This window comes from Onychomys torridus, chromosome 18 (assembly GCF_903995425.1).
Source record: "Onychomys torridus chromosome 18, mOncTor1.1, whole genome shotgun sequence".
Taxonomy (NCBI): domain Eukaryota; kingdom Metazoa; phylum Chordata; class Mammalia; order Rodentia; family Cricetidae; genus Onychomys; species Onychomys torridus.
In genome coordinates, this window is record NC_050460.1 from 57,581,624 (window position 1) to 57,649,287 (window position 67,664).

General features: G+C 39.6%; 1 protein-coding gene and 1 pseudogene across 1 annotated transcript; both read left to right on the forward strand.

Annotated features, from left to right (window-relative positions):
- The first annotated feature begins 5,600 nt into the window (after positions 1–5,600).
- LOC118570055 (solute carrier family 5 member 4A-like) lies at positions 5,601–57,179 on the forward strand. Its single transcript, XM_036168427.1, has 15 exons — positions 5,601–5,768; positions 6,440–6,511; positions 8,063–8,167; positions 10,711–10,770; positions 13,772–13,876; positions 20,198–20,303; positions 21,334–21,414; positions 23,027–23,247; positions 27,106–27,241; positions 41,894–42,001; positions 43,145–43,295; positions 48,048–48,216; positions 49,105–49,320; positions 52,950–53,052; positions 56,807–57,179. The coding sequence occupies exons 1-15, from the start codon at positions 5,601–5,603 to the stop codon at positions 57,019–57,021; spliced, it is 2,016 nt and encodes a 671-aa protein (XP_036024320.1). The 3' UTR covers positions 57,022–57,179.
- A 1,417-nt stretch (positions 57,180–58,596) lies between these two features.
- LOC118570056 lies at positions 58,597–59,078 on the forward strand (annotated as a pseudogene).
- Positions 59,079–67,664: the final 8,586 nt, after the last annotated feature.

The following is a 67,664-nucleotide window of genomic DNA, read 5'->3' on the forward strand; positions in this document are numbered from 1 at the left end:
AATTGGCTATCTAAATTTGGAGTAGGGGCCACTGCCAGTAACCCAACTGCTCTGCCTTTAAAATGGCTGACTAAGAAGCCTGTATGGGTGGAGCAGTGGCCCTTAACTAAAGAAAAAATGCAGGTGCTTGAGTAATTGGTACAAGACTAGTTAGCTGCTAAACACATTGAGGGAACTACCAGTCCTTGGAATTCTCCTGTACTTGTAATAAAAAAGAAATCTGGAAAATGGAGAATATTAACTGATTTAAGAGATAAAGAAGATAACTCAGCTTGTAGGATCTTTACAGCCTAGAATTCCTTTACCTTCTTTATTACCTAAAGATTGGACTATTATAGTTATTGATTTACAAGATTGCTTCTTTACTATTCCTTGACAAGAGCAGGATAGAGAAAAATTTGCTTTTACAGTTCCTACTTACAATAATGCTCAGCCAGTAAAACAATATCCTTGGAGTGTTCCTCTCTAGGGAATGTTAAATAGCCCAACTTCATGTCAATATTTTGTACATCAACCACTGGAAATGGTTTGTAAACAATTTCCTCAATCTATTATTTATCATTACATGGATGATATTTTATTGGCTGCTTCTGATAGAGATTCATTAGAAAAAAATATTTATTGTGCTACAGAAAATTTTACCCTGTTGGAGATTACAAATTTCTCCTGAAAAAATACAAAGAGGAGATTCTCTTAGTTATTTAGTATTTAAGTTAAATAAACAGAGAATTCAGCCTCAAAAGGTACAGATTAGAAGAAATCACTTGCACACACTTAATGATTTTCAAAAATTATTGGGTGATATTAATTAGTTGCAGCCTACCATTGGATTGTCTATTCAAGAATTAAGTAACTGTTTCAAAGTTTACAAGGTGACTCAGATTTAAACAGTCCAAGACAATTTCAGCTGATGCTGAAAGGTAGGAAGAGAAAGTAGAACAAAACTTAGAAAATGCCTACATGGACAGAGTAGATCTCACGACCAAATATATTTTCATAATTTTATCTTCCAATCACTCCCCTACTGGACTCATTATACAGGGGGAGGAGAATATTTTAGAATGGATTTTCCTAGTTCACAGTGTAAAAAGCTAAAGGCCTATGTAGAAAAGGTTTCTGAATTAATCATAAAGGGGATAATAAGACTTGTCAACTGTCAGGAATGGATCTAGCTGAGATTGTAGTTCCCTATACTAGTGCTGAAATTGTGCACTTATGGGTGGTTGATGATGATTGGCAGAGAGCTTGTAGTAATTTCTTAGGAGAAATTAACAATAACTATCCAAAATGTAAGTGATTTCAACTTATAGAAAGAGTTGAATGGATTCTTCCCCACATAGTGAAAAAATGCACCTATTTCTGGGGCTCTTACATTTTACACTGATGCAAATAAATTGGGAATGGCTGGTTATAAAGCAGGAAACATCAGTAAAGTAATTCAAAGTCCGTATGATTTAGTTAAAAAATCAGAGTTGTATTCTGATGGTTTTGTTAGACTTTAATGAATCTCTTAATATAATTACTGATTCCCAATATGCAGAAAGTGTTGTATTGTATATAAAAACTGATGAACTTATTCCTGATAATTCAGAATTAACCTTATTATTTGTACAACTATAACAGGCAATCCACAAAATGAATTGCCCACTTTATATTACCCATAATCAATCTCATACTAGGTTGCTTGGACCACTAGCAAAAGAAAATGAAGAAATTGATCAATTACTGATAGGAGAAGTGTTGGAAGCTTCAGAATTTCATAAGAAATAACATATTAATAGTAAGGGCTTAAGGAAAAAATTTTCCATTACTTGGCAATAAGCTAAGGAAATTTAAAGACTGTCTTGCTTGTTCTTTGTATAATCAAGTTCCTTTACCTGCAGGAACTAATCATAAAGGTACACAAGGAAATGAAATTTGGCAAATGGATGTATTTCATTTAGCAGAATTTGGAAAATTAAAATATATTCATCATACCATTGAAACATACTCTCGATTTCAATGGGCATCTCTGCCTTAAGCTCTGAAAAGGCTGATTCTATAATTACACATTTATTTAGAAACAATGGCTATAATGGGCATACCAATACAAATTAAAACTGATAATGCCCGAGCTTATGTTTCCAGTAAAATAAAACAATTTGTTTTGCGTGTTACAACATAAAACACATTATAGGGATACCATATAGTCCTACAGGACAAGCCATTATTGAAAGATTTAATCACACTCTAAAGGAGATGCTTGCTAAACAGAAGGGGGATATAAGGACCCCCAGGGATAGACTGCATAATGCATTACTAACCTTAAAATTTTTAAACGCTAATGAAACAGGGACAACAGCTGCTGAAATACATTGAATTGTGGAGAAAACTGCTGAATTGAGCCATCCAGTATATTATAAAGATGTTTTAACATCTTTATGGAGTCCAGGAAAAGTGTTGAGCTGGAGTCAAGGGTATGCTTATGTTTCTACAGGAGATAAAAATTGTGGATCCCCTCAAAAATTGGTAAAAATCTGGCATGAGCAAGAGGAGTCTCTTGAATGCTTCAGCTGCTGAGATGCCTCTGATAAAGAAAAAAAAAATACAGAAGGCCTTTGGAGCAGACAGCTATTTCTCCCACCTGGGGACAGCTTAATAATTTGTGTGACAAAGGAGAGGCCATAATTCAAATGACTCAGAAACCTTTGAATGCTACAAATCAATTTCTTGCTATGCTGTCTATGGCAACTGTACAGGTAACGGGGACTGATCATACTTACTGGACCTTTATTCCTAATCCTCCAATTAACTTAGCAGTTAGTTGGGGAGATATGACTATTCCTGTGGCGGTTAATGAATCTTAGCTATCTGGTCCTTATGACAACAAAGGTCCTGCTCAGCCAATGGAGGATGGTAAAAAGATTAAAAATTATACTGTGTGAGTACAAGGAATTCCTATTTGTATGGGAAATGGGATTCAGTTTCTAAATATAACCTTTCAAGTATGGCTATCCATACTACCCAAGATTATCATAATACGTTTTATATGCTTCATGCATTTGTTTTAAGGGACAGGAGATTAATGCTATTAGTTTCCTAAGTCTACTGTTCTGTGAGATGAGTGTTGCCAATAAGGAGTCTGAATGGGTGCATTGGCAACAATCTAAGAGTGAGAAACCTTGAGTGCTAATTAATATTTCCCATGGAGACATCATTGATTGGAGCCCTGATGGCTCCCCTCAAGAAAAATATTCTCATTTAGAGTTAAGATGGCAGACGTATAGTTTGAATGGAACTGTAGAAATTAGTTATTCTGTTAATGAACCTATCCAATGGCATGAAGTTGGAATGTCGAGTTCTCTCCTGCAATTTGGCAATTCAATTCAGACCAACTTGTGGAAATTAGCAAGTGCCTTCCACCCTCTTAAAGCATGGGAAGGAAAGTTAAACATTAAAGGTGATAAGTATACTTTGTCTTTTAGACTAAATCAAAGTCATCCTTTTATGGCATGTGTACCATGACTTACTTGCTACTAAAGAGACCTGTAAAATGGCACCCTAATGATTACAGCATCACTTGTGAATGCTGTCCCCTCATATCTCTGTTAATTCTAGTATGTCTTTAAACTTAAAGTTTACACATTCTTAGAGCAAGACCAGCAATCTACGTACCAGTGAACTTGTCAAGGCCATGGCAAGACTCATCTGCAATGATCCTGGTACAGAAGCTCACTGAAAGAATATCAAGAAGAACACATTGAAGGGTTGGACTGATTATTGCAGTTATTATGGGAATTATTGCATTGACTGATACTGCTGGAACAGCCAGAGTGGCCCTTCATGAAGAATTTCCAGCTGCGGGGTTTGTTAGAGACTAGCATAAACATTCTACAGAACTTTGGACTGAACAAAATAAAATAGATAATGAGATGGTTAATAATGAATTAGCTGATTTGAGACACACTGTCATATTGTTGGGAGATCACTTAGAAATATTGAAGGAGCAGATAAAATTAAAATGTGATTGGAATGTTACATCTTACTGCATTACACCTTTAAAGTTTAATGAAAGCAAGTATGACTGGGAAAGGATTAAGATGCATTTGATGGGTCACCCTAATTATTCTCAAATAATTTATGATTTACAGCAAGAAATTAAGGAAACTTGCAAAAAAAGTTACCTGATATGACAAGGAATGGATGTTATGGAAGGCCTTGCAGACCCTATAACCTCATTCAGTCCTGTGAATCACTTTAATAGATTTCTTGTTTTAGCAAGTGTGACTCTTGTGCTAGCAATAACAACCATATTGGCTTTAAAATGTGTTTTGGCTTACTGACATAAGATCATAAAACAGAAGGTAGAGAAAAAGTTGTATATGCTGTAAAACTACATAATCTGCAATAATTTTGATTGATATCTTTTGTGTCCGGTACCTTCTACATGAATCTTGTCTGAGAGTTTTCTAAAGGTGCAAAGCCTATGTAAAACTTGATTGGGGAATGACCCAGAAAAATGCAATATTCTTAAAGAATATTTGCATGTGGCATTGTCCCTCTAAGGGAGCATAGATAAGAGGTTAGGGGATATGGAAATTAACTTGCTAACAGTATAAATTGGATAACAATAAAAAAGCCCTTTGCTAAAGTACAGAGTCAATCCAGAGAGACTGATCCCCCTGCAGCTAGAAAAGCAAAATTTCATCCTTAAAGTTCCTTTGTGCTTGTTTCCATGGACCCATGTGAACCCACTCACCATACAACACCCAGGTAAAGACTTTCTGAAGTTGCCAAATAGTGAGGCAACAGGCAAATGGGAAACTCAAGAAACTAAAGAACACCTGCATGAGAAAAGAAAGTGAATTGAAGAGACAGCCTATAGAAAAGGAGAGAAATCTTTGTCCGATTCTACACTGAACAGAGGGAAGTTTTATGTCATGCATTTTAAATATACAACTATGGAGAAGAATGCTCCAAGATGGTACTTGTAATGCCAAGCAGGTGTCTTCAGAGTATCCCGGATGCTGAGCCGTGAGGATCACCAGCACATGGCTGCAGGTTCATTCACTCTTCACAACCTCTGACTCACCCACCTCCCAGCCTTATCCACACCCTTCTGCATGTGGTAAGGATGGAGCAACTTCCCCTTTCTGCATAGGCTGCTGGGGGCTTGAGATGGCCTATGGCATCCACTTAGACCACCTGTTCTGGGTAATTTCCATCTCAACGGACAAGTTTAGCTAGGAATTTCATGTCTGATAAAGAAACTGTACCATGTGTCCCACCTGACTTTATCCTGTTTTCTTTATGTCTCTATTCCCTTATCTTCCTTTTTATCTCCACTTTGTGTTCCCTTGTACTAGTCAACTGTCTTAAATACCCTCTTCTTTCTTAAATACTTCTCACATCATTTTCCATCTCCAATTCTCAGTCTCATCTCTGGATTCTCACCTTGATATCCAAATTCCACTGAAGCCAGAACCAGTCACTGTAAGGTGAGAGCCTGAACATACAGGAGAGGTTTAAAGGTCTCCTGTGGACAGGAGCTGGCTCTGATATCTTTCCCCACCTACCTGAGGCTGATCATTAACATAGTACTTCCATATAAAGAAGGGCCAATGCTTGTGATGGGCACAGCATTGCCTACAGCCATGGCCAGCACAGTAAGCTCCAGTACCAGCACTTCCAGCTCAGAACTGTCCTTACCTTCAGAGAACATCAATAATGCTGCTGACATCTCTGTCATTGTCACCTATTTCGTGGTGGTGATAGCTGTTGGAGTGTGGGTATGTGGAAGTCCAGTGAGATTTCTGGGAGGGCACTAAGATTGCAGGGAAAACCGAGTCATGGTGGATGTGTAGAATGATGAGTTGAGGCAATGCTTTTCCAAGCATCATTGTCTTTCTGTCTGAATAACTTGCTTGTGTGTGGCATGAATAACATTAGCACTGAATGAATTCATTCCCCTAGCAAGTCCATTATTTGGAGAGAACCAGGGTCGGGTGCTTGCTCTGCTTGGCATGCCCAGCACCTGGCATCAAAAACACAAATGCCATTTCTCTTTCTCATTTTAATGACTCCCCTTTTCTGTCTATTCACTTTCTCACTTATTGAGTGAGAAGTTTAAATAATTTGTATTCTGTTCATTCCTTCTTTTCAGTATCCAGTTTGAAACTCAAAATCTTCTTCCAAAGACAGCTTTAGAAATACCTAACATTGTTTTTATAAACTAAAATAAATATCAGGTTTTCAAATATAGTTTCTTGAAGTTCTCCAAGTCATTATTAAATCCTGACTTTCATGTCCATTAAGAACCGATGCAGTGTTACTCTATCTAGAAAAGCATGTCTCTCTGTGATACCAATGTCAGCACGCTGTGTGGAGCTGCTGGGAGTCTCTTGGATCTTGGTGGTGCACCTATTGTTTCTAACCCTCTAATGATTTCCCTTATGCTCAGGCAATGTTGAAGACTAACAGAAGCACTGTTGGAGGCTTCTTCCTGGCAGGTCGAGCTATGACCTGGTGGCCGGTAAGTAAGTCAGAAGTTTCTGGAGATATATGTTGATTGATAAGTCCGGGTGGCAGAAGAGGTATCTGTCAACTTGCTTTTATTCCGCTATAATAAATCCTCCACTTCAAGACTGTGACCTGGAATTCCAGAAAGATTATAGCGTATCACAATTGAGAACAGCTTTAGTCTAGCTGCAGGAGACCTACCTTAGTTCTGTTTCATGTGCCTCTCTTTGGTTCTCATGAAAAAGCGTCTTAGCTTCTTTTAGCTCCCTGAATTCTTTTTCTCCTCCCAATCCTGAGCTAACCCTGCTCCTCTCTGGGACATTATCTTCTCTCTACAGTGTCAGCTTTCTCCCTGATCACTCCAGTCCTGCCTAGAACATCATGTTCTTCTTTTCTACACACTTACTGATCGCAGGCCTTGTTCCCTGTGGTGATGTTGACAGTGATTCTCTTGGACAGTTGCCCACAAGACACTGTTTCTGAGTTTTGGTATATGGCTCCCTCAGACAGATTTTTCATTGCAGTAGAGGCAGCATGTTCCTCTTTGAATCTACAGTGACAGCATTGGGTTGGGCATAGAGTGAGTGCTCAGAAAATGTTCCCTCCAATAGATCGTCTGCCTTGTCTAAATACCATAAAAGGAAATGAAATTAACCATTCTCATGGGGATGGTAGGAACAGATTTACTCAGGGCACACAATCAACCTGACATAGCCTTCCTGCTGCTTTTTGTGAAACACACAATTCTCAACTAATCCTAGAGGTGCAATCCCGCTCCACCCCTTCCTGACCTCAAACACCTGCATACAAGGAGTGATTGTAAAGAGGGATATAGAACAGAGGCCACGACAGCCCTGCAGAAATCTCACATTCCAACTCTGTTCTTAAGACTGGTATTAGTCTCTGCCCATTGAAGAGCGTTTTTCATCTTTGACTTTATTGACAGAAATCAGTGTGGTGGAAAATGTCACTAATGGGAACAGGGTGCTTATGGCTGGGAGGACAGAAAATTCTCTATGGTGCAACTTTGGAGTCTGTTACTACTCAAGAGTCAAGCACTGGCAGGAGACCTGGAAGTTTGAGCCTCCACCCAGAACGCATAGAGGGATACAATGATGTTTCCATGAGGTGGGGTTCATTGAACTTTTCTGTAAGAGGCCTGATTGTAAGTATCTTGTGCTTTAAAGGCCAGAGTCTCTTGTGACCACACAGCAATGTCACTGCAACACAAAGCACCTGTAATCAGTGTGCTGTGGCATATGAGTGTGATGGCCGTGTTCCAGCACAAGTATGGCAGACACTGAATTTTACATTTCACCTAATCGCAAATTTGCACATCTCACTCTTCAGATGTTTAGAAGCCATCTTTAACTATGCACAGTAAAAGTGTTCTTAGCTCACAGGCCAGAGAATACTTGGTAACAAACTAGTTTTTGTCCAGGCATGATCGTTTGCTGCTTTTGCTCCAAGAAGTAGCAACTGAAACATCTCAACACTCTCCTGTTTCCAAGGACAGGAATTGGGTCTTTTGAATCTAACTTTAATCTAATTGCTTGCCTTGCAGATGGGCGCCTCTCTGTTTGCAAGCAACATCGGCAGCGGCCACTTTGTGGGCCTGGCTGGGACAGGTGCAGCTTCAGGAATTGCCGTTACCGCGTTTGAATCCCATGTGAGTGACAGCGAATACATATCACATATATTCTTTGAAGTCAAATCCATGTCTGGGTATTTTCAACTGGGTATATATCTCTGGATTTCCTGGAAGTCTGTATGAGATGGACTCTTTTTCTTCTGGTTTTTATTTTCCTCTCAGCTAGTCCACCCTTTGTCCTTGAGCTCTTTCTGTAACTTCATTCTTTTCCTAAGAAGTTATTCCTACCGGGATTTCATTTTCGGCAGTTCAAGCCTCACTTTCACGGGGTCCCCGTGACTATTAGCGCTCTTACGTCTCTTTGCTGGCGTCACACTCTATGTTCGTTCCCGAAGCAGAAGTGACGATTAAGTCAAAGAGAACCTGCTAGGGAGAGGCTCCAAGGTGAATATACTTGCCACACAAGCAAGGGGACTGAACTTCAGAGCCCTAGAACCCACTAGAACACTGAGGAGACATGGTGGCCCACCTGCATTTCCAGCCTTGGTGGTGGAGACAAGGGATTTGACAGTTTGGGTAGTGGGAAGAGCTGTACCTGGAGCTTTTGGGTTGATTAAGAACCCCTGCCTCAAAGAGAGAGGAGCAAGAGCAGTTGAAGAGGATTCCCAACATCAGTCTTGGGGCTCTGTCCCCGTGTGTGCACACCATAGACACACTAAGAGGTTAGTAAGTAGCTCAGGTATTGGGGCTGTAATCCCAGCCCTGGATGGCAGAGGAAGGGCAGAGGCAGGGCAGAGGCAGGGCAAAGGCAGGCAGGTTTCTGTGAGTTCGAGATCAATCCGGTCTACCTAGTGAGTTCCAGGCCAGCCAGACTATATAATGAGGCCCACTCTCAAAATGAATAAATTGGTAAATAACAGGAAGAGCAATGTCCCCTTCTTGACACAGCTTGTCATCAAGTGGAGCAGACAAGGGTGCACTAACTATGGTGTGGAAACCACAGAGACAGAAGCATTTGCCACACTGAGAGGTCACACCATGTAAATGTTTCCCTGTGCCTTCCTCCCTGGTAGGTTAAACAGTCCCAAGTGGTCAGCATTAAACACATATACATTCCGGCAATACTAAATAGACTGAGCAGATCACACACACACACACACACACACACACACACACACACACACCAATAATAAAACAGATCATGAGCAGAAGTAAGGAGCATAGGAAAAGATGGAGAGGGAAGAGGAATTGACTGGGCTACAGTATGCATAAGAAAGTCTCAAAAATCATTTTAAAATAGAGATCACACAGGAGGTATATTCATCGTAGACTATAAGGGTTGTTGGCACATACCATGAGGGTTTGCAGATGCTAGTCTCAGAAGGATAAAGAAACCCAAGTGAGGTCTTGGGAGGAAGCGGCTCAGATGTAAGGAATGAATGTTTTGAAAGATGACATGTCAAACCTACAGGACTTCATGACTGACCTATTAACCATTCTACAGACGCTGCATCCCTTAACTAGACCCTAAGTTCTTAGGAACAGAGAACATGGCTTCCCTCCACCCACATCACTCTAGCACACAGCTGGGCATGTGGCGAGGGCGTCATACACAGCTCATGAGGAGCCTGTGTTTCCACTGTTCTCCACAGTGCACGTCAGAGCTCACATTTCAGGAGTCTGTTCTTTATTCTGACGTGGGCTCCAGGGATTAAACTCTGGTTGTGAGGCTAGCACAGCTGCTGCTTTCACCAACTAAGCTCCCCCACAGGCCCCCATCTTTCCCTTTCCAATGTTCTCGTATATGTGTACATTGGTAGGATAGACAAAGTTGGACTATAGTGCAATTTTAAACAAACTGCCCTACATGGACTCAGGAAGTGACCTTGGGCCCCTCACAAATGGCACTGCCTTTCCAATGCTGAAGTTTCATCTTGTTTTTGTTTTTGCCTATTTATACTTCAGAAATATCAGGATCAGACCCAGACTTTGGCCAGATATGCCTTGTGGCCTGAGATTGGATCGGATAGTGCCATGAACTGTACAATGAAGCTGCCTCCATAGGCATTAAGAAAACAACCTATAAACCAATGTACATCACTTTCGTGTTGCAGACATCTATTTTTTTGTAGCTTTTAACCTAGAATTTCTTTAATCTCGATGAAGATCACATCCTTCCTATATATGACCCTAATAACTCTACTCATTAGACCTATTTGTGGCAAGAACGGCGGTGTTATGTGTGGACATGTCATAAAAATCTGCACTTTCATACCAGATTATATCGATAGCTATATTTGCCAAGACTTATAGAGTCCTGAGGATGTTCTTTTTCCTTTCCTAAGTTTTTTTCTCAATGCTTTGACACTCATGGATAATTCTCCCATCTAAGATCATTGATTTTTGACAAAGGTTGTACAATCTTATCTTGGTCAGGTAAACTCAAAACAGTGTATCTTTTGCTTGTTTTGACAAAGAGTAGATATTATGTTATATAATACCACATAGGACAGGAGCTGAAGAAAGTCATGGGTTGGTTTGTCTTGAGCTTCAGGGGTCATGACGTCAGAAAGTCACAAGCCAGACGCCTTTAACGTCATGCTGCCCTTGGTTTGTTACAGTCGTTTCTCTTGTTGCTGGTTCTGGGGTGGTTTTTCGTCCCCATCTACATCAAGGCAGGGGTAAGTAACTGATGTATTTATTTATTTACCCATTTGTTCTTTCCTTCAAATCATGAAACCTGGGTACTTGGCCCTCATTGGTCCCATTGCTAATAACATACAGAAAACACATCAAATAGCTTGGCCACAGTTTCTCTCAGTAGAGAACGTGTCTGTTGCCAAGTTAATGGTGTTCCTGTCTAATGACCACCATGGTAGACGTAAGCAACACCTATCACTGAACTGGGAGTAAAGCTGGACTCACAGGCTTGTCTTGAGAGAAGTGCTTCAGTGGTGATCCGGTCTTGGGGGGATGAGGCTGAATTCTTCAGGTAGAAAAATTGGATGATGGAATCAATATATGGAAGCTGAAAATCTTTCCTGGAAGAGTTGGAGGTCAGTTAAAATTAAGGCTAATTAGAGAGTTCTGTGGGGGGAGAGGGAGGAGAGGGAGAGGTGTCAGTAGGCACAGTGGGGTGCGGTCCAGTTGTGAAAGTTCCCTGTATTTCCCTCCCTGGGGAGAGGGATGACAGCAGTGGAAGAGAGGGTTGTGCAGGAGAGATGACAGAGGGGAGACAGTCAAAGTATGCTTGCACGCATGTGAAAATATCACAGTGAAACCCACTGTTTTATATAATTAAAATGTGCTAAAATACATGATATAGGAGCTGTAGAGTTGGCTCAGTGGTTAAGAGCACTGGCTACTCTGGCAGAGGCTCCAGATTCAGTTCCCAGCAACCATGGGGTGGTTTACAGCTGTCTGTAACTCCAATCCTAGTGACTGCAACACTGTTTTCTGACCTCCTCAGGCACTGCACACATATAGTGCACAGACATGTATGTAGGCAAGCACTCACACACAAAATAAAAGTTACAATGATATAAAGTTATTATATACTTAGTATAATGGCTAAAATTTTAAAACTATGATACCATTTAAAAAAGAGCATCCTAGGACAAGACACTTGCTGCCATGTGTGATCACCTGAGTTCAGTCCCAAGGATTCATGTGTTAAAAAAGAGAATATCAGTTCCTGCAAGTGTTCCTCTGATCTCCACGTGCACACCTTGCTGTGTGTGTGTATGTGTGTAGGTGTGTGTATGCATGTACACAAGAAATAAATAAACAAGTTTAATAAAACCTTGAAGTGTTCTATATCCTCTTAGAAATGGGAGGTGCAGGGCTTTCAAAGATTCAAGGGTCATGAATAGATTTCCATTTTATGAAGTTTCACTTGGGCATCTGAGTGGACAATGAACTTGAACAAAAGTTCATGCCATCTGGGGCTGGGACAATAGCTTAGCCTGTGAGGTGGTTGCCCTAACATGAGGTTATGAGTTTGACCCACAGCACCTAAGTAAAAATACTGGGCACGATAGCAGATGCTTGTAATCCAGCACTGAGGAAGCAGAGATAGGCAGGTCCCTAGGGCTTTCTAGACAGGCAGTCTAGCCCAATCACCAAGCTCCACCTGTCTCAAATAGACAAGGTGGATGGTATCTTAGGGACAACACCCATGGGTGTGCTCCAATCTCCACATACATATGAACACGAATATTTATAAAATCTTGTTACTGAATGGTAGGACTTGCCTGTAATACCAGAATAGAGGAGGCATGGGTAGAAAGATCAACTTCATGTTTGGCTATACATCAAATTTGAGGCTAGCCTGGGCTACATGAGACTGTCTCTTAAAAATAATAAATTAAAAGTTCATACAATCCAAAGTGAGGCTCAAGGAAGGAAACAGAGAGGAAAGGAAGCTACTTCTTGGTTACTTATGACATGTTTGTTAGCAGATTCGGGGTAAAGGCAGTATGAGTAATTTGGAAGCTTGAAGTTCTGGGGATCAGGATCCATGAGTGTTCCATAAATAGAGCAGGAACTACAGAGTGGGAAGGGCAGAGATGGAGAAGAGGACAATAAAGAATTAACAATGTAACTCTGTGTGTGTTGGTGCCTATAGGACACACATGCAGAGATGTGCAGGTTGATCAGGAGGGAGAGCTGTGTGGGAACTGATATGCGCATCCTGCTCTTTGGAAACATTGCTTCAGAGCCTTGTATAGCTTTGAGGATGCCTCAGTGAGCAAGCACAGGGTCTTCAAATGGCCTGTCTTCAGGATGATTGTCTGAAAACCTACCCTGGATGAGGAGCCGCTCCTTAGCACATCTGCAGAAGGTGGCAAATTTATTCATTCCTGATATCCCTGTTGAAAGATGCTGTCCTTGGTTCTAGAGCGCATGCCCCAGAAGACACATGTCTGTTTTTGGCTGTAGCTGGCCATTCTCCAGGGCTGCTCTCCACTGGTGTCTGCTAAGAACCCTTCTTCTTGTTATTGTTTGCCAAAAAAGGATGTGTGTGTTTATTAACATATTTTATGTCAGAAGAGATTAAATAATGAGCCCAATCACTCTGAAAAACACAGAAAGCTACATTACTTATTCTAGATATCCCATGAACAATCTCTTACTTCAGTAATGAAAGTTAAGATTTTTCTCTAAGTTTATACTCATAAATCTTATTTTCAGTAAAGGGAATCATGTAAATACATGCTCTAATATATACTTACAATATACTCAATTATCATTTTGTTATATGACTATATTACAATTTATTATTTACAAGTATTATTTTGGCTGCACTGCAGCATTACTAGTAAACATAATAAAAAATATTTAATGAGTGCCACCCAGGAATTTGGTAATGTTGTCGGTACTTTGTTTATACTTTTGCACTAAACCCCTACTTTAAGAAAAAAGAAGTTCAGAGACTGTACTTTGCCCAAAGTGTCATGATATGTGTAGTAAACATCAGAGCCAGAAAGAGATTGTCATTCTGCCTCTGGTGCCTGAGTTTATTCCACAATCGTCACTCTACTGAGGAATTGTGTCTTTCTTGTATCTGTATCCCCAAGATGGCTTACATAGTGCTTAGCTACCTGAAGTCACTGAGCAAATGTAAAATCATCTGAATGCACTAGGCTCGAGGTGAATTCCTGTTGATGTCTGTCTTTACAGGTGATGACCATGCCAGAATACCTCAGGAAGCGGTTTGGTGGGAAGAGGCTTCAGATCTACCTATCGGTCCTCAACCTCTTCATCTGTGTGGTTTTGAGGATCTCAGTGAGTTCCCTGCCTCCTGGCATTAGAGATTCCATAGTTGGTCTGTTGGGGCCAGGTGCTGAAATCATGAGGACCACAAGGGTGTAGATCCATTCTCTGAAAGCATTCTGTGTGTTAAAAAACAGGTGTGGCCAGAGCAAATGTCAGTCACACAAGGAATATTGACTGCTTCCTACAGGTGCCTCTTGGCTTCTGCCTTGCCCACCGCACAGTAACTTCCTCTGAACTATCTGACTTACATTTTTTCTTTTCAGTTTAATGAGCAAATAAGAAGTGAAGTACTTTGTATCATCATGCTACTTAACTTTGCCTTATCGAAGACAGCCCTTGTAAAACCTGTATCACAAATGAGTGGCTTTATTTGTTACTTTCTGTAGTTGAACTTTACTTTGGGCTGCCGGCTCACAAATAACAACATGGAGACTTATTAATTATGAAAGCTCAGCCATAGGCTTGTCCCACTAGCTCCTATAACTTAAATTAATTCATTTATTTTAATCTACATTCTGTCATGTGGCTTGTCATCTCATCTCTCTGTACTACCTCTGGTGTTTTTTCCATGTCTGTTTAGTGACTATGCCTTCTCAGAGATCTCTCTCTGCCCATAAGTCCCACCTATACCTCCTTCCTAGCTAATGGCCATTCAGCTTTTTATTACACTGATCACAGCAGTACATTTTCAAATATCCCACAACAACTTTCTTTCTGTCTTTTCCATTTGCAGCTTTCACTTACTTCTTCAACAAATAAACCTCCCCCAAATTAGGATTTATTCACAATTCTTCCCCTCTACCACAACCCTATCACAGAAAACCAAATGTGGTATCCCTCATTTTACTAAATTTGGGGTTTACTTCTAGAAGTTTATCCTCTGTATGGGGCCCTTTTCTGAACGTTAATTTTGTCAGTGATCTCTAGAAATCATTCAGTTTCTATTATATCTCCTTTCAGAACCTACCAAGAGGGGCAAGAGTGAGGCTCAGTGAGCAAATTGCTTGTTGCCAAGACTGGCCCACATGATGGAAGGAGAGAATGAACCCTTACAAGTTATTTATGCACATGCCATGGCAAACACAAGTGTGCACATCCCCACACACATGCACACACACACACACACACACACACAAAACACATACACACACACGCACACACACACACACATGCACACACACACACACACACACACACACACACACACACACACACACACACAAACGTGCGTGAATAAATGTAATATTGAAGAGGCCCAGTGATGGTGCATATTTATATTTCTGGCTTCCATTTGTGGGGATAAGGAAAGAGGATGATATCATCCCAGGAGTTTAAGGCTAGCCTGGGCAAGACAGATTGTCCAAGGAAAGAGAGTAGGTAGAAGAACCCAGAAATGCTTACTTTCACCCAGTATTTATTAGATCAAAACTTCCCCCAGTTTCAGCTGCGGATCTAAAACTGGTCCAAGTCCTCATAAGAGAATGCCTGCTGGGTTTTGGTGCTATATAATTCGAAGGGCCTCAGCTAAGGTTTCATTTTTCTTTGCTTCCTCTCTGATCTTCATGCCATACAGATCTAGCTGAGGTTGATCCCCCCCACCAACCCATGTCTTCTAGTAAAGACCACATACACTACCATTGTATCTTGTCTGGTACATACTTGCTCTGTTTAACGTAAAGATTCATAGAGATTCACAAACTATCCTGCCAACCCTACCATCTTCCAGAAGAATTTCTCTATATTTCCATGTGTTCCAGATCTATACAATGAAGTAAAGTCCTATGATAGCTGTGCAACAAAGTATCTAATAATATGACCCTCAGACACACTGAACAAATGAATCAAAAGACTACCACTTGGTACCTGTGTGGTGTCAAACTAATCCCCTAAGCCTCTTCCTTTCCCAACATTTGACATGATTATAGTAGTACTACCTGAAAAGTCATACATTCTTCAAAGGTTTGAAAACACGGTTAACTCTTTGGCTGTTAAAGGATTTTCAGAATGAAGAAAAAATACTGTTTCATTCATCTCTTGAAAGAAACCAATTCCATATAAAATTATAAGAATGGTGTGTGTGTGTGTGTGTGTGTGTGTGTGTGTGTGTGTGTGTGTGTGTGTGTAAAAGTTCTCATTGGTAAACAAGAATACTAATACTAATTTTAAGCCAGGATATGGAGGCACATGCCTTTAATTCCATCACTTAGGAGGCAGAGGCAGGAGGATCTCTGAGTTGGAGGTCAGCCAGGGCTATACATAGTGAGGAAAGCATTCTAATTTTAAAAATACATATTGAGAGCTGGGAAAATGGTTCCATGGGTAATAATGGTTCTTGTGCCAAAATAAGGACCTGAATCTCAATGGCTAACACCCAAGTGACAATCCAGACATGGTCATGTGTGTAGGTGGACATTCTCTGTCTCTCCAGTCAGTTCTGTCCTGCCAGCCCACTCCCAAATAACCACACAGAGACTTACAATTAGTTTTAAATGCTTGGCCAATAGCATAGGCTTATTCATAACTACCTCTTACATCTTCAATTGACTCATATTTAATATCTATGATCTACCATGTGGCAGTACCTTTTGTCAGCATGGTAAGTTTGTCTCCTGCTTCCTCTGTGTCTCCTCACAATTCCTGTGACCCCACCCTTCTTCTTCCCATTGTCCTCGCAGTTTGGCTCTCCCACCTAACCTCTTCTTGCCTAGCTATTGACCAGTTAGCCCTTTACTAAACCAATGAGAACAACAAATATTCACAGTGTACAAAAAATATTGTTTATAGCATTTCCCCCTTTTTGTTTAAGTAAAAATGAAGGTTTTACTTTAACAGTGAAATTATATATAACAAAAACAGGTCTCAAGTAAGAATTACAGATATAATATTCAGTCCATTTGTATTTGGCAAATTTAGAGAAAATACTCTATCATGAGTCTAAAGTTTTATACCAAATTCACCTTTCCTCATAACTAAGAAAAACATTAAGTCTAATTATTTGGTCTTTAACTCCATCAAAGACCCCAGAAGGGTGTAATGTTACCTAATAACAGGGACATCTGGCTGACTGAACAGTTGCCCAAAGTTCTTCTGTAATATTGGGGCATCCCTCTTTGGCCTATAGGCCTAGTACATTTGACAGACATTTATGAGAAGCAGAGGATTTTAAAAGGACTGCCCTACCTTGTCTTGGCAAAGTTTGGCAGTCTCTTTTTGTGTATGTCCTAATGGTCTAGTTTGGGACAGTATAATGTCAGCAATTGAGGCAAGGGAAGTTTTTTGCCCAAAGGGCTAGCTTTTGCTATAAAGAAAGCAAACTCCATACAGAGTTTCTTTAATGCCCCTCATCTTCTCTGAAGTAAATTGTTGCTGCCAGAAACAGACGTGTTTCACTGTCGTAAAAATCTTTTTGTTATTAAAACATTTTAAATGCCATATTCTATAGATTTTTGAAGTGTTGAAGATCATCCATCTATCTAAATATATCTGTTTAATCTTGAAAACATACCTAATACGACTACAAGTTTGATTATTATAGATGACTACCTACTAACCTGTATTTTTACATTATACATTCATTATGTTTTCAAATGAGCTACATAAGCATAATACCCCCAAACAAAAGTAGAAACATACATACAATATAACACAAATAACTTTAAATGTGTATCAATAAATCAAAATCCACACCAATGTAAAATATTTTGAGATTACTAGTTGCTTTTTGGATTAAAGTAGATTCAATAATCTCAGCTTTTATCACATCAGTTCTATATTATATCCCCATTTTTTTCTTTAAAAGAGATCTTTGAATGTAAGTTCTTTGTGCAGCTTTTTTTTTCCTGACTATGACCAAAACCAGCTTGGAACAAACCCCCTAAACAATGACAAACATTCACAATCCATTGAATAACCAAAACCCACCCATACCCCATCTCTTGGGAATGGGGTCACTGGTATCTTTAGGGGACCCTCAGAAAATTCTGGATAATTGTTAAGCCTTGGTTGGAATAGTATGTGATACTGGATCATTTCAGCCAGCACCCTTGAAGCTGTTCTGCATGTAGAACACTGAGAAAACTGCAACAGAGGTGCTCTGAGATGTTGGATCACCTGGCTCATCCATCTTCATTGGTGTCTGGTCCCTTTGTTCTGAAAATACATAAACTCATTTTGTTGTTTTGTTTTTGTTTTTTTAAGACAGGGTTTCTCTGTGTAGCTTTGCGCCTCTCCTGGAACTCACTTGGTAGCCCAGGCATGCCTCGAATTCACAGAGATCTGTCTGGCTCTGCCTCCCATGTGCTGGGATTAAAGGCATGTGCCACACCACCTGGCAAAAATACATACACTTTAAAAAGTAACATGTAAACCTGTATTAATACAAGCATAGACTGTGCATTGTTCACGAGTTAGTCAAAGATATTTTTGGTTTTATGTTTGACAGGTAAAATATATCTTATTTGTCTTGTAGTTTTTCTAGGTTTATTTCTTTGTGTTTATAGCCAGATTTTTCAGGGTTCTTCCTTGATCAAATCTGATCTCTATTAAATTGGGAGGAATCCACAGCCTTTCATTTATTATGGAAATAAAAACATAACCTTTTCTCCAAAGCATTTTTTCACTTCCATTTTGAAGTCAAGACATTTTCAGAACATATAGGTTGGCTTAACCCAACAGCTTCCATAATCCAATATGCCTTAGCAGTTATCACTCATTCATCTAATCAAAAATGTAGAGACAACACAATAACATACAGGATTCAGACTCCCTGTGTACTTTCCGTCTTTACATGGCTTTTTTATCTTATATTACTTTATGACTTTTTAAAGGACTTTGGTTTATTATTATTTAAAATTTTTATTTATTTATTATTATAAATTATTCTGCCTGAATGTCATAAGAGGGTGACAGATCTCATTATAGATTATTGTGAGCCACCATGTGGTTGCTGGGAATTGAACTCAGGACCTCTGGAAGAAAAGCCAGTGCACTTAACCTTTGAGCCATCTCCCCAGCCCCACTTTTGTTTTATTTTTAAACCATTTTTTTTTATTCCATGACTGTATATATCCTTTCTCCTTTCCTTCTCAAGCCCATTTATATTTTTAAACACACTGCTACCTATTTAGGGGTTTCTTTCATCTTGATCTGTCTTTATTGAGCGTCTCTAGTGTTCTTTGATTGCATGAGACTTTTCTTAAACTGCTATGTCAGTCACCTGTGCTGCTCAGCTTAATGCATGGTGCTAGCAAATGGAGGCTGGTGGCTGACTCCATCCTGCAGGCAGCTGCTGGGAGATGTGTCTCTTTATTGAGACTGGCATGAGATTATGAGACTAGGAAGCCATGTTTAACTCTGTTTTTGTGTGTTTGGAACATTTTCTTAAGCTTTCTCAGGTCCTATGTGGATGCAGGTTCTGGATGCTAGGCAACAATTGTAAGCAGACATTCTCTTGGGTCAGTTCTGTCCTGCCAGCTGGTTCCCAGATAACAACACAGAGACTTATTATTAGTTATAAATGCTTAGCCAATAGCTTAGGCTTGTTAGCTTTTATGTCTTAAATTAACCCATACTAATATCTATGTTCTACCATGGGACAGCAAGTTCATCTCCTGCTTCCTCTGCATCTTCTTGCAACTTCCATGCCTCATCCTTCTTCTTCCCATCATTCTCTATTTGGCTCTCCCATTTAACCTCTTCCTGTCTAGCCATTGGCCAGTTAGTCCTTTGTTAAACCAATGAGAGCTAAAAATATTCATGGTGTACAAAATGATTGTTCCATGGCACATGTACTCACCTACAACTCCATAGCTGGAGGACAAGGCAGGAGAAAACAGGAATCAGTGGGCTTGTGCACCACCTGCCTACCTGTAACCCTCTGAAAGACCCTATCTCAGGAAATAAGGTGAAGAATGATAGAGCAGGATATCTGATATCTCCTCTGTCCTCTACACACGTGCAGATGCACACACCCACACACACCACTCATACACAAAACACACTTTTAAAAAAGAAATATATATTTTGGTCCATCAGAAGTCAGAGATTCCCATCAGTAACTAATGAGCATCCATAATGCTCATGGCAAAGAGAATTCTCAGGCCATGGCACCTCATTTGGTAAGAGTTCCTCAATGGAGCAATGAACTAATTGCTTAGAAGATAAGTAGTAAATGAAACTGCTGTTTGGACACCTTCCTGTAGGAATATGTATGCAGTGTCTTCGGGGATGAATAGGAATTCACCAAGAAGAGAGTGGGGCATTGAGTCTTGAAAAAAGAAGCCAAAGGCCTAAAGTACATGCTTCTCCCCATCTTCACTGTTCCCTTTCTAGTCAAACATATTTTCTGGAGCCATATTCATAAAGCTGGCATTTGGATTGGACCTTTACCTGTCGATCTTCATCCTTTTGGCTATCACTGCTGTTTTCACAATCACTGGTGAGTCCTCTGTGTCCTTGGTTGAGCTGTGCCACCTTCTGCTGATCCCACTCATGTGTGTGCATATATGTTTGTGCCTGTATCATAGTGCAGAAAACATAGCCACTAAATAAGATACTCAATTAAGGAAACAATCATATATTCCCACACTAGAGCAAAAATGGTTGCGCTGGATGGCTTTATACAGGAACAGCTAAATAGGAAAACCAAAGTGATATTAAACTTCTGTCCTTTCTCCTACTTTATATTTATAATTAAGCATAACAGTGAAACTACATTGTATGAGAAACTTTAAACAGATAGATACAAGACAAGGGCTATTCATGGTATCATATCCCATTCTTCTAGAGCTAAGGAAGCTGGAGACAGGAGAATTGAGAGTCAAGGCCAACCTGGGCTACAGAGCAAGGCCCTGTCAGGAGAGAGACAAAGTTGAGGGAGAAGGGCCAGGGAAGTGAGGGGAGGAGAAGGGAAGAGAAAACAGAACAAAAGAAAGAATAAGGCTAGAGAGAGAGAAGAACTAATGGAAGACATACTGGGGAGATAATGCTATGGATACAGACTTATTTAGGTATGGTGGCTCACACTTGTAATCCCAGGAATGGGAAACAGGCAGGACTGTCAAGAGTTCAAGACCAGCCTGGCCAACATAGAGACTCAAGGTGAGACTTGACTACAGAATAAGACTCTATTTCAAATACAGACAAACTAAGAATCAAGCTTGTGACTCAGTCAGGAGCTTCTCTATTTTCTTGCTTTGGTTTTTAGCTACAAAGTCTAAGCTACCCAGTCCATTCTTGGACTGAGTCTGGACCTCAGAGGACCTTGTGGCTTACACTCTTTTGGCCTCAACCTCCCAGGTAGCTGGACTAATAGGCTCACTTCTGGCAGCCAGGGGCTTTGGATGCTTCTTCTTGCCATTTTTAATGTTTTTTTTTTAATGCATCTGGGGTGGAGCAGAAGCCAGTTCTGAGGGCAAACACATAACTGCATGTGGATAAAAGGCTGGTTCCTCTCTCTGTCTCCACAGGAGGCTTGGCATCCGTGATTTACACAGATACCCTCCAGGCCATTATCATGCTGATTGGATCTTTCATCCTCATGGTGTTTGGTAAGCCAGGACTACATCTATAGATCCCTAGATTCTTTTTTCTATCTATCCATTATTGTTTCCTTCAAATTCTCCTGAGTCATATTTTCCTATCATTATTATAATTCCCATCATGGAAATGTTTGCCTAGCATCTTTCTTGCTTTATTTTATCAAAAAGAAGAAATGAATGAGTTTCATTTCCTTTAAAAAAATATTGCTTTGGTTAATTTTATTATTTAACCTCCATTTCTTGGTGCTCAGAATAGATGAAACCCCTTGGTTGATAACTTCAGAGGCGTATTGGTGCATTGGATTGAAAGTATAAAAACTTTTGATTTCTGTTGTAGTTGTATCAGTAGGACAATAACTGGTAAAGTAAAGGAGGCCATTGTGAGTGAAGCAAAACCCCTAACTAGACCACTCCGTGGGTAGAAAAAAAAAACCAGTTTATTGGGGAGCAAACTGCCAGGTTATCTCATAGGAATAGAAACCAGCTCTTCAGCAGGAAAGCTAGTGGACTTTATGTGGTGATCAGCAAGATGTTTGGTCCTTTAGCTGGTGAGGACTGCTCTGGCTAATCAGGAATGGATGCTCTTTGCCCCTCAGTTGACCATTAGGTCAGAGAAGAGAAGTAGTGGCCATCCTGACAAACTTATGCCTGACATAAAGTTTTCCGAGGAATGCTGAGTTTAGGTTTCTGTTTACCTGGGACATATCCTTATGTTTGTCCAGTAAAAACCAGACGGGGTTGGGCTTGGGCCCACATCTTATGACATTGTCAGCAATGCCAATTTGGGGGCCAGCTTCACTATCTAAAAGCTATGAACTTCAGAGAGAGAGAGAAAGAGAGAGAGAGAGAGGGAGAGAGAGAGAGAGAGAACAATGATGAGTACAGGGGAGGCACTGGAGTTGAAAGAAGAAAGAATTAAAATGAAGTTTCAATTTCAAAAAAGCAGCTGCGCAATGGTGGTGACACCTTGAATCCCAGCACTGTACTCTGGAGGCAGAGGCAACAGATCTCTGAGTTCAAGGCTAGCCTGGTCTACAGAGTGAGGTCTAGAACAGCCAGGACGACACAGAGAAACCCTGTCTCAAAACAAAACAAAACAAAACAAAACAAAAAAAGTCCAAAATAATGAATTCAAAAAACAAAAACTTACTAAAATAAAAAACTTTTTGTTTTATCTAGAACTTTCACTAAATACAGAATTAAAATATTTCAGGTAACTATTAACCAGTTGTATTATTTTATATAATAATCTATTAAAAGGGTTATTCTCTGAATCTCTTGCCTGTTCATAGAACCCTTTTCCTCCTACTGAGTTGCTTTATCCAGTCTTGATATGAGGCTTTGTGCCTGGTCTTACTGTATCTTGTCATGCCATGTTTGGTTGATATCCCTGGGAGGCCTACGGTGTTCTTAAGGGAAATGGAGAAGTAGTGGATCTGGGAAAGGGGGAGGTGAGGGTTAACTGAGAAGAGTGGAGAGAGAGGAGAGGAAGCTGTGGTTGGGGTGTATATCAGGAGAGAAGGTCACTGAGGTTAGCATGGACTCCACTTCAGGAGATAATCATAAGCAGCAGCTCTCTGCAATGTGCAGGAGACATTTTATTTCTCTAATGCTTTTGCAGCATTTATTGAAGTTGGGGGCTATGAAAATTTTACGGAGAAGTACATGAACGCCATCCCATCTGTAATCGAGGGGGACAACCTGACAATCAGCCCCAAGTGCTACACTCCTCAGCTGGACTCCTTCCACATCTTCCGAGATGCTGTCACTGGAGACATTCCATGGCCAGGAACTGCATTTGGAATGGTTATTACAGCTTTGTGGTACTGGTGCACAGACCAGGTAAGTGAATAAGTGTGTGTGTGTGTGTGTGTGTGTGTGTGTGTGTGTGTGTGTGTGTTGGAGTGGCACTGTTGTTGCTTCTTCTCATCTCATACAAAAGCATCTAGGTTCTGGTTTCTACACACAAACATCATTTTAAAATCCAAACATTTCCACAAGACCTATAAAAAACAGTTACTTGGTGCCACACCCTATATTGTATCATGTCCCATGGAAGCAAACAGAGCAGGCTCCTTCAACCAAGTGTTTTTCTGTTTATCAACATTTTTTCTTGTACAGAAAGAGTAGTCTGTAAACCATAAGCCCAGACATGACTTATTAGAAATAAATGCTCTCAGACACTACCCTATCCTTTATTCAGTCCAATTTTAGAAAGAAAGCAGGCTGAGCAAGCCAGTAAACAGAATTCTTCCATGGCCTCTGCTTCAGTTCCTGCATCCATGTTCCTGCCCTGAGTCCTTTCTCTGGTTTCCCTCAATGATGGACTTATATGCTATAAGGTAAAATAAACCTTTCCTCCCCAATTTGATTTTGGTCATTGTGTTTTATCTTGGCAATAGAAACCCTAACTAAGAAACCCTAGCAGAAATTTGTACCAGGTCATGGAACAGTGCTCTGATGGACCTGACTGTGTATTTTGGGGAGGGTTGTGGTAGCATTAGAATTTTGGGCTAGAAAACTCACTGAGTGGTCAGAGTGAGGGTTTATTCTGTGGGAGCTTGAAAGATAGGATGTGGAGAGAAAGGCAGACAATGGGGGCTACCTTAGGAAGTTTGTTAGGGATGTTTGAGGGTTCTTTCAGGACTCCATCACAGCCAATCAATATTTTGAGTTTAGCATCATTGAAATGAAACCTTTGCTTTACTGGGACAATGGATGCTGGTCACTTGAGACTTTGAAATCAGCCACAATTAAGAGGCAACCAGCATCATTGATGTGAAGTGTTCTGGGAAGTGTTTCCTTAGGACTGACACACAAAAGTTGTGGCCCAGAAGCAAGGCTGTGCCTAGTGCTGGCAGCCAAACTTAGTAATATGTAATATTTTTCCAGGTGGTACTAGTTTTGAAGTCATGAAGGGGCTGTGGGGAGCCACTGAGGCTTGGCACTGTGAGAGTTCAGGAGAAGGTATTAATAAAGGTGCAGGCTTAGTTGCAGTAGAAGCCTCAGGGTTGACAGGGCCATGGAAAGAAGTGGAGGCTTGGTATGATGTGACAAAGTCAGAGTCATCCAAGAGAGGCCAGACATGATACTGGTGAAGGTGCAATTCAGTTGCAGTAGAGACTCCAGCATTTTGAAGATGCAAAGATCACAAGATGATCACCAAGGGTAGAAGCAGGCATGGGGTGGAACCTGCCTGAGCCTAGGAGATAAGCTGCATGTGCTTCTGTCTTAGGATTTCTATTTGCTAGTTTGAAACACCATGACCAAACAGCAAGTTGAAGAGGAAAGGGTTTATTTGGCTTAGACTTCCACATCACTGTTCATTATCAAGGAAAATCAGGGTAAGAACTTAAGCAGGGCAGGAACCTGGAGGCAGGAGGTGATGCAGAGACCATGGAGGGATACTGCTTACTGGCTTGCTTCCCATGGCTAGCTAAGCCTGATTTCTTATAGAACTCAGGACCACCAGACCAGGAATGGAACCACCCACAGTGAGCTGGGCCCTCCCCCATCAATCACTAGTTAAGAAAATGCCTTGCAGATGGGTCTCATGGAGGTATTTCATCAACTGAATCTCCTTCCCTCTGAAGACTCTAGCTTGTGTCAAGTTGATATAAAAATCAGCTAATACAGATCCAGATGGCAGGTCCAGTGAAGAGCTGCTGCCCAAGCCACTTGAAACTCATAGGATGATGAATGGGTCCCAGGCATCAAGCACTGAACTTATAATACTCTTGAGTCTTAGTTTTGCTTTGGTCTGATTATGGCTGTGATTCTCCCTGCTTTGGGTAAGAAGTACATACTTTTTGATTTTTGGAGATCCCACAGTCTAGAGACTTTGGAATTTTAGAGAGACTTTGGCTATTTTAGAGAAACTTTATACTTTAAAAGAAACCTTGGGGATGATTTGGGAGGAATTGTAGGAAGGGAAAGGCATAATTAGAATATATTATATGGAAAATCCATTTTCAATTTAAAATTATAAGAAAAAACATACTTTGAATTTTTTAAGAAACCAAACTTTCAAAATGTTTGAAATTTTAAAGACTGTGGGACTTTCAAAACTTAAAATATTTTATAGTATAGTATTAATATTAATATAAAATCTTCAGGATAAACATAAAATAAATGATTGTAGTCTGTCAGTGATGTGTTAAAGTTGAAAAAGGGTCAATTTTGCTGCATAGTTTTGTGTCAACTTAACATAAGCTAGAGTCATTTTAGAAGAGTGAACCTCAGTTGAGAAAACACCCTACCAGACTGGCCTGTGAAAAGGCCTATCGTGCATTTCTTAACTGGTGATTGATGTGGGAAGTTCTAGTTCACTCTGGGCAGTGCTGCCTCTGGGCTTAGGGATGCTCTAAGAAAGCAGGGTGAGCAAGCCATGAGGAGCAAGCCAGTGAGCAGCATTCCTTCATGGCTTCTGATCTACTTCTTGTCTCCAGGTTCCTGGGTTCCTTCCCTGGCTTTCTTCAGTGATGGACTTATAAACTGTAAGGTGAAATAAATAATTTCCTCTCCAAATTGCTTTTGGTTGTGGTGTTTTATCACAACAGTAGAAACCTAACTAAAGGCAATAGTCAGAAGAAAAGATCCCTATTTTTGACAATGTTTTAGAAGAAAATACCAAGAAGTTGTAGTTTTATGAGGAGCTTGGGATAGACAGCAGTGGAATACCTGCCTGGTGTATTCAAGACCCTGGGTTTGAACCCCCAGCACTACAAGAGGTGGAGGGAGAAAAGAGAAGTATACAAGACATTATGGAATTTTTTATCCATCAGACTTTTATACAGAACTCTTAAGAGATTTGCATAAGTTCAATAGAATATAATTTAAATTTATATTCATTCTTCTCTGAGGATCATCATAACTAAATATGATTCATAGCTAGGTGTTCTCAGAACATTCTAAAAATAATCTACATGGAGGTCTCTGTGATCTACTTACTGCCTGATTATTGTGTTCCCATAGCAACAGGTATGACTAGTGAAAGAGACAATTACCTCATAACAGTAGGGAGAGCCCGATGATGCCTACAATATTTATTCACAGCTTAAAACACAACATGTGCCAGAATTGCTTCTAATAGGGACTATCTAATGCAGCCCAGACACTCTGTGCGTTCTCATGAACATAGGCACATACTTGTCACAGTACTCCTGTAGAGGTCAGAGGACAAGCACAGATGTCAGTCCTCACATTCCACCTGGGTCTCTTGGTCACTGCTTCATATGCCAGGCTAGCTGACCAGCGAGTTCCTGAGTGTTTTCCCATCCCTGTCCCCCATTTTTCATAAAAGTGCTAGGATTACAGATAGATGCCACTCTGCCCAGGTTTGTGTGGGTTCTATGGACTCAAACATGAATCCTTGTGCTTTCACAGCAAATGCTTTACCCACTGTGACATCTCCCCATGAGTGTCTAAACACATGTTAATTATAGCTAACATGTATTGACTTCCATGTACCAAGAGTCTTACACACATTGCTCATATTCAGAATGTTATGAGAGGGTTAAAACTGCTTGAGGAATGAAGCCACATAGTATATTAATTAAATGGTACTTCCAACCATGATATCCCTCCAGAGTTCATTAGTTTCCACAACATCATCATTTCTTCGTGCCATTTTAAACCCGAAAGACAACTTAGACATCATTTTCTGGTTGTCTCTCTCACTGTATTGTGTCTTCCTGGCAGGTCATTGTACAGCGCTGCTTATGTGGCAAGAACATGTCCCACGTGAAGGCTGCCTGCATAGTGTGTGGGTACCTGAAGCTGCTGCCCATATTTTTCATGGTAATGCCAGGGATGATCAGCCGCATTCTGTACACAGGCAAGCCACAGACACACTTAATCTTGATTTTATGCTTAAATTCTTATAGGTGTTTTTAATTTTCCTTTTAGATTGATTTTCTGTCTATGGGTGTTTTGCCTACGTGTATGCCTGTGTGTTACGTGCATGCCTGGTGCCCACAGGGGTCAGAAGATGGCATCAAATCCTTTGGAATTTGAGTTATGGATGATTGTGAGCTGCCATGTAGATACTGGGAAGCAAACCCAAGTCCTCTGCAAGAACAGCAAGTGCTCTTGACTGCTGAGCATCTCTCTAGCCCCAAGTATTTTTAAGATATAGCAAAACCTTAATATAACAGGAAACCTGTTCTAGGCAGAAGGAAATGGAGACCTCAAGGATGTGAAAATAGCTTGTACCAGTGTGTCAGAGGCAGGAAAATCCGTTTAGTATATTTGACACTGTTTCTCTTTATACTCTGCTTGTATCCATAGAGACATTTGAAACAGTAAGTCCTGTTTTCAGAAGTTTAGGGAATACAGTAGAAGGGACTGTAGGATTTGTCAGGTAGGGTTTGTCAAGGATGAATTGGTGAGCTGCTGGTGTTGAGTGTGGGAAGGTACACAAGATGGGCCTATTTTTTGGATCCCTGAAACAGGTGGATTTGAATAGATTACCTCTGCCAGAGAATCAAGTGTTGGTGAATAGATCAATTTCTGAAAATCTGAGGGTAACTACACATTTGAATTTTTCTTTTAATTCCTTTTATTTGAAATAGATTTTTTCGTTCAGTATATTGTAGTCAAGCTTTCTCCTCCGCACAACTCTTCCCAGTCACATCCCATCTCTCCTCCTATCTGAATCCACACCATTTTATGTCTCCTGTTAGAAAACAGGCATCTAAGAAATAAAATAAAATAAGATAAAACAAAAACAAATTGAAATAGGATAAAACAAAGGAACAGGGAAGAGCAAAATAAAAAGCACAAGAAACACATATAGACAGAGAGACACAGAAGACTGCACCCGTGGAATCCTATAAACACACACACACACACACACACACACACACACACACACACACACACACACACAATGGAAGCCATAATACCCAAAGGACCTCTAAAGTATAAATTATCCTTTCAAGTTCAGTGAAAACCTGGGCTGGTATTTTGATGGGGATTGTATTGAATCTGTAGATTGCTTTTGATACAATGGACATTTTTACTATATTAATCCTACTGATCCAAGAGCATGGCAGATTTTTCCATCTTCTCATAACTTCTTCGTTTTTTTCTTCAATGTCTTAAAGTTTTTATCATTCACTGGGTGGTGGTGGCACATGCCTTTAACCCCAGCACTCGAGAGGCAGAGCCAGGTGGATCTCTGTGAGTTCAAGGCCAGCTTGATATACAGAGCATATCCAGAACAGGCACCAAAAACTACACAGAAAAACCCTGTCTCAAAAAAAAAAGTTTCTATCATTCAAGTCTTTCACTTGCTTGGTTAGAATTACTCCAAGATATTTTATAGATTTCAAGTCTATCATGAAAGGTTTTGTTTCCTTGATTTCTTTCTCAGTCCATTTGTCTCTTGTGTCTAGGAAGGCTCAAAGTTTGTGAGTTAATTTGGTTACCAGCTATACTTTGTTGAAAGTGTTTAGGTGATACAGGAGTTTCCTGGTGGAATTTTTAGGGTTACTTATGTGTCATACCATCTGCAAATAAAGATACTTTGACTTCTTCCCTTCTGATACGTAGCCCTTGATCTCCTTCACTTGCCTTATTGCTCTAGCTAAAACTTCAAGAACTATCTTGAGTAGGTATGAAGAAAACTTAACCTTGTCTTGTTCATAATTTTAGTGGAAATGCTTTGAGTTTCTCCCCATTTAAGCTGATGTATACTATGGGCTTGCTGTAAACTGTCATTATGTTGAGGTACATAATTTGTACTCTAATCTTTCTAAGACAGTGGTTCTCTACCTGTATTTACCTCTCGGGGCCAAATGACCCTGTCACAAGGGTTGCCTAAGACTATTAGAGAACACAGAGATTTATATTACAATTCATAACAGTAGCAAAATGAAAGCTATAATGGGGGCAACAAAAATAGTTTTATGGTTGGGGGTCACTGCAACATGAAGAACTGTATTAAAGGGTCACACACAGCATTAGGAAAGTTGAGGACCACTGCTGTAGGGGTGTTAGATTTTGTCAAAAGCCTTTAGAGATGATCTTATTTCAGAATGTTTATATGGTGGATTGGTTTTTTTAAAAATTTGTATATGTTGACCCATCTCTGCAACTCAGGGATAAAGTCTACTTGATTATGGTGAATGATAATTTTGTGTGTTCTTTGGTTTGCAAATATTTTATTGAGAATTTTTGCATCTACATTCACAATGGAAATTGGTCTGTAATTCTCTTTCTTTGTTGGGTCTTTATGTGGTTTGGATATCAGTGTAACTCTGGCCTCATAAAAAGAATTGGTGAATGGTCTTCTCTTTTCTATTTTGTAGAATATTTTGAAGAATATTTGTATTAATTATTCTTTGTAGCTATGGTAGAATTCTGCACTGAAACCATCAGCCCTGGAACACGCCCCTCCCAAGGCTTAATGACTGCTTCTATTGTACTAGGGGTTATACATCTATTTAAATTTATCATCTGATTTTCATTTAACTTTGGTAGTTGCTATGTACTGGGAAATTGTTTTTAAAGTATCTCCTTATTATTCTCTGATTTCCTCCATGTCTGTTGTTATGTTCCCCCTTTCATCTCCAAATTTGTTAGTTTGCACCTTCTCTCTCTGCCTTTGTGTGTGTGTGTGTGTGTGTGTGTGTGTGTGTGTGTGTGTGTGTGTGTTAAAATATCTTCAGCATAGTGTCTACACCTGATCTAATGGCACCTCAGCTGCTGACTGCACCTCCAGAGCTGTCACCTGGTCACCTCCAAGTAGGGAGCCAAATGTGGCTTTGAACAAAGTCTCTATCCTTTTATCAATAAAGATTCAGGAGCCAGATGCTGGGGTGAAAACCTGCTAGCTCAGACAGGCAGAGAGAGCAGAAAGCTGACCTTCCTCCTGTCCCAAAAAAGAGAGCTCCTCTTCCACTGTCCCAAACTGAAAAAGACCACCAAACTCACAGTACCCTCCTACTATTCCCTGTGTGTCTATCTGTCTTCTTGATGCCTCTTGCTCTCTGTAGCTACTTCCTATTAACTAGCTGCTTGCTCTGCCTCTTGACCTATTGTTGATTTTATCTAACCCTGTTTATAATAAACAGAAAGCTCTTAGATTAAGACTGTATACTAGGACTGGGCCACACCACAGGCAGAGGCAGATTTTTCCAGTAAATAATGCAATCTCTGGGTTCACAGTATGACAAATATCCTGCAACATTTCTCCCTTTTTGTATAAATAAATGGGAAAGGTTTTAACTCTAACACAGTAAAACTACTTACAACAATGAAACTATTTCTGCCAAGCTTTCTACAATGTCCAGCTTTGTTGTATTTGGAAGTTTTAGGATTAAGTATTTCTGAGCTCAAAGTTCTGTGAAATGACCATGTTGGTCTCATATGAACTTAGAGGTTTGAATGTCCTGAGCAATTTGTACTCTGAAGCTGATCTTTGGGTGGTGTTTGTCAACTTAGTGGCAGTACCACAACACAAGTGGATTCCTCATTGCAGGATCCCATCATCTTCTTAGACACCTCATAGGTCACTGCTAGAAATGGTCATGGTTCACTGAAGAAAACTTAAATATTTCAAATGCCATATTCAGTAGATCTCTGAAAGGTTAAAGGGATATAATCTGTTAAGTACATCCACAAACTTAGTTCCTAGTTACCTGCTTCAGACTCAAATCCTCAAGAAGAAGTACAGGAAGCTAGATAAAGTTTATTAAAGGATTGGTTAGTACTCTGTATGACCACCAACATCATGACAGAAAGTTTATATATACATGTAGCTAGAGTTTTCTCTCCAGGTCCCACTAAGCCCTGTCAGTCCAACAGTCCACTTATACAATAAACACACAGATGCTTAAATTACTTAAACTGTTTGGCCTAATGGCTCAGGCTTCTTGCTAGCTGTTCCTATATCTTAAATTAACCCATTTCTATTAATCTATAAGATGCCACATGGCTCAAGGCTTACCTGTACCTTACATCACGCTTGTCATGGCTGCAGCTGGCAGTATTTCGCTCTGCCTCAGCCTTCCACTTCCCAGAATTCTCTTCTCTTCTTGTCCTGCCTATACTTCCTGCCTAGCTACTAGCCAATCAGTGTTTTATTTATTAACCAATCAGAGCAACATATTTGACATACAGAACATCCCACAGCATATACATAATAATCTTATAGACTTTGAGATAGTATTTGAACCTTCAGAAGTTTGAAAGAGTCAAATGAAAACCTAGTCCTATATTTTTGTTTCCTTCTTTCCCATACCAGGTAGCTCTTCTGATGTGAGACAGAGATTTTGGATTTTCCTTTAACAAGCATATGTGGTTTTAGAGAAGGAGAGAGCCATGCTCCAACCCCAAAGCCAGCAATTAATTTTTAATTGAATTAGGATCATCTAAAGACCATTATGTCTGTAGAGGGCAGCAGAGACAAGCATTTGGAAAGATTTACAAATATCTACCCCATTGGAGTTGGGCAATACCATTTGGCCAATTACTCTTTTTCTTGGGATATTTTCTCTGGATCCATCCTTTTTTTTTTTTTTCCCCCAGATGTTTCACTTGTACAGTGGTCTTTAGATTCCTTAGTTAAATGCTTTTATTCTCCTGGAAAGATAAAAGCAAAACCCTGTCCCAACTCTAACTTAGTTGTGGGGGCTGGGGGAGGAGGAGATCCTTTCTTTGGCAGGTTATGTCTTTCTTAGGGCAAAATGTTTTTGGGTGACAGAAAAAGTATTAAATTCTTTTGAAGTTTTGAAACTAAATATTCCTTAGTATGTGTGGATAAATATACTTATATTCCCCTTTCTCTTTATATATAAATTTAAAGTTAAAGTGTTTGTTTTTGGATCACAAGGGACATTCACTATGAATTTCAGCCTGGCTTTTGCAAGTGGCTATAATTTAAATCACTTTATATTTAATTCTTATGTGCCTGCCTCTGACTCCCAGGTGTTAGGATTAAAGACCTGTGCCTCCCTAGTGCTGGGATTAAAGGTGTGAGCCACTGCCTGACTATAGATTCCTTATAAAGTTATTCTCATAGCATTGTCCTGGTTTAATTTGGTTCTTCATTTCCTCTCTCTCTCTCTCTCTCTCATTCATTCATTCTTTATTTATTTATTTTGGTTTATTCAAGACAGGGTTTCTCTGTGTAGCTTTGTGCCTTTCCTGGATCTTGCTCTGTAGACCAGGCTGGCCTCGAACTCACAAAGATCCGCCTGGCTCTGCCTCCCGAGTACTGGGATTAAAGGCGTGCGCCACCACCACTCCACTCCCCTTACTTTTTAATGTTAGGGGTAAACTTTCAAGTTTTTTCAATGTGTAATCTATCATTCTTTCTGGTTTATTCTGAATTCATTCCCTGGCAAATTTTAATATTCTAGTCTTAATTAAATATGATGCCAATTTGTACCCACTGTTTTATTGATTTCAGACTTTCATCTGTCTTGCCTGTATGAGCTACTTAAAATTTTGTTTTTGCTGAGTTTTACCAGGTTTTGCCATTGCTTTCCATTCATGCCTCCCATGACCAGATATCTTTGCCATTTTTCTGCCAGTTAGTGGTTTCCCATTTAGATGACCATATAGCTATACCATTGCACATGCGCCATGAATTGGAGAAGATAGAGATTCTCTTTTTGCCTTCCTTATGTTTGTCTTAAGCTGATAGTGTTGCTATTACTTCAGTGTGTTGTGCTGATTTGATAATTGCTTCATATAATAGCCATTCTATCCCTCAGTCTACAAGTTGACACTTTCCATATAGCTTTGGTTCTATTGATGGTTGATGAACTATCTGTAAACCATGCATTAGCCAAATGTTGTGACTATTCTTTTGGTCCTCACTATGTAATGGTACCACTTGTAGGGGAGGAGTAAGTTGTTTATGGATAGGGTTTATAGGCAACTGAGCTATTTCCCCAGTGCAAGAAGGAACAGATCCCTTTGCTACCATATCTTGGTCATGAAGGAATTCTGATACATACCAGTTCCCACTGTAATACCTTTCCTTCCAGGCTAAGCCTGCAAATGACTTTGCCTTCAAATGGATCCAATCCATCATTGAAAGGGGCACTCTTATGACAATTGGGCAGATGGCAATAACTGAGTATAAGTTCCCCATGTCTTGTAAAATGTCCAGATTTTTTCCTCAGAGAGAGAATATGTATTCTCCATATATGGAAAGTGTTTGCAATAGAAGCCAACAGCCGAATGTTGGGAGACTCCTTTTTGTTTTATGAAGAGTCCCCAGTTGCCAATTCACCAATAAATATGATATCTATAATTAGGATATCATCTGGTTCAATATTGGTCAGTGTGGCATGCTTGGAGAAGAGCTTACCAGCAGTTGAAAAAAGGTGCTCTTTGTTCCTGTCTCCATGGGAAATTACCTTGTTTACTATAATTCTGTTTTTTTTTGTTTGTTTTTTTTTGTTTGTTTGTTTTTAGTAAACAACTAACTTATAACTTATCCTCCTGTCTCTGTTGGGATTAAAGGTGTGGACTACCATCACCCTGCTCAAATATTTTCTTAGCTTCAAATCACTCCAACTCTTAGAGATTTAGAAAACAAGTTTGAGCTGTAGTAACCCTTTGAACTAACTTAAAACATTTTAAATCTCTTACTGTCTTTTTAATATCAAACAATAAAAATATCCTCTTCATTTAGGAAGAAAACTCAAAAGCTGATGTCCAAGATGGTGTGGGCTACATGGCAATCTACAGTCGAACATTCTAACATGGAATTAAGATGAGTAGTTTAAGAAAACCCATTTTTCCTTTTATGCCAGTAAAGCAAGTGTACCTTTTGGCAAATTATCATTTGAAAATATCATTATTTTTATTTTTTCATGCCTGATCAAATGAAAGGCATTTGTTAGTCTTTATAAATTTAGGAGGTCTCTCCTATTTGATTCTAATCTTGATCAATCTTGATAGTACCCACAGATTTTCTTCTCCTGAGGAAACAAAAGCAAAACCTCTTCCCCAACATAACATATATCCTGGTTTCCATTCTAAGGTCAACACATCTTTAAAATATACAGGCTGATTTAATTCAGTAGGGTTTTATTTTTTCCTATTAGCCAATGTCTCTCAAAAGCTGTTGTCCCTTTCTCATTAGCATTTAAAAAGTTTAAAGTTAACAAAGCACTGCGTAATCTATCCCTGGGGTTCTTTATTACCCCTTTCTGTTTATTAAGCATACCTTTTAAAATGTAATTTAGATCTTTCTATAACTGCTTGTACTATAGGGTTGTATGGTATACCTGTAATATGCTTTATGTTATAATATGCAAAAACTTGTTTTATTTTTCTAGAGACATATACTGGAACATTGTCAGTCTTAATTGGTACAGGTGTCCCCATAATAGACATATTTTCTAATAAATGTATAATTACAAAACCAGCCTTCTCATAGTTTAAAGCAATTGCCCATTGAAATCCTGAATATGTATCTATGATACAGTACACATACTTTAATTTTCCAAACTCTGCAAAATCAAACATATCCATTTACCAAATTTTATTTATTTGAGTACTTTTTGGGTTACTTCCTGCAGGTAATGGAGTTTGGTTATACAAAGAATAAGTAGGACATTTTCTTACAAATTCCTTGGATTGTTACCAAGTGATAAGAAAACATTTCTTCAAACATTTGCTGTTAGCATGGTGTTTCTTATGAAATTCTGAGGCTTTTTATAGCACATTTCCTATTAATAGCTGATCAATTTCATCATTATCTTGTACTAGAAGGCCTGGTATAGCTATATGAGATCTGATATGTGCTATATACAATGGATGGTTTCTATTTCTGATTACTTATTGTAGTTGAATAAATATCAAAGTTAGTTCTGAAAAATCCGAAATAAGTTCAGTGATCTAAATATGTAAAACAACTCTTTCTGCATATTGAGAGTCAGTAACTATATTAAGAGTTACTGAAAAATCTAGTAATACCATGAGAATAGCAAATAATTCTTACTTTTGAATGGAATCATAAGGGCTTTGAGCCACTTTATTTATATTTCCTGACTTATAACCTGTCTTTCCTGATTTATTTGCATTAGTATAGAATGGAGGAGCTCCAGAAATTAAGCCCCTTTCGCTATATGAGAGAGAATCCAATTAGCTCTTGTTATAAAGTGAAGTCTCTTGCTTTGGGATATTTGTTGCTAATCTCTAAAAAAAAAAAAAATTACTGCAAGCTCTTTGCCAACATTCATTTTTCTGAGCAGGATGAGGCAATTTCAGAATTAGTAAAAGGCACTACAATTTCTGCTGGGTCTGTTCCTGCTAACTGATGAAGTCTCATTTTTCCTTTCAGAATCAATTCAGAAACTTTTCTACATAGGTCTTTCTTTAATTTTTTTGCTCTGTTTGTGTGCTAAAAATATCCATTCTAAGATATTATTTTCTCTCTGCCTAAGAATTCCTGTGGGTGAATGAGTAGAAGGTAAAATAACCAGAATAGAATCGAGCTTTGGATCCAAGTGATCCACATGTACATCCTGCAATTTCTTTTCTACCAGATCCAATTCTCTCTCACTTTCAGCTGATAATTTCTTGGACTATTTAAGTCCTTATCACCTTGTAAGGTTTAAAGTACATTACTTAGCTCTTGAGTAGTTAGTCCAGTTGTGGGCCCTATCCAGTTAGTATCCAGTAGCAATTGTTGAAAATCACCAAGAGTTTGTAATTGATCTCTCCTGCTTTGTACTTTCTGTGGTTGAATTTTCTGTAAGTCTATCTTATATCCTAGATATTAATAGACTCTCCTCTTTGTATATTTTCAGGAGTAATTTGTAATCTCCAACAAAGCAAAATTCTCTTTACTTCATCAAATACTGCAGCCTGAAAGATTAAGTCCCATGTCTGCACCCAGGGTTGTAAAGAAAACGCCTTCAGAGTAGCAGGAGTTAGGAATAATAGTTATTTATCTGAGGGAATAAGACTCATACACGTAGTGACCAGATCATTTGCTTTATTTTCTCTCAGGTTATCCTTCTTCATCCCCTTTACTTTGTTCTGCCACACCTCACATATCATCACAGTGAAAAGCAATAAAAAGCTACATGTGAGGGTCATAGTCCATTCCTTGAGCAAATGATAAGGAGCAGAGCCATTTACTATGTCATTGCATAGGCAGGAACATGGTGTTTGGCACTTTCCTGGGCAGTGACATTGAAAGCCTTCCAACCCTAAATATATATATATATATATATTTGTGTGTGTGTGTGTGTGTGTGTGTGTGTGTGTGTGTGTGTGTGTTTGAATGGGGTTCCTCCACCAAAGAATTATTCATCTGTTGGGTTGACACCCAAGTTATCAATTGCCGTCTGCTGCATATTCTTGTGGCCTCTGTTAAAGACATTGCTACCTGCAGCTTTCAGCAATCAAACATTTTTTCCTAAGATATCTGCATCTGAATCAGTAAATAGCTGATATTTAATAATATTTCATAAAAATACTGCATCTGCCAGTAAAATATCATCCATAAAATGGTAATTTGTAGATTGAGTAAATTGTTTACAAATTATTTCTAATGGCTGTTGTACAAAATATTGGCACAAGGTGGGGCTGTTTAGCATTCCTTATGGAAGAATTTTCCACTAATATCTTTTAGTAGGTTGAGCATTATTATAAGTAGGCACTATGAAGGCAAAATTTTCTTTTTCTGTTCTTGTAAAGGTATAGTAAAAAAGCAGTTTTTTAATCAATCACTATAATACATCATTCCTTAAGTAATAAAAAAGGCAAGGGAATTCCAGGCTGTAACGAGCCCATTGCCTGAATCACTTTTTTTACAGCTCTCAAATCTGTCACTGGTCTCCATTTTCCAGATTTACTTTTAATGACAAATATAAGAGAAATCCAAGGACTGGTCAATTCTTCAATATGTTGAGCATTAAGCTTCTCCTGTACCAGATGTTCTAGTGCCTGTAATTTTTTCTGATTTCAATAGCCATTGTTCTACCCACCTATGTCTGCCAGTTAACCATTTTAAAGGTAGGGAAGTTGGTACCTTTGAAAGACCAACAACTGTTGTACCCTGCTTATGTACAACCTGAACAGTCTTAATAATACTTTTTAATATTTTTCTCTGAAGCATTCTTTATTTTTTAGATTGGAGGAATGTTAATCTGTGTTTTCCATTGCTGCAACAAATCACATCCCCATAAGTTCTTGGCTATGTTAGCCACATATGGCTTTAATTTTTCTATCTATCCTTCTGGCCCTATACACTCAGCCTATCTTATACTTTGTTTTGTCTGAGATAAAGTTCTAATCCCTAGATGGTGAATATTTACCTCCTGAAGAAGCAAGTCTGGATGCCAAGATTTTGGTGATAGTTTTGTCACATCTGTCCCCGTGTCTAATAATGCTTCAATTTCAATTCCATTTATTTGTATTTTTAGCTTTGGTCTCTAATCATTTATTTGGCAGGTTGCCAAAATACTTGTTTTATAGTTTTTCCTGAATGTTTTGTTTTATCTACTGAAGCTGTTCTGTTCTTGATTACATGGAGAGCACTGTTGCTTTTAACAACAAGCATTACACCTTTTCATTGTCTGTGGATGAGTTTCTCTGGTGCTGACAGGGAATGGTTGATATAGGGGCCTGTAAGAGACCCCCTAGATTGCTGCCCAATGGCAAAGGGTTACCTTGCCTGTCCCTTGTTGATCTTTATTCATTAGCTCAATGCTGGCCTTTGCTGCATCTTCTGCTACTCCAGAAGGCTGGAGCCTTCTGTTTGTTTTATCTCTAGAAAAGGGTTACCTTGCCTATTACCCCTTTTCAAATCACCTTGATTTCCACAATTAACCCATCAGACATTCTGATTTCTCTTAAAACTTTTAGAAATTATTTCTCCTTATCATAGTAGCATCATAAGCCTGAGATCTAATATCAGCCATATCCATTTATCTATTGGTGCTGATCTTGCCTCTAAAGGCATAATCACCCTTTTGCATTCTGAATTAGCATTTTCAAAAGCCAAAGATTAAGTTAGTAGTTGTCTGACTTCTGGATCTGGTACTATTGTATTACACCTGAAGTTAATCTTTGTAAAAAATAAATGTAAGTTTCTTTCCTTGTATAATTTTAGTAAATGATTCAGACCTCTTCCCTCCTTTTTTGCCTCTATATCCAAAGTTTTTATTTAATTTACAACAAACCTTTTTTATTAGGAGATTTTCTATTTATTTTACATACCAGCCACAGATTCCCCTGTCCTCCCTCCTCCACCCCCCAGTCCTCCCATCCAACCCACCCTCCATTTCCACCTCCTCCAAGGCAAGGTCTCCCATGGGGAGTCAGCAGAGCCTGGTACACTCAGTTGAGGCAGGTCCAAGCCCCTCCTCCTTGCACCAAGGCTGTGCAAAGCGTCTCACCATAGGCACTAGGCTCCAGAAAGCCAGCTCATGTACTAGGGATGGGTCCCATTCCCACTGCCTGGGGGCCCCCTAAACAGTTCAAGCTAAACAACTGTCTCACTTATCCAGAGGGCCTAGTCTAGTACCATGGGGGCTCCCCAGCTATTGGTCTACAGTCCATGTATCTTCACTAGTAAGGCTAGTTGTCTCTGTACTTTTTCCAGTCATGGTCTCGATATCTCTTGCTCAAAGAATCCCTCCTCTCTCTCATTGATTGGACTCCTGGAGCTCCACCTGAGACCCAGCCGTGGATCTCTGCATCTGCTTCCATCATCAGTCACTGGATGAGGGCTCTATGATGACAGTTAGGGTATTCAGTCATCCTATCACCAGAGGGTCAGCTCAGGCACCCTCTTGACCATTGCCAATAGTCTATGTTGAGTCATCTTTGTGGATTCCTGGGAACCTCCTTAGCACTCTGCTTCTCCCTATCCCCATGGTGCCTTCATTTGTCATGGTATCTCTTTCCTTGTTCTCCTACTCTGTTCCCATTCCAGCTCAAACCTCCCACTCCCTTAGTCTCCCATTCCCTCCATCCCTTGTCCTCCATTACCTCCCTCACCCCCAGTTTGCTCATGTAGGTCTTATCCACTTCTCCATGGCTGGGCAATCCATGCATCCTTCCTAGGGTCCTCCTTACTAGCTAGCCTCCCTGGAGCTGTGGGTTGCAGTCTGGTTATCCTTTGCTTTACATCTAGTGTCCGCTTATGAGTGAGTACATACTATATTTGTCCTTCTGAGTCTTAAACCTTGTCCCAAGCATTTAAAGTTGCTAAATGACATAGTGCTAAGATATGGTCATTAAATTCAAGCAGCCTTTGCAGTTTGGCAGGTTGGTCTTCACACAGAACTGATCTTGGGAAATACTGATGCCCCCAGCCCTATTTCATTGTTCTATAGCCCTAGCTTTCTCTTTCCACCATTCTTTGCCATTGCAACTAAGGACCAGCTTCCAGTACTGCTGTAGCTGAATCTTTCCAGTCTTGAGGGATAATTCTGTCTGAGTTTCCTAGGAATTTAACCTCTGCTTCGCATAGGCTGAATGCATACCCTATAGCAACTGCTTTCTAAAATCTTCCCAAATACAATATTTCTGTCAGATTCCATTTAACTTCCTGATCACCTTGTGGGTGATCTATCATCTCCTAGTGGTTCCTGTAGAGTAGCTGGATGAACTGAGGTTGGTTTTCTAATGACCTTGGGTCGCCCACCCTTCTTCAGTTTCATCATATGGTGATTCTGTAGGTTCTCAGCTCACTTCCCCTGTCCGGGTCTGAGTATTTTTCTCATTTTCATTTATACTTCTTTCTAAGGCTTGTATCTTATCAATTCACTTTTCATATTTGGCACAATAATCCACTATGGCTATTAAGGATAGATTATCCTACCTGTTTTGAGTTTCTGTCCTGACTTCCTTCAGTGATGAACAAACAGCAATGACATGTAAGCCAAATAAACCCTTTCTTACTCAACTTGCTCTTTGGTCACAGTGTTTTGTTTTAGCAATAGAAACTCTAACGAAGACAGTTGGTGAGGCTTGCCTCTGAGGTTCCTGTTAAAGTTCCTAAATTTTTTATTTCCAGATTTCCCCCAGTTTGTGTTTTCTCATTGGTTCTATTTCCACTACAATGTTTTGAACAGTTTCCTTTGTTTCATTCCAATGCTCTGTGTGTGTGTGTGTGTGTGTGTGTGTGCACAGTCCTCCCCGTGTGTGTGTGTGTGTGTGTGTGTGTGTGTGTGTGTGTGTGTGCACAGTCCTCCCCGTGTGTGTGTGTGTGTGTGTGTGTGTGTGTGTGTGTGTTCATTAGTACATTTATTCATATCGTCTTTAAGGACCTCTAACATAGTCATAAAGGCTATTTTGAAGTCCTTTTCTTGTGCATCAACTATATCGCATACTTTAGTAGAATTTCCAGTCTGTAGTGGAGACATAGTGCCTTGGCTGTTATTGGTTGTGTCTTTATGCTGTTATCTAGGCATGTGGGCTTGAGAAGACTAATCCTTGATGGGAATATCTGTTGTTGTCTTTGGTGAGTGTTTTGTCCCTTAGTTTCTATGCTCTCTCTTGTTCTTGGGGGAGTGTGTTGGCTGTGGGTTGCCTGGGAAGGAATGTTTCTAAGATCCTGCCAGGTGTGGAAACTGGGGTCCTAGGTAGAATGTCTTTCTAGGTTCGGGGAGATGACAGAATGGTAATGAGATAGAAAGGGAAGTGAGGAGGTCCACAGGAGGGAGGAAAGCAGCATGTGCCACCAGGATCTATGTAGTCCCCTGAGAATAAAGGAAGAGAAAGGGAGGCTAGAACAGTTGGCCTGCTACAGAGATGGGGTGGGGTTAGATTTGGAGCAGAGGAAGGAGAGTGAAAATTGTCTCCCCAGTTCACTGGTCTTTGTGACTGGCAGGATCCTAGAGAATGCCTCCAGATATTGTGGCTGAGACAAAGGGATAGGGTAGTGAGGAAAGCTGCAAGATCCACTAAAGATGGGAGCAGAGAGGAAAGAAAGGCCATGACAGGTGATATGCTACAGAGCTGGGGGTGGGACTAGGGGATTGGATTTGGAGGAGAGGAAGGGGAGTGAAGAGCATCAGCTGCTTCCCTGGCAGTGGGTTTCCATGGAATTCTGGAGGGTGATCAGCTCCTTCTACATGCTTTCAAGTTTTAGCTGCATCACACCCAAGAGACAGTCCTGCCTGTTGGAATGAGAAAACAACAGCATCATGGTCTGGGGAAAGAAGTTCCAGGCCTTTGACATAAAATTTTTAAAAATGAATTTTTGTTTCCAGGAAAGGGTCTTTTCTCCCTCCTATGAGCTCACCTTTTTTTTTTTTTTTTTTTTTTTTTTTTACTTTCCAAGACAGGGTTTCTCTGTGTAGCTTTGCGCCTTTCCTGGAACTTGTTTTGGAGACCAGGCTGGCCTTGAACTCACAGAGATCTGCCTGCCTCTGCCTCCCCAGTGCCAGGATTAAAGGCGTGTGCCACCACCACCTGGCATGAGCTTACCTCTTTGTCCAATGGTACAAACTATGCCTACTTGAGTCCAGCATACTGAACTCACCTCTGAATATCTCCTCAGATATGGTGGCCTGTGTTGTGCCTTCTGAGTGTGTAAAGCAGTGTGGTGTTGACATTGGCTGCACTAACTATGCCTACCCTATGATGGTGCTGAAACTGATGCCCATGGGTAAGTAAAAGCCTGGAGTCACATAGTCTCAGATGCTCTGTCTGTAGATGAGCATAGAAAGGGTTGTAGTGTAATCCTCAGCAATTATTAATTTAATTCCATTAGTTCTGCTCTGTTCATGGACATTTCTTGGGCACCTTTTACATGTTACCAACTCTATGTTGAGGGTAGACATTCCAGAGATGTTCCAGGTTTCTTCTGTTAAGAGAATCTTGACTCTTTAGACTCCAAGACTCCTTTAAGAAAATTAAGAATATTTTAATATTATTTTTAATAATAAAAAGCATTTTTAACCACAAGCCTATATTTCCAAGGGAGTCAAGGTTAATTATGGGCCAATGACACTAAGACATTAGATCTCAATCTATTCAATTTATAATCACTTATTGAATGTATTATGTCCTAGGCATTAGCTTGGGTGTAGAGAAACATTGGTGAAGTTGCAAAAATAAGTTCCCCTACCATTTAGAATCCACATTTCAGTTTCCTGGGATATAAAATAAGCTGCATATATGAAGTAAATAAAATATTAAGGTGCTGGAGAGTGACTGTGGTGAATTGAAACAGATCAAGGTAGAGGTCTCAGGTGGGACCAGTTGAAAACTTGGGTCAACACTTCCAAGGCCTTTTCTCCATCCTGATACACATGAACATATTCAGAATGAAGGGAACATAGCCCACAGATCTGACACCGCATTCCCCCATCCTCTGTTCTAGCAGATGTGGGGCCAAAGGGAGCAAGAGCATCAGGTTCCTATAATGATTCCATATTCTTGGCTTTTCCTCTCCAAAAACAGCAGAACTGTTAACTATATTTTCCCACTAACTCTTTGTGTGGTCAAGAGATCACTGAAAAGAAAGATGGCATCACAGAGCTTATTCTGTTCTAAGAGTAGGTTTCAGTAGATGACATCTGAGTTTGTATTGTTGACTAAATTCCCCCATTGTGTGATATTGAGATCACCAGGAATTATGCAAGAAGTGTCACATGCATTTCTATTATATGCATATTTTGATATCTGCTCCAATAGTCAATGTTCCAGACAAATCCATTGTCTTGAAGCAATGCCCTATTTTTAGCCTGGCATTCACAGAAAAGGATATGCAGCCACTAACCAGAGCTTCACCCCCTCCTGACCCCAGGACTTCGAGGCCTGATGCTGTCAGTCATGGTGGCCTCTCTCATGAGCAGCCTGACCTCCATTTTCAACAGTGCCAGTGCCCTGTTCACCATGGACCTCTACACTAAGATTCGGAAGAAGGCATCTGAGAGCGAGCTCCTGATTGCTGGACGGTGAGGAACCTGGTCTCTGCCTAGAACCCCTCTACTGAAGAAAAGATGGAGTGATGAACTAGAGGTTGCATATCCTTGTCCTTAGTGAAAATAATCATCACTCTACAAGGGAAGAAGGAACACTATGAATTTAATTCTACCTGTCTCTTTACACATATAAAAATTGAGGCCATTTGAATGAGATGGTTGCTTTTTCACATTTTAAGTGCTTAAGGTGGTTTTATTTGTTTGCTTGTTTTGACTTTTCACAAATTACCACCTACTCTTAGTCCTTCATCCAAGTGTATCACATGCAAGGGATAATGAATTAAGTTACTACCACAAATGATATTATCAACTTGATATTCTTTAAGGATTTGATATTAGAAAGGCACAGACTTGAATAAAGGACTTGTTCAAGAAGTTGCTTAGAGGGTGATGTCAACCAAACAATCCCTAAGTAGTATAGGGGTCTTGAAGACAAATGGAGTAGAAACAAACAACCAGGGGAAACAGTTAAGAAAGACCCCATTTTACTCTTCATTACTATCAAGTAGACCCAACACTGTCATAGCACTTTGTAAAATGAGTTAAAGATTAAAGTATGACATATGTACAGAGAACATGGAGAACATAATTATAAAGTTCCATGATGTATCTCAAAAGGAGCACACATGTAGTTACTGTACACATTAGTATAAATTACTAATATTAATACATAATATAATAATACTCAATAATAATTATGATCACCCTGAAGTTCCTCAGTCCCTGTCTTTCCAAAGTTAAACTAGAACTTCTTTTGTTTGTTTGTTTGTTTGTTTGTTTTTTGAGACAGGGTTTCTCTGTGTAGCTTTGCACCTTTCCTAGATCTCACTCTGTAGACCATGCTGGCCTCAAACTCAAAAATGATCCACCTGACTCTGCCTCCCGAGTGCTGGGATTAAAGCGTGCACCACCACCAGGCTAAACTACAACTTCTAATGCTATTAATTGAGTCTTCCTATTTTAGATTATCATAAATACAGAAAATTGGCACACGTTGTAACACAAATTCTAAAAGGTCTTTTAATAAAAAACCCTGAGTCAGATGTTCGGGTATATGCTAAATGATCAGAGAGACAAAAGAGCAAGTCACAGTCACCACCTCTTAACTCACCAACTCATTATCCTGAAAAGGCTTTCTAACCAAAAGGCCTCTAGCTAAAAGGAATTCCTCAGCTGAAAAGCCTTTAGTTTCTGTCTCCTCATGCCTTATATACCTTTCTCCACCCAGCCATTATTCCCTGGGATTAAAGGCATGTGTGATTCCCAGTACTGGGATTAAAGGTGTGTGCCACCACTGTCTGGCTCTGTTTTCTCTCTTAGACTGAGTTGATCTCATGTAGTCCATGGTGGCTTTGAACTCACAGAATTCCAGACATATCTCTGCCGCCCAAGTGCTAGAATTAAAGGTTATGCTACCACTGCCTGGCCTCTATGTTTAATCTAGTGGCTTGTTCTCTTCTTTGATATTCAGGCAAATTTTATTAGAGTACACAGTATATCATCACATTTCCCCTTTTTGTCTAAAATGATAAAAGGTTATAACAAATATAAGAAAAATGATATACAATAAGTATATATAATATATATAGTCAAGAGTTACATTAACAATGTCCAGTCAATAAACATTTGACAAATTCAGAGAAAATACTCCATTATCTATCCTATTTTGGTGAATCCAAAGTGTTGTACCTAATTTACTTTCTAGCCTAATTTGTATTAACAACTGAATATTTTCTTTTTTATGTCTTTCAAACTTATAAACTTTATACCTCTTTAGTGAGTTTCTTTTCTCAAATTGTTAATAAGTAAAACTATAACTAAAGCTATCTAGTACACATTTCATGTTATATGGCTTCTTTGGCTCACCTTATTTTTGTGGCATTCAGCCATGTTTCCAAGCACAATTTGTTTCAGTTCCTTGCTGTATGGTACTCCATTATCTTAATGCCTCAGCAGTATCTGCTCTATTGTTCATGGCCACGTTACTTTGGTTTAACTCCCTCTACGATTATGACTTAGATAAAAATAGATTGGTAAAAGAGGTGGTAAGATAACAGATCAATCATTTTCCTTTTATACTTACCAATATTGAATAATATACTTTGAGTATGTTTTTCAATAATGAAAACAAGTTATCATTCACCTGTGGAGTACTACTTCATGTTCATTTCTGGACTTCTCAGCTATTTAGAAGAGAAACTGGAGTCCTATTCTTTTCCCTTGTGTGGATTCTACCTGTTCCCCATGGCTTTCTCAATGTGGTTTGGGGCTAGAAGCACAGAGTACTGAGAAGTGCAGTGTCTATAAAGACGAGTCTTGGAAGGGCACTGCCTGTTTTCTTGTCAAGTTGGAATCAAGGGAAACTCACCACCCATTTACATATTCTCCTTTGCTTTCGACAGTAACAATAGCTTTACTAAATTAAACACTTGGAGATGAAAATCTGAAGGACCTCACTAGGACCAGATCTTGATTGGATAAAGGCTGTAGGAGCAGAGAATGGAGTGGCATAATTTTGTTTGTTTGTTTGTTTGTTTGTTTGTTTGTTTGTTTGTTTTTCTGGGCTGATAGATACAGTGATCCCACTAGTCAATACATCATTGTGGACACAAATCCTCTTTAATTCTCAATGACAAAGTAATATTTGCTTCATCTTTTTTATTATTAAGAATTTTTCTATTCATTTACATAACAACCACAGATCCCCCCCCCTCCTACCTCTTCCTACCCCCTGGCTTCCCCACCCCCAACCACTCCCCATTCCCATGCCCTTCAATTCAAGGTCTCCCATGGGGAGTCAGCAGAACCTGGAATATTCAGTTGAGGTAGGTCCAGCCCTCTCCTCCAGTACCAAGGCTGTGTAAGGTGTCACACCTTAGGCACTAGGCTCCAAAATGCCTGCTCATGCACCAGGGATGAAACCCAATCCCCCTGCCTGTGGGCTCCCCAAACAGTTCAAGCTAAACAACTGTCTCAAGTATCCACAGGGCCTAGTCCAATCCCATGGGGGCTCCACAGCTATTAGTCCACAGTTCATGAATTTCCACTAGTTTTGCTGGTCATCTCTGTACGTTTTCCCAACATGATCTCAATGTCCTTTGCACATAGAATCCCTCCTCTCTCTCTCATTGATTGGACTCCTGGAGCTTGGCCTGGCTTCTGGCTGTGGGTCTCTGCATCTGCTTCCAACAGTAACTGGATATAGGCTCTATGATGACAGTTAGGGTATTCACTAATCTGGTTACCAGAATAGACCAGTGCAGGCACCCTCTCAACTACTGCTAATAGTCTGAGGTGGACTCCTTAGGATTCCTAGGAACTTCCCTAGCACCCTGTTTCTCCCTATTCCCATGATGTCTTCATTTATCATGGTATCTCTCTCCTTGCTCTCCCACTCGGTCCCTGTTCCAGCTCAAACTTCCCATTTCCTTATGTTCTCATCCCCCATCTCTTGCCCTCCCTTAACCCTCCTCAACCCCATGTAGATCTCATCTATTTCTCCTTCACTGGGCTATCTATGTGTCCCTCTTAGGGTCCACCTCCTTGTTAGCTAGCTTCTCTGGAGCTATGGGTTGCAGTCTGGTAATCCTTTGCTTTACATCTAGTATCCACTTATGAGTGAGTACATACCATGTTTGTCCTTCTGAGTCTGGGTTACCTCACTCAGGATGATATTTTCTAGTTCCATCCATTTGACTGTAAATTTCATGATGTCATTGTTTTTTACTGCTGAGTAGTACTCTATTGTGTATATGTACCACATTTTCTTTATCCAAGGAATAAGGTTGTCCCCGGGGAGCAAGTAATAAAACAAAGAGAACACAGCTTAACAAGGCATCCAGAAGCCAGGTCATGCTGGACCACTTGAATGTGTGACAGACAGCAATCCAAGTGGGCTGGGAAACATCTGGTTTTCTTTTCAATGGGGACAATGACAATAGTAATTGTGTACTTTATTGAAACTTTACTGTGTCCTGGGTTTTAAGATTGTCACATTTAAGTGTTGTTGCAAGGTGGCAGAGATTTCGAAAAGTTTAAGTGGACCTTGGCATCTTGGTCTTCTCTCCAAAGACTTGTTCACTCATTCACCCACCACCATGTCCATATTTCAGATAAATATGGAGATAATGAGCTTTCATGCAGAAGAATCTTGTTAATTATGTTTGCTCATTTATTCATGTGCAAAGCATAGAAGTCCCTATGTTTAGAAAACCATAGAGCTCATCTTTGTGGATCCCAGGATCTTCCAGTCAACATTTTAACCAACACTTTCTGACAGGAAAACACATGAAATAGTATTTCTTGTCAATTAATCTATCATTCTGGGAAAGATAGAGGCTGTTTTAATCATTAATAATGAAAACTCATTTAGTTTTCTCTAGCTAAGAAAAAGGTAAAAACTGGATTCTACTTTATTACAAAAATAACTACCAATTAACAAAACTAACACAGTATTAATTTCTGAGATATATACATTGAATTAAAGAATGATTAAACAACATCTGACATTTGACTTATTGGGAAGCATTAATCTTAGAAGAAGCCTTTATGACAGGTGTAGATAAGTATTGTTGACATTGAATTAACAGATGATTATCACAGCGTGGGTTCATATCAGATCAAGAAACTTAGTTTTGTTTTGAAAATGAATGAATGGCACAAGGATACATTTTTAAAAATCAACTAATATGGTGTTCTTGTTTAATGTCTGAATTATTTTTACAGGCTGTTTGTCACTGTATTAATTGTCACCAGCATCTTGTGGGTCCCAATAGTAGAAGTATCTCAGGGTGGACAACTGATCCACTACACAGAATCAATTTCTAGCTACCTTGGGCCTCCTATTGCAGCTGTCTTCCTGCTTGGCGTCTTCTGTAAAAGGGTCAATGAACAAGTAAGTGAGAATGGGATTTTCCCTGTGGGTGTAAGAAGAATGTATTTCTCTCACTGCTACCACAAGATGCATTCTTGCTCTTCCATGTGTACACCCAAGGACTGTCTCAATCTCTACTGTGGTCACCGCAATGTCTGATCTTTCCTAAAGTGTGATTTGACACGTGTTCTCTCCATTCATAGTACATACTGTCTTTACATGGTTGACAAAACATCATGTGCATGGTACAGTGCTGGGGAGCACAAGTTGAGGAGATGGACTGTCAGTGTCCCATCAAGACACTAATAGACTGATGTGAAGCAAATAACTCTACTCTGTCTCATGAAGATGATAATAGTGACTACTTTATAGAAGTTGCTATGAGGATCAAATGAGATAGTATAGTAAAAATTTTTTAAAAGCTAATAAAAAATTAAAATATGTTCAGTGTTATTGTGGTGGGAATAGTTATCTTTTTACTTTATATGTCTAATCCTTTATGTGTGTCTCTAGCTGTTTACTACATTATGTGATTTCAGGCAAGTGTCACATTCATAGCACTTAGTGTCTAGTGCTTTTTCAGCTCTTCAGATTGTATAGCATGAATATCAAAATTCTACTTGTTCTCCAAAATAAAGCACAAGCTTTTTTTCTATACATATAAGACAAATCAGGACATTTTTCATTTTGGGTCAGTGTGGACAGTAGAGTCCTCTGGTTGGACAGTCGACAGTGTGATGGTATTTCAAGACCACAGAGGACAACTTCCTCTGATAGCTTGTATTTGCAATTATCCCAGTTTGTTGGTCCTTACCTAATAAAACTGTAGTAATTAATTATGACTTACCTGAATGAGTGTCTCATTTTTCCTAAGCACTCTTGGTTGTGTTCTTGTTTTGTTTTTAACAGGGTGCATTCTGGGGTCTGATGGTTGGACTCGTGATGGGCCTTATCCGTATGATTGCAGAGTTTTCTTATGGGACAGGGAGTTGCCTGGTCACCACTAACTGTCCCAAGATCATCTGTGGAGTGCACTACCTATATTATGCCATCATTCTCTTTTCTGTGTCTGTGCTGGTTACTCTGGGAGTTTCTTTTTTAACGAAACCCATTCCTGATGTACATGTGAGTAATGCACAAACTAGTAGTTCTTTGCTTTTGTAATTTGCATAATGGCAACTTCAGCTAATGCCAGGCTAATGGGATTGTTGAACTATTAGATTTAAGAGGAACCTAAAAGATAATAAGTTATCCAACTGAACAATTTGATGGAGAATGTGTGAAGCAACAGTAGATTGCTAAGAGGCTAAGAAATGGGCAGAAAGTTTTTAGTGACAGTGTGATGTCTCCACAGTTAAAAGGGCTTTCTGAGCAAGCCCAGGAACAACCTGAGTTCAACCCCTGGAACCCACAGAATGGCTGAAGGAGGCCACTGATTCCACAAAATCATCCTCTAACTGCCATGCATGTCTATAAATATACTCACAAACACATCACACACAGATAATAAGAAACAGTGAGCGTAGTATTTCAAATGCTTCATGATGCATTTGGAGAGCATATATGTGCCATTGTGATAGACACTGGGAAGGGAAGAATCACTATTGTTCAATGGATGGAGAATGAATGATCTTACAAGAGACCTGGCTATCTAGACTGGGCCTCTCTAGTGTGTGGTTGGTTTTCTTTTTAATTATTTGCTCTTTGGGGGTCTGACACTCAGCCCCCAAATAAATACATGGAGGCTTGTTCTTACTTATGAATATGCAGCCTTAGCTTGGCTTGTTTCTAGCCAGCTTTTCTTAACTTAAATCATCCCATCTATCCTTTCCTCTGGGCTTTTACCTTTCTCTATTCTTATATGCCTTTCTTTCCTTCTTATTCATGACTAGCTTTGTTGCTGTTTGGCCCATGGCATCCTCCTCTTCTCATTTTATTGCTCCTATCTTCTCTAGATTTCTCCTATTATTTATTCTTTCTGCCCATCAGCCCCACCTATTACTTTTTTCTTGCCTAGCTATTGGCTATTCATCTCTTTAGTAGACCAATCACATGTTTATGCAGGCAAAGTAACATACCTCCCCAGAGTTAAGCAAATGCAACATAAAAGAATGCAATATATCTTTGCATCATTGAACAAATATTCCATAGAAGAAATGAATGTAATACATCTTAAGTTACTATTCCACAACAATTCCCCCTTTTGTCTAAATAAAAAGGAAAGGTTTAACTTTAACATAGTAAAACTATATACAACAAAGAGAGTTATCAAATAAGAATTACATTTAGAATGTCTAGTACATTTGTATTTAGCAAATTTAGAGGCAATCCTCTATTGTCTATCTTATCTTGGTGATTCCAAAGTTTTATACCTAATTTACTTTCTATCATAAATAAGGAAACTATAACTCCTATCTAGTCTTTAACTCCATCAAAGATTCCAGAAGGATGTAATATTACCTAATAACAGAGATATCTGGCTGTCTGAACAGTCAGTCAAAGTTCCTCTGCAATGTTGGGATATCCATCTTCAGCCTACAGGTCTAGACTATCTGGCAGACTTTTCAGTGAAGCAGGAAATTTGAAGGGCTGTCTTGCCTTGTATTATCAAAGTTCTTCAGTCACTTTCCTCTGTGTGCTGTAGAATAACTGGCAGACTCTTTTGTAAAGCAGGAATCTTGAAGGACTGTCTACCTTGTTTTAACAAAGTTCAACTGTCTTTTTCCTGTGTTCTTGTCACATTGAAAGTACTCCAAATGGAGTTTCTTCAATGCCCATTATCCTTCTATGAAGTAAATTGGTTCTACCAGGAGCAGATGTGTCTCCTTGTCATGAAAAAGCTTAGTTTAAACATCTTAAAAGCCATGTTCTTTATGTCTTTGAAGTGTTTGAAAATCATTTATCTATCTAAAATATACCTATTTAACCTTGAAAACATACCTAATGTGACTACAAGTTTGATTATTATATGTTAACTAATCATTTTTAATTATACATTGCATTTTTAATGAACTGCATAAGCACAATACCCCAAATATGAGTAGGATCATGTATACAGTATAAGAAAATAACTTTAAATTTGTATCAATACACCAAAATCATGCCAATCAAAATATATAAGATTAATTGTTGTTTTTTATCTTTATCTTCTTACATATGTGGTAAAAAAATTACATGATAACACATGTTCCATTTATTTTCAAAAGTTTTAATACACAAAGCAAGAGAAGCTTGACTATATAATGGACAAAGGATAGTCAAAATTCCATAAAACCAGAAGTTTAAAATAACAACAGTGAACAAAGTTCAAGGGTGGGATGGGAGAGGGGTGTGTGATTACATTTAGAATTTGAGAATTGAACACAGATAGCTGTCTAAATAGAATGGATGTAGAAATAGAATACACAATATGTCATGTGACAATGACAACCCCTAGTCATCACAGAACAGGAAGGGGAACAGGAGGGAGGAAGGTCGGATGACAGTGTCCAACATAGACTTTGTCAGAGAAATCACTCCTGGCATTCTACAGAACAGTGAAGTGATGATACTTCACAGAAATTTGTTCCTTAGTTTATAAGGAAATGGAGGAAAGCAGGTTGAAGGCTTTCAACCCACTCACAAAAGGAATGTTGAAGGAAATGGAAATGATAATTTCCTTGATTTGATAAATACTTACAGCATGTATGTGTCAAATTAGTGCTCTCTGCCATATAAATATGTATAATCATTATGTGTTGAGTGAAACCTTTAAGCTAGGAATGATGGTGCACCAGCACCTGGGAGATGGAGGCACAATGATCAGAAGTTCAAGGACATCCTCAGCTACATAGCAAGTACAAGGTCTGTGGGAGCCCACAGAATTTTCCTATTGAGATATGAGCTTGCTTTACCCAGCAGGGCTGCATAGGGGATGGATTGACCATGTGCATGGTTACCAGGTGTTTGGGATGGTCTGCACCTGGCCGTGCTAGGGGGTGGTCGTTTGCTCCAATCCTTGGCATTTCTATAAATAGTCCTTTAAAAGAGACAGAAGGGGCTGCTGGGCTTTGACCCAGGCCCTCCCGAGGCTATCCTATATTTCTATCTCTTTCTCTCACCTCTATATTTCTATCTAAATATTTCTTACTTCTCCTTACTCAAGAGTACCCTGGGGGAAAAATTGGGAGCAGGTCTCCACAAAGGTCAACCTGGGTTACACAAGAACTTGTGTAACAAACAAACAAACAAACAAACAAACAAACAAAATTAAATTAAGTGCAAAAAGCAATCTCTAGCCAGGCTGAAAATAACAATGAAGTTACTCTTAACAATTAGACAATAAGAACAATGAAATAACAATGAAGTTACTATTGACAGTTAAACAATAAAGACAATGAAGTTACTATTGACAGACAATAAGGACAATGAAATAACAATGAAGTTACTACTATCAGTAGACAATAAGGACAGTGAGTGAAGCCAAGGTGTAATAGACCAGGTTAATGTTCACTTTTCTGAAAGTATAAAAGCCCAAAGTAAGAATTTGAGAAATTTTCAATGTTTAAATGTTTCCTTCCCAAATAATTAAAACAGAAAAGATTTTAAATGGTTCATGTGTTTTGGAGAGTATGATATGGCAGGAGCACCTTTCATTAGAATCCATAATACTTATTCATATAGTCTGATTTTTTTTAATTGTACAAAACTGAAGCTGTTGTTCAGTGTTTGCAGACATGTGCCTTTGGCTAATGCTCTCTGTGGTCTTCTCTCAGCTGTATCGCCTGTGCTGGACTCTTCGGAACAGTGAGGAGGAAAGAATTGATTTAGATGCAGAAGACAAAAGGGAGGAAGGAGCCGAGGATAGAACTGAAGAGGGTAACGTCTCACTTATATTGGTTTTCATAGTGTGGCTTATTGGGGGTTTTTATATACACTTTTAATTAAAATGTAATTACATCCCTTACTCTTTCCCTTTTTTTCCTTCTTGCCTCTCCCAATTCCTCTCTCCCTCAAACTCCTCCCATGAATTAGAGCTTCATTTTCTTTAACAAATATTGTTACATACATATATGTGTATAATCACAAATACATAAATAAAGCCTGCTGAGTTTGCTTCCATTGTGTATATATGGTTTCAGGGCTGACAGCTTTGCATTACATAACCAGTTATAGGGCTCATGCCTAGGAGAGGTTAGTTCTCCCGTTCTTGGCAGTCATTAGTTGCCTGTAGTTTTTGCCTAGGAGTGGAACATGATAAGATATCCCCCCTTCTATGTTAGCAAGTCTATTAGTATTGTCATCATTCTTGTCTTGTTTATACAGGCTGTGCTGGCTAGTTTTATGTCAACTTGATACAAGTTGGAGTTATCTAAAAGAAGGGAACATCAATTGAGAAAATGCTTCCATAAGATTCAACTGTAAAGCATTTTCTTAATTAGTGATTGATTGTGGAGGGCCCAGCACATGGTGAGTGATGCTATTCCTGGACTGGTGGTCCTGAGCAAGCCATATGGAGCAAGCCAGTAAGCAGCACCCCTCCATGGCCTCTGCATCAGCTCCTTCCTCCAGGGCCCTTTTCTGCTTGAGTTCCTGTCCTGACTTCCTTCAATCATGGACTGTTACCTGGAAGTGTAATGAAATGTAAACCTCTTCCTTCCCAACTTGCTTTTTGATCATAGTGTTTCATCACAGCCATAGAAACTCACACTAAGACACACCTATTTCTGTGAAAGAATGTTTTACAGCAGGTTTTCTGGTATTCTGGCTCTTCCAAGATGTTCCCTGAGTCATAGATGCTGTAGCTGTGATGTAGACAGATCCACTGGAACTTGACTTGACCTCTGCATTGTGTCAGGTTGTGCTTCTGTCACGACTTCATGTACTGTGGAGACATGCTTCTTTGATGAGGGATGATATCTGCACTTAATCTGGCTTCTGCAGTTATCCAATTCTCAAGAAGTTGTTGTTTTTATAAGAAACTAAAACATTCAAATCTCACTGGCCCAATAAAAAAGGTAACATGCTAGATATGACATCTATGCATCCATTTACCTACAGGTGCGCCATCCTGTCCGTCCATGGTACTTACTACCTGCCAGGTGCTGAGATGACATTCAGTTACTTGCTAACTTCTCCATCTTCATATCTTGTGGTTAATTATCTAGCTTCAACCTCATTTCTTAGTATTCTCTTCAGTACACCCATAGCAGAAGAGATGCCTCAGTTTTCATTACATACACCAGCTCCTAGGATATTGTCACAAAGACTCCCTAGGATATTTTCTTTTTTTCTTTTTTTTTTTAATTTCACTTCGCTCTCCTGACTCTACTTCTTCTTTTTCTCCTTTTTTAAAATTTATTATATTTGTGTTTTAATTTTACACATCACCCATGGGTTCCCCTGTCCTCCCCCCTCCCGCTCCCACCCCCAACTTCCCTCCAGCCCCTCCCCTCCATTCCCATCTCCTCCAGGGCCAAGACTCCCCTGGGAATTCAGTTCAACCTGGTGGATTCAGTACAGGCAGGTCCAGTCCCATCCTTCCAGGCTGAGCAAAGTGTCCCTGTGTAAGCCCAAGGTTCCAAATAGCCAGCTCATGCACTTAGGATAGGTCTGGGTCCCACTGCCTGGGTGCCTCCCAAATAGTTCAAGCTATTCAATTGTCTCACTTATCCAAAGGGCCTGATCCAGTTGGGGGCTTCACAGCTTTTGGTTCATAATTCATGTGTTTCCATTAGTTTGGCTATTTGTCCCTGTGCTTTTCCAATCTTGGTCTCAACAATTCACACTTTTACAGTCCCTCCTCTTTCTCGACAATTGGACTCCTGGAGCTCCACCTGGGGCCTGGCCGAGGATCTCTGCATCCACTTCCATCAGTTATTGGATGAGAGTTCCAGCACAACATTTAGGTGTTTGGCCATCTGATCACCAGACTAGGTCAGATCAGGCTTTCTCTCCACCATTGCCAGTAGTCTACAGTGGAGGTATCTTTGTGGATTTCTGGAGACCTCTCTAGCACTTTGCTTCTTCCTGTTCTCATGTGGTCTTCATTTATCATGGTCTGTTATTCCTTTTTCTCCCTTTCTGTTCTTGATCTAGCTGGGATCTCCTGCTCCCCTAAGCTCTCTTTCCCTCAAAACTTGCCCTTCATTACTCCCACTGTCGTCCAAGCTGTTCATGTAGATCTCATCCATTTCTCTGTCATCAGGCGATCCCTGTGTTTTTCCTAGGGTCCTGTTTTCTAGGTAGCCTCCCTGGAATTGTGTAGCAGTCTAGTCATCTTTGTTTTACATCTAGTATCCTACTATGAGTGAGTACATACCATGTTTGTCTTTCTGAGTCTGGGTTAGTTCACTCAGGATGATTTTTTTCTAGATCCATCCATTTGCCTGCAAACCTCATGATGTCATTGTTTTTCTCTGCTGAGTAGTACTCCATTGTGTATATATACCATGTTTTCTCTATCCATTCTTCAGTTGAAGGGCATCTAGGTTGTTTCCAGGTTCTGGCTATTACAAACAATGCTGATACAAGCATAGCTGAGCAAATGCCCTTGTGGTATGATTGAGCATTCCTTGGGTATATGTCCAAGAGTGGTATAGCTGGGTCGTTGGGGAAATGGATTCCCAATTTTCTAAGGAAGTGCCATATTGATTTCCAAAGTGGCTGTACAAGTTTGCATTTCCACCAGCAGTGGAGGAGAGTTCCCCTTGCTCCACATCTTCTCTAGCATAAGCTGTCTTCTGTGTTTTTGATCTTAGCCACTCTGACAGGTGTAAGGTGGTATCTCAGAATCATTTTGATTTGCATTTCCCGGATAATTAGGGATATTGAGAAATTCCTTAAATGTCTTTCAGCCATTTCTGCTTCCTCTGTTGAGAATTCTCTGTTTAGTTCTAGTTCTATAGCCCATTTCTTAATTGGACTGCTGGGCATTTTGATGTCTAATTTCTTGAGTTCTTTATATATTCTGGATATCAGCCCTCTCTCAGATGTTGATGAAGATCTTTTCCCATTCTGTAGGCTGTTGCTTTGTCTTGTTGACCGTGTCCTTTGCTCTACAAAACTCAGTTAGTTTCAAAAGGTCCCATTGATTGATTATTTCTCTCAGTGTCTGTGCTACTGGTGTAATATTTAGAAAGTGATCTCCGGTGCCAATGTGTTCAAGACTACTTTCAACTTTCTCTTCTATCAGGATATTTTCATGAAGCATGTTATTGGAAATTTTGCTAATTATGACAACTGGTATTATAATATAATTTTAATTTTTAAAGTGAGCTTAAGATAAATTTTTCTTCTTCTATGTTGTTTATCAACTCTATAGTATATTTAAACGGAACTCTAAATGGCCATGCCCTCCTTTTTTTTTTAATTTCAGAAACCTATTGTATATTAAGGCAAAAAGAAGCCTCTATGGTATTGTATGCAAATCCCTCCCCATGTGACCACCATTTTGCCACTTAAATTTTCTTTAAGGTTATTTCTCAGCTTTTATATAATCAAATTTATAATATTTTCTCAGAATTCTATTTGCTCTTATAAAGACTGTGATCACTGTTTACAGACACCTCTACACATTGCTGAGATGTTCTAGCCATCTGTGGTGATGTTTTATTTTCCTTTCTTGTTCTAGACCAAACTGAGAAACCTCGTGGATGTCTCAAGAAGACTTATGACTTATTCTGTGGCTTGCAAAACACAGGACCCAAGCTGACTAAAGAAGAGGAAGAAGTCCTGAAGAAGAAACTCACAGACACATCAGAGGAGCCCTTCTGGAGGACTGTTGTGAACATCAATGCCATTGCCCTCCTGACTGTGGCCGTTTTTTTCTATGGCTATTTTGCCTGAATTCTATCTCAGTCACAACAATACTGGCTGAGCAAAGGACTGTTTTATGCATTTTCATTTTAAAGTTTGCTACCCTACAAAGGGACATGAGCAATTTGGTAATTTTATCTATTAAGGCTACATCAGAGTTGAATTTTTGTTGTCTCCTCATGTAAATAAAAGTTTATAATTTACAAAATTACTAAAGTGACTTCATGAAAGTATATGAAGTAGGCAAGAGTCCAAAATCCTTTTTTGTACTTTTATGAAATATTATCAACTGAAATTTTATAGATTTAAGAAATAAAATGTGATGATTTCATACATAAGTTATGGAAGTATTACCAGAACCAAGTCAACTGGCACACTCATATCCTAACATAGTTGCCCTTTTGTATTATACACAGAGAAAACACTTACCTGCTCTCTCAGCAAATTTGAAATACACAGTACATTATTATCCACAGGCACTTGTCCTTTATTAAATTGTTGCTGCCTTTTAAGCCACAGCTGTCCAAATGAGCAACTGCAACTCCACCACTACCAGCAGTGGTTAGGCTGCAAGAGCTGTGGCCTGAGGGAATTCTGTTCCCTTAGGCTCCGACTCTTTCAAAGCCATGCAGGGAACTTCACTCATTCTCTGTCCTCTAAAGAAACAAGATTCAAAGGTTGAAGTGGAATTGCTCCCCAGAGAGGCTGACTAGCAAGTAGCTCAGCTCCTCTCCTTCTACCATCCTCCCAAAAAGCACTTGTGCATCTCCTTGCCCTTCCTTAAAAACCCTTCTCGGTTGGGGATTTAGCTTAGTTGTAGAGCACTTGGCAAGGCCCTGGGTTGGATCCTTAGCTCAAAAACAAAACAAAACAAAAATAAAAACAAAACAAAATAAAACCCTTCTTGACCTGGCTCCTCCCTACCATTTCCTGTCAGCTAGTTGCTGGCTCAGTCTCCTGACCACAGGTGAATTTTATTTAATCAAACACATCTTTGCATCATTAAACAAATGTTCCAAAGCATAAACAAAAGTAACATGCCTTAAAATAATATTCTACAACAGGCACAATGTTGTGTATTATTAGACCTCTGTAACGTAGTCATCTTACAGCCAAACATTTGTAACCTTTAACCATCATCTCTCCTTTTTATCTCCCCCCTGAGCCCCTGGAAACACCACTGTTGTAGAGTATCTTGTGCAGCTGTAACAAATATTAAATATTAGAAATTATGAAGTGTGGGGATTTGTTGGTTTTCTGGTTTTGTTTTGCAGTTCTCCAGATAAAGAAGGACAATATTTAAGAGCCAGAATCTGGAGAGGACATTTTTGCTACATCATTCCTTGGTAGAAAGTGGGTGGTCAAGAGAATCTGTAGCAGAAAGGGAAAAGAACCAAATTTGTCTTTTTATCAGGAACATACTCCTATAATAATACTAATTTGTTTCTGAGAGAAGAGCCCTCATGAGCTGGTCACTCCCTAGATGTCCCTCCTCTTTGCACTGATTCTAGGAATTGGGTTTTCAACCTAAGAACTCTGGTGGATCTTTTAAACGATAGAATTCTCTCCAGGGCCGCGGCAGCCATCTTCCAGTAACTCGCCAAAATGGCGAACACAAAGGGAAAGAGGAGGTCACCCGCTACATGTTCTTCAGTCCTTTTAGGAAACATGGAGTAATTCCTTTGGCCACTTACATGTGAATCTACAAGAAGGGTGATATTGTAGACATCAAGGGAATGGGCACTGTTCAAAAAGGAATGTCTCATAAGTGTTTCCATGGCAAAACCGGGAGAGTCTACAATGTCACCCAGCATGCCGCGGGCATCATTGTAAACAAGCAAGTTAAGGGCAAGATTCTCACCAAGAGAATTAACGTGGGGATTGAGCACATCAAGCACTCTAAGAGCCGAGATAGCTTCCTGAAGCACATGAAGGAGAACGACCAGAAGAAAACGGAAGCCAAGGAGAAGGACACCTGGGTTCAGCTGAAGCACCAGCCCGCCCCACCCAGAGATGCGCACTTTGTGAGGACTACCCGGAAGGAGCCTGAGCTGCTGGAGCCCATTCCATATGAATTCATGGCCTAATGTACAAAAAGAAATACAAGACCTGGACTATAAAAAATAAAAATTTTAATTTAAAAAAAAGCTCTCCAACCTCTTATATTCAAATTATATCCATTTCATTCTGGTGACACTAGAAGTATTAATTTGTTTGCAGAACAGCCCAGAAGTTAAAAAAAAAAACTCATGTAAATAAGATATGAATGAAACTCAAGGCATAATCTATTTTATAAGACCCCCCTGCTGTCTTCCAGCGAAAACAAACATGTTACTTCCAGAGCACACTGATGGGCTGGGTATGGATAGACATTCTCATTCCAAAAGGGAGACAAAGACACGAAGAAAGGAGTCACTGGTCCCCAGTTGGCCTTAAGCCCACGAGGTAATTGCCTTTTACTTTATGCCCTGCTTCTCAGGCACATGGAGGCAGAGGCGGGGGTCCCCGGGGCCTCAGGCAGTGTTGTCCAATAATTTAACTATGTCTGTCTCCTTTAGAAAAACAATCATCCATAGGGAATCTATGTATAAAGATGATTGTTGCAGTGTTATTCATGGTGTCTTAAGACACTTCCCTTTGTCTCCCTTTAGAAACAAATCCCTTATCTAACCCTCATTAAGCAAATGGATTACACTTGTCCATAAAGAAAAAGGAGAGCAGACTATTGGGACCTTTCTTAGAGATGTGAGTCACAGCAACAACACTCTCAATAGCCCACCAAGAAAACAGAATGGAACTAAACAGCTCTCAGCAACTGGCTGAATAAACAGAGTGTGACATAACGGAAAGGTAATAAAACAAACCAGTATGGATGGATTACAAGCCTTATGTAAAAGAAAAAATATGCATCTATTTCTGCTAGGTTATAGATGGGTCAAAACTAACCTATAATGACAGCAGTTGAAGGCCTGTCCTTGGGAACATGGACAAAAAGGCAGTATAAAGATTTTCTGGAGTTGGAGACAGGGAGTGCTATATATATTGATTGGGCTGCAGGCCATGTGAGAACATGCCTTTGTAAAAATTAATTGAACTTTAAGATTAAAGTATGTTAATTCTACTGCTTATATTGTTTCAATAAAATTCCACTGTTTATATTGTTTAAATAAAATAAAAAAGGAGAACACAAAATTGGTGGTGTTGCTACAAACAACAACAACAAAAACCCAGATATTTCTACCAGGGTCCTGGTATAACAGCAACAGTAAAGCCTGGTCTTTTGAGAAGGTTAAAAAAAAAATGTCTATCAGTAAGCCATCAGCAAGAAATACATAGTGAAGAAAATAGGGAATTATAGGTACATGTATAAATTAATAGATAAAATAAGAATGACAACCATATCTGCTGATGTTTAAATAATGCACTATGAGCTCTGGAGATGGATCAGCAGTTTAAACACTTTCTGCCTTGCAGACAATATGAGTTTGGTATATAGCACCCACCTAAGGTTGCTCATCTATGTCCAGGTAATGTGACACACATGTGCATATACTCACAATCACACAGTCAGTTTTATACAAATAAAAATAAACCTTTAAATCATGCATATATACATATGGTGATACTTGTGTGTATACACATGAACATATATGGAACATGCAAGCAAATAATTTTGAGCAAATAGTTACAGTTGAAGATAAAAGTACAAAAACTCTTGAATGGGTTCACCAGTTCCTTGAGCAGAAGAAAATGTGTAGGAGAGATATTGTGTAGCAAGTGAGGAACTAGGTATGATTCCACATGGCTGGCAGGAAATATGTTGAATAGGCAGGAATAATGTCACACAGGTAGGAAGCATGTTGCTCTGTCAGGAAGAATGTTACACAGGCAGACAGGAAGGATGTTAGAGAACAGAGCTGTAGAAATAAACAAGACTGTGACCTACAAATCTCCATGACCTAAGCCAGCCTAGGAGCAAAGAAAGTTGAGAAGCTGAGGCAGAAAAAGACCCACCACACAACTGGATGTAATTTTCTTTTATACATTCTATTGGAACTTTGTTTTTTATATACTGTTGCTTCTGAAAATTTTTTCAAACATTACCACTTATCACAGAGGAAACTTATATAAATGTAGGATTTTATATAGATGAGAGCATATATTCATGTTTTTAACAGTGATATTTATGGACATTTTTTACTTTAATAGGATCATTAACTATTTCAATAACTACCACATAATGTATGTATTATAATTCATTTAATAAGCATCATATTATCAGTTTTTCCAGGTTCTCTTTTATAAAGAACACTATGATCATTGACTACACATTTATTTATTTTTAAATTTATGTATTCTTCTCTGGTACAATACATGCCAACTACAATTTTCCCTCCCTAAACTCCACCCAGTTTATGGATCTCCCCCAGATCCACTCCTCCTTGATTCCCTTCAGAAAAGAGCAGGCCTCCCAGGGATATCAGCAAAAAATGGCATAACAAGATACAGTAAGACTAGGAACAAAACCTAATATCAATGTTGGGTTAGGCAACCCAATAGGAGGAAGAGGGTCCCAAGAGCAGGTAAAGGAGTCACAGACACCCCTACTCCCACTGTTGAAGTCTCATAAAAACATCAAGCTAATAACCATAACATATACAAAGAAGACCTAGTGCAGACCCACACTGCCCCGGCCAGCAGGGTTTCAATGGGGGTGACCCACCTGTGGGAGCGAATGAAAGGAACAGGGGACACAAGAGATGACAGCAAGACAGGATTCTGATCAAGCTGCAAATTTTATTTTCCTCCACAAGGCTTATATAGCATAGGAGGGGAGGGGGCAGGAAGGAGGGAAGGGGATGGGACATGGAAGGTGTGCAGAACATGGGAGACGTGCAGATCATGCAACTGCAAGATGTCAGCTAAGGTCACTGGTCAGGGCCCATTTGTTCTGTTGCTAGGCTACCTGACCATGGAATGCTCTTTATGTTTGGTTGTCATGGCACCTGACTGTGGAATGTTCTTATCTTTGGGAGCCTCTGGTTAGTAAACAGGTGTTACTGTTCTGGGAAAGGGCAGTGGGCTTATGATTCGTTCTCTGGCTTAGCTAGTACTTTTCCATGGTTCATGTTTGTTTTGTGACAGCTTGGTCCCTGACACCACACAAGCTCCATGATTGCAGCTTCAGTCTGTGTGCCCCTATGACCCCTGCTTAGTTGATATTTATGGACCATGTTCTTAGGGTGTCAATTCTTTTGGCTCCTACAATTCTTCTTCCCTCTCTTCCTCAGGGTTCCCTGAGCTCCCAGTTAAATTGCCTCATTTTTTCTTTAGAACATTTTTTCAGACACTATAGTTTGATCATATTCCTTCCTTTCCTCAATTCCTCCCATATCTTCCACACATCCCTACCCCACCCAACTTCATTCTTTAAACACATATCTAAAGCTTGAAAGAGAAAACATACATGTCTTCTGGAGTTTGGCATACCTCCCTCAGGATGCTTTTTCTAGTGACATAGTTTCATTTTTAACAGCTGAATAATATTCCATTGTGTGAATTGATTACATTTTCATTATCCACTCATCAGCTGATGGACATCTAGATTGTTTCCAAAGTCTGAGGTAATGTTCTTTTCTAACCATCACTTCCCTCCTCTGCAGCACCTGGATGGGAGTCAGTAACAAGAGCAGGTTTGAGTGAAGATTTAAGATGTTAGCAGGGCTGGAGAGATGGCTCAGTGGTTAAGAGCACCGACTGTTCTTCTAAAGGTCCTGAGTTCAATTCCCAGCACCCACATGGTGGCTCACAACCATCTGTAATGATGAGATCTGGTGCCCTCTTCTGGCCAGTAGTCATACTGCTGTATACATAATAAATACATACATACATACATACATACATACATACATACATACATACATACATACATACATACATACATAAAAAGATGTTAGCAAAGTCATACATCTCCCTTGAAGCTATTTGACTAGTCAAGAGGTCTTTGCTCCAGGTATCCATGTGTAATATCACCTATAACTCAAGGGTCTGAGTGAAAAATCAGTTCACTTCTCTTAAGTTATAGGAGTTTTCACATTTGGATCTGGATGTCCCTCAGAGTCATTGTGATAAAAGCTGCCTCTTCAGGGTGCTAATTTGGATGGCGGTAATTGAGGTCTAGTGTTAAGTCTTTTAGGTCATTAATAGTGTGTCCATGAGTGAGGTAGAAGCCTGATCCTTTCCTTTTTCTATTTTGTTCCCTGGCCCTAAGTCTCGTTCTACCATACATTGGTCACCACAGACTGAAAGCAACAAGGCCATCCTATCATGAAATGGAATCTCCAAAACTATGAGCCAAAGCAGACCTTCCCTTTTTATAAGTTGATCTCATCATGGGCATTTTGTTATGATGATTAATACAGGAGACCTCCTCCTTCCAATGCAACCAAGGAAAGAGCTATTTGTTTGTAAAGTTGACTAAGGAATGATAAACACACACATCACTTGATGTTAATGATAGCAAAGAGACAAGTTTACTCAAAATCTATTGCTTCGTGTAGATTACAAAAGAAAACAGATGCCAAATATCACTTGTAGTGAGCACTGCCCCTAAGATCTAAAGAGAGAGTAGGGCCTGGTTGATTCGGGAACTGATAGATCAAATGATTTTCATCCCATTAATCTGTCTTCAGCCATCTCCTTATTAAATAACCAACTTCCTCAAAGGTATGACAGACCTGAGATTCTGTCCCTCATCCAAAGCACATGATGAATATTCAAAATATTTCTGACTGTTTTAAGCATGTCTGGATGACAAGCAATAACATTGAACCACTCAAAAGGATTTTCATTCATCATAATCCATAAAGAAAGCCTCACCTTAATTCAAAGAAGAGAGTGAGAATTGATAGTCTGAAGTATTGAAACGCTTAAGAATAACAGCACTGGATTATTCTATAAGCATTCAAGCCGCTTTTAATGGGAAGAGATCTGTGTAGTAAAATTTGTGTTAGTGGCTCCCACTCTTGGAGATTAAATCAAAAGAAAAAATCAGTCAAAACACTCACTTTGTTCAGTAAAAAATAAGCTTGAGGGGTTGCCAGGGATGAAGAATGTCATCATTGTCAAAAGCCCAGAGCAAAGGCAAAGCACTTGAAATGAGTGGTGACAGTGCCCCCTTGTGGTGATGACTTATTAGGACGGCAAATGGAGTGATTATTCTCGCAACACCTACATCAATCAGTTTGTTTAATTCTGCAGAAATTGCTGAGAAAAACAAAATGTATTTCAGTCCAGATTTATATCTCAGCCTATCTAAGATATCAGTTCTCAAAAGCACATGATTTCTCTCTTTTGATCTCCTGGATCAAAAGCACACCATTTAACAACCAACTAAATGGAGAAGGCCTCAGGCCTTGTGTCTCATTCTATAGTTTGGGTTCTGTCATGGAAGACATTACTAAACAAATACATTCATTAATGCAGCATTTGCTATAGGAAGAAAAGCATGATAAGCTCAAGAAGCAAAGTGAGGTTACCTTTACTTAACAGAAATGGTATCCACATAAAATCATGTAAAAGTCTCTCACAAGGTCTGTGAGTAACAAGGAGGACGGACAGAGAAGAGTATTCATACTTAAAAAAAACATCAGCTCAATGTGCAGTTGGAGCTTAAAGTTAAAATTAATGGGCAAAACAAATGGAAGTGTGTTTGAAGAGACTGAATGCTTCATGGAAACCAGACACTGTGGCTAATCCTCACTCTGATTGACAGACAGCACAAACAAAAACACATAAGCACACCCACCGAGCCACACACAGGTACATTCCAGCTGCAGTGGTACATTCCAACTGCAGTGGTACATTCCAGCTGCAGTGGTACATTCCAGCTGCAGTGGTTCATTCCAACTGCAGTGGTACATTCCAACTGCAGTGGTACATTCCAACTGCAGTGGTACATTCCAGCTGCAGTGGTACATTCCAACTGCAGTGGTACATTCCAACTGCAGTGGTACATTCCAGCTGCAGTGGTACATTCCAACTGCAGTGGTACATTCCAGCTGCAGTGGTACATTCCAACTGCAGTGGTACAGAGGAAGCAATGAATCCTCATGTTCAATGGAGACAAGTGAATGGAGCGGAGACTTAAAGCTTCCTGCTCTGTGTGTTACAAGAGGCAGAGCTGGAACCAACAGAAAAGTTACAGGCTCTGTTTAGACCCGTAAGAGAAAGGAGACCACAGCGCAAGAGCCTCTCCCCAAGATTACAGACACAGGCTGTTAGAACCACAAGGAGACAAGACAGAATCCTCTGTAGGAAGCAGGGCAGTAGAGAGAACCCTGAACTGCACTGATGGATTCCTGAAGGCTACGTGTGGACAAGTCTTGGGGTGAACATGAGCTGAGCCACTAACATACAGCCAGGTTTGTTGCTAGGGAACATAGTATGGCCTAGCTTGGGGAAAGTGGCTGGGTCAGAGAGGCAGAGGGAAAACTCATCTTCTTATAGGGTTCCTCTACTATATAGCACTGATGTAACATTCTTGTGTCTGGGATGTGGGCCTCGAACTCTTTCCACTCCCTCTCTGTTTAACCCTCATAGCCAGCTTTGTCTTTGGTCAGCATCACTCTCCTTGTGACTGTAAGTTCTCTCTGGAGTGGCAAGGTATACATGGGGGGGGGGGCACCCAAAACAACTTGACCACACAACTGCCATGACCGGCTTAGAGGCCCAGACACAGCTTCTGTAACAGGCCCACTGGCAGCTAACACCCAGGTCCAGAAAAAGCTGTGAGTTGACACTACCCAAGGAGGGCCTGCATCTAAGGGGAAATTGTAGTGGGACCCAGGATCCAAATGAGAGGGATCTCTTCTTGGTGCCCAGACCCTGGACACTGGAGGTAGACCGATCAGAGTTCTCCAGAGAACACCGCCGGACTGTGCCATTCCTTTGCCAGACCCTGCAATCTACCTATCCCTTCATTTGTAAGTTACGCCACAAAATAAACCGCCCTTTTAACAAAAAAAAAAAAAAAGGAAAAGAAGAAATGGAATGGATAGGTATAAAATATTATGGTAGACTATTGTATACATTAGTAAACAAATTTAGATAATTTGCACTATAATTTGCACTGTTATGAATTCTTATATGTTGATACAAATATAAACTTTTTATATTCCTGTTTAAGATAATTTGTATATTGATACAAATACAGAACTATGTTATAATGTACACATATTTTTACTGTTATTTGAAATATTTGCATATTGATACAAATGTAAATTTGTATTTGTCATACTGAATGTATGTTCTACTTCTGTTTAAGATATTCTGTATACTGATATATATTTAGGATTATTATCATATTGCATATTGCACTATACATTCCTACCTCTGTTAAAGATATTCTGTGTACTGTCACAATTTTAAAGTCATTGTCCTTTTACTGTACATTTGCTTACAGACTGTTTGCCTTATTTACATGAATGAAGCCTTAATCCTTAGGTTGTTTAGGTAGATAAGACTTATAGATTTATAGTCATCTATGCTTGTCATCTCTATAATTATGTTAGTTAGGTTATCCAGATTTACAGATACATAGGTTGGATGGACAGGTAATCTTCAAACATTTCATGGACCTAGAGAATATGGCATTTAAATAACTTAGAATTCTGTTGACATGAGACACAATTGCCCTTTTCAGCACCAATTTGATCCCGAGAGAATGTTGGGCTTCTAAGACATTTCCATTTTGAAGTTTGTCTTCTTGACACAAAATGGCCTACTGGGCAAAGAACTGCCCTTGCCTCAACTGCTGACAGTACAAATGCTGTCCTTTCTGGACAAGCGGGACACAAAGAAAGTGACCACTGTACTCTGCCAAGACAGGTTAAGATGGTCTTTCAGAATTCCTGCTTCTGAAAATGGTCTGTCAGATACTCTAAGCCTGTAGCCAATTTGAATGCACCAATGATGCTGAGAAACATTAGGTGACTGTCCAGGCTGCCAGCTGTCTCTATCTATTCTTGCAAGACTCCGAAAGTTGCTTGCATCCTTCTCCCATTTCTCAGGTATTATTATATTCCTTCTCAGGTCTTTGATGGGATTGAAGACTAGCAGTTATAGTTACAACTTAGTATATATATATATATATATATATATATATAATATTTTAGATAGAATATATTAAGTACTAGATTCAGGTTCTTTAGGATAGGACACCTTTTTGGAATGATCTTTGTAACATGCCACCTACCCAAGCTCTAGACTTCCCTGGATTTTAGTATGTGTTTCTTGCTTGATATTGTCTGCATTGATTGTAGTTCCATCTTATCTAGGTCATTATCCCTCATTACTCCTGGACAATATTTGATAACCATTTCTTTGTATATAGTCTTATATTATGTTAGAACCTTTTTATTTAGACAAAAGGGGGAGATTAGTGGGTAGCCATTCCAGCACTGGCCTGGAAGTTCCAACCCCCATTGAGGCTTCAGTAATGGTCACGCCTACAAAGCAGGGCCAAGAGAGGACACTGAAGACCCAGGATCCAAATGAGAAGGATCTCTTGGTGCCCAGACCCTGGACACTGGAGGTAGACCGATCAGAGTTCTCCAGAGAACACTGCCGGACTGCGCCATACCTTTGCCAGAAACTACAATCTACCTATCCCT

Bases quoted from the DNA above. Each gene is read 5' to 3' on its own strand.
- LOC118570055 (XM_036168427.1), top strand. From the start codon at position 5,601: ATGCTTGTGATGGGCACAGCATTGCCTACAGCCATGGCCAGCACAGTA. The intron at 6,512-8,062 runs GTAAGTAAGTCA...CTTGCCTTGCAG, and splicing joins GAGCTATGACCTGGTGGCCG to ATGGGCGCCTCTCTGTTTGC. The intron at 42,002-43,144 runs GTAAGTAAAAGC...TCCTGACCCCAG, and splicing joins GCTGAAACTGATGCCCATGG to GACTTCGAGGCCTGATGCTG.